The 72,089-nt window shown below is 40.9% G+C and overlaps 1 protein-coding gene across 1 annotated transcript; it reads right to left on the bottom strand.

Moving 5' to 3' along the window:
- Positions 1-23,998: 23,998 nt before the first annotated feature.
- Positions 23,999-27,859, bottom strand: MAP10 (microtubule associated protein 10). Its single transcript, XM_033099334.1, has one exon. It carries the CDS (start codon positions 27,812-27,814, stop codon positions 25,079-25,081), a length of 2,736 nt encoding a protein of 911 aa, XP_032955225.1. The 5' UTR covers positions 27,815-27,859; the 3' UTR covers positions 23,999-25,078.
- Positions 27,860-72,089: the final 44,230 nt, after the last annotated feature.

Here is a 72,089-nt window from a genome sequence, read left to right on the forward strand (position 1 = left end):
AGCAACTGACCAGGGGATTTCCCACTTTGAGGAAAGCTGTACTTCACTATGCTCTTCAAGAATGTACCCTGCTTTTTGTGTCTTATTTGTATCTAGTTAACTGTTCATTTATCTCCACATTAGTGCTTTTCAAACTACAAGTTGTGACCCCTTAGCATTAGCCAGTCATGAAATCAACTGAGTGCATCCCAGCCAGCATTTAAAAAAAAGAAAAGAAATTAAATACAAAAAATAATTTCATGCCCCATCATATGTAATATTATTGTGTAGATTGTATGTGAGTGTGTGTGTGTGTGTGTGTGTGTGTGTGTACTGAGTCAGAACAAAATACATATTTCTTACTTGGACAAAACAATTGAAAGCCGGTGCTCCACGTCATGTTCCAAGAGGCTTCTCGATGGCTGCTCTAACCCTCGCTTCTCCCTCTTAGTTTGTCCTGCACCTATGGCAAAACTAATCTCTACAACTATGCTCTGAGGATGTAACTCTTAGCCATTCATTCTTCCCTTCATTCAACAAATGTTCAGCAACTATTGCTTCTCCGCCAGATGCTAGGCTTACAGAAGCAAGTGCCAGCTTGTCCCTCCCCACCCCCATGCGACCCTCCCACGAGGAGGGAGACCATGGGTCTCTCGTGTGGGGCTCATTTTTCTTCAGAAGCCTACGCTTGCTGCCGATTATCCATTATATCGTGATTAAACTATTTCCATCTACCAAGTTCCTCTTTGTTCTACATCTACTGTCACCACCCAAACTTTTTGTGGTTGTTGTTTTTGATGTTTATAGCTGTTTTCTTCATAATCACCCAAACTAGCATCAACCAAATTGTGCTTTAGTAGATGAATAGATAAACATGGTCCATCCAGATAATGGGATATTATTCAGTATTTAAAAGAAATGAGCTATGAAGCCATGAAAAGACAGGGAGGAACCTTAAATGCAAATGACTAAGTGAAAGGAGACAATCTGAAATGATTCTAGCACTATGACATACTGTATGATTCTAATTATATGATATTCTGGAAAGGCAAAACTACGGAGAAAGTGAAAAGATTTGTGGTTGCCAGGGGTGAAGAATGGGAGGCAGACAGATAACTAGGTGGAGCACAGAGGATTTTTAGGGCAGTGAAATACTCTGTATGACACTGTAATGGTGGACACATGTCATTAGACATTTGCCCAAACCCACAGAATGTACCACGCCAAGCAAGAACCCTAATGAAAACTATGGACTGTGGGTGACTAGGTATCGGTGTAGGTTTATCAGCTGTAACCGAGGTACCACTATGGTGCGGGGATGTCAACAGTTGGGGAGGCTCTGGGTCTGTGGGGGCGAAGGATGTATGTGAACCCAAACTTCTTTTCCATGGTCAAGGTTTGGACCCAGCAGGTTTTTTTGCAAAGCTGGAAGGACCCGCCTGTGTACCATGTTAATTCTGACTCTCATGTTCCTCCGCCCGTTACTGACGCTATCTTTGCTTCTCTCCTCCTGGATTTCAGCTCACCCTCCTCCCTTCCAAGTACACGGCCTCTCTGTGGGCCACATCTGGTCGTCATCCCGTTTCTCTCCGCCTTCCTGCCCCAGCTATCAACACAGAATTCCTCTCTGCAAAGGACTTTCTAGCTCATTGTCCTTTATTTAGAATGTCTCTAGAGACTGTGTTTCCATCACTTTACTTGAAAGCCTATTTCACAGTCTAGTAGGTCTCACTGTCTAGAGAATTTTTATCTTCCTCTAAAAATGTTCTTTTCTTAATTTTAATCTATTATTCCTAGTTATATCACTGATGCCATCATAAATAATACTTCAACTTTTGGCAAATATATATATGTGTACATCTTTTCCTCACTTAACTTAAGACTGTATTTAAATTAATCCTCAGTCATCACTTAATCTCACTGTTCATTATTGAATTCTAGCAGTTAATCATCATACATATTACTGAAAACAGGGCAACTCAAACGAGAAGCAGCTGCAGTCTAACATCAGTACTGGCTCTTTCTCTTGCTGGAAAAATCCAGGAATGAAAGTGGACTGTCCAATGGTTGATGACCTGACCTCATTTGATTTCCTTCTGGCTTCATCATAAAGGGAAATAAAAACATTGAAATAAAACATTTAAAAAATTGTTATGACATACTTTCTTTACATGTCATCATCTGCCTGCTTCCTTGACATTAATTGAGCTTCTACGTGGTCCCAGGGCCTTTAGTTAGTGCTGGGGGGTCAAAGGTGAGTACGGCCACTCAAGCTGCTCACTGTTGATTGGGGAAACAGACCTGTCCCGCCAGGAGAGCCTCACAGCACAATATTCGATAACTTTAAACTGGAACAGAGTGGCTGCTACGGTGGAGAAAATCAGCTCTGGTTATGAGAGACAGGGCAATTTCCTCAGAATAGCTGACATTTTCACTGGGTCTTGAAGGACAAGCAGAATCTCCTCAGGTAGAAAGAGGAGGAAGAATATTCCAGACAAAGGAGGACACCATACGTGGTTGGGCCCACCTGGAAGCAGCCCCATACCCAGGGACTGGTGAAAAGGAGAGCAAGGCTGGAACCCACAGTATGGAGCTAGGAATGATGGGAAATGAGCCTGAAGGAGTTTATGCAGGCGAAGGAATTTAGCACTCATCCTGATGCCAGCCGCCAATCCACGGAGGCCTTTTAACGGGGGATAGAGGGGGGGCTGGTGCAGGGTTATCTCAGGGAAGCCCGTTGTGAAAGCAGACAGAGAGCAGACTGGAGAGAGCAGTATACAAGTATGATCAATTTGGAGGTCGTTGCAATATTGTAGTCCAGGTAATATTTTATAAAGAAAGAAAACACAATCTGCCCTTCAGTGAACAAAAGGTTATTTTTTAAAAATAACAAATTTGTTATATGGAAAGAGCATCTTGAAAATGGATGTTTTGAAATAAATGTTTCCATTTCTGTGTAATTTCATTGCCAAAAATGTGTGTCACCTATAACTACTCTCTTCAGATACAGAATTTTCTAACGTATTTAAGGATCTTCCATTTTCAGAGTTGCAATGGGTTTTGTCTGTGTGTATGTGTGTACTTGTGCATGTGTATTTGTGTGTACACACACTGGATAAGAAATGTACACATACAAAACACATATGAGTACCTCCTTCTCTTTCTCTCTCCATATATATACACTTTCAGAAAACTAAAGTAATATTTTTCTGAGGGTAAACAAAGAGTAGTAGACATAGGTAATCCTGAATGAATGAAATTCCACAGGAAAACAAGCACTTTACAGCTGAACAACGAGCTGGAACAGCATCTTTGCCTGAGGGTGGCAGACATAGAAACAGGTCTGCCACAGACAAAAGGTTTTGAGGGGACGAGGAGAAATCATGTGAGCCTTAGATGACAGTGTAGGCTGGCAGGACATTTTGGAATCTGAAAAGCCCCAAATATAGAAACGAATCACTCAGTCTACATATTCTCCCATTTTACTCAAAATTATACCAGAAACATATCAATGTGTGGAAAATAGTATGGTGTTCCTCATAACTTAAAACTAGAATTACCATAGGATTCAGCAATTCCACTTTTGGATACATACCCCAAAGAATTGCAAGCAGAACATGTGTACACTGATGTTCCTAGCAGCATCATTCAGCAAAGCTGAAATGTGGACGTAACCCAAATGCCCAACAATGGGTGAATGGAACCCAAAATGTGATGTATACAAACACTGGGATGTTATTCAGTTTTAGAAATGGTTGAGATGGTCAATTGTACGTTATGTGTACTGTACCACACTTTAAAAAATTGAAAAGAAAAAAAATCATTGAGGAAAAATAGAACCGTGTCTGGTATTTATGCATAGAGGTATGGTATTTAAAAAACCTAAACAAATACAAATAGCTTAATCATGAACAATAACAAACAAAACGGTCAGGAATCTGGTGATCAAAATGCCACATTTTCTCCTTTTCTTCTATAAAATTGAAGATGCAAATTGATCATATCTGTAAATCTTCAATGGGACTACCTAAATATGGAGAAATCAGCTTTCCTTTATTTAGGATTATTTCAAGATTTGGTAGAAACCTAAGTGTATAAAAAATAAACCCGTAGCTGACAGGTTATGAAGGTAAAAAATAATTCCAAACTGAGATGAGCTTTAGTAAATGATGATGAGTACAGATGAGCTTTACTAAATTTGTATGCAGACTTGTATCAATAAATGTGACGTATTTACTCAATTTCTAGGCAGCAGACTTGTAGTACTTCATACTAGAATGCACTTTGTTGATCCTACTAGTCCTTAAAAATCAGCTTTTAAATGGAATCCCCGTTGCACATCAAGAGTTCTGAGCATGTTTGGCATAGTATGCAGACCCGCCTCGGGAAGTGTGCTGCTACCTACCACCCGCAGTGGGCTTCCAGCAGGAGTTTTGCGCACTCCAGTCAGACCTACGAGGTCTGGCCAGTAAGTTCACGAACTTGTTGCAATGATGTTGCAAACCTTTTTTGATATCAGAGGGATTATTCATTATGAATTTGTACCAACTGGACAAACAGTTCACCAAATTTACTATTTGGAAGTGCTGAAAAGTCTGCATGAAAAAGTTAGATGACCTGAACTTTCCGCCAACAATTCATGGCTCTTGCATCACGACCATGCACCAGCTCACACGGCACTGTCTGTGAGGAAGTTTTTAGCCAGTAAACAAATAACTGTATTGGAACACCCTCCCTACTCACCTGAGCTGGCCCCCAGTGACTTCTTTCTTTACTCAAAGATAAAGGAAATATTGAAAGGAAGACATTTTGATGACATGCAGAACATCAAGAGTAATATGACGACAGCTCTGATGGCCATTCCAGAAAAAGAGTTCCAGAATTGCTTTAAAGAGTGGGCTAGGCGCTGGCGTCAGTGCACAGCTTTCCAAGGGGAGTACTTCAAAGGTGACCGTAGTGATATTCAGCAGCGAGGTGTGCAGCACTTTTTCTGGGATGAGTTCGCACACGTAATTGTCTGACCGTGTATGTTTGTATCTCCAGTTGGTCCATGTTAAGGCTGAAGACTATTAAGTAACGGAGGAGAGCAGAGTGTCAGGCGCCCCATTGAGGCCCTCTGGGGAAGTGGGACAGGAGAAGGGATGTGGCAGAAGCGGGGAAAAAGTCATTTCTAAAAGATGCTATTCTTAGCTGATGGGAAAATATGCACCTGGGGAAAGTAAAACCACAAAAATAAGTCTACGAGGAGCTTTAAGGAGGCCACAAAAGGAGATTATTTGAATTGGAACAGGATTCCAAGAGAAGTTTACTGGTTAAAGGTGAGAGGGGTAAGAGAAGAGCAAACTCAGAAATGCCAATTGATCACATTGATCCCCTGGGCCAAAGGCTAAAGTGAACTAAAACATAAACCAATAAAAAATAAAAAGACCCCAAACCCCTCTATCCTAGTAAAGCAAAATAAATCAGTATTTTAGGCAACATTAGAATGTGGCAACTATTAGAATTTTGCCTAGAATGAGACAGACTGAGATTAGGACAAAGTCAATGAGTGACAACTGGATTTCTCTATTCCTGAATTGTATTCCTTCTTAACATTACTGACCCACAGAATAAACTATGATGATCAGTAAAGAGTGTCACAGTGGAGCTTTTCTTACGCTTAGGTCTCAGAGCTAACCAACCGTGAGACAGAGAAGCCTCAGTCTCCCTGCATTGTGGAGAGAATGGCTAGCAGTAGGGCTCTGGGCGTGACCTCAGGCTTGTTCAAAGGAACCCCAACCAAGTCTGCTCCCTCGTGCCCTACTTTCCCCCCATCAAAACGAGCAGAAACCCTGGGTGGTGCTGAGCAGGTAGGACAGTGGTGGGAGAGAGAAAAGCAGCATCTGGGTGCTGAGTCCTCCCCGTGGAGAGGAGAGCTGGGCTTTCCCCTCTTCACTCTGTGGGATGTGTCCCCAGCGCCTGTGTCAAACCAAGTGGGGATGGTCTGGGACCCGGTCAGTGAGCTAGGGCCTGCGGCCCAAACACAGCCCACACCTGTTTTTGTAAGAGAAGTTGTGTTGGAACACAGCCGTGCTCACTCAGTTCATACTTCCTGTGGCTGCTTTCTCACCACAAAGGCAGAGTTGAGTTGTCAAAACAGAAACCATATGGCTCACAAAGCTGATGGTGTTTACTCTCTGGCCGTGACAGAAAAAGGTTATGACCCTGCTCTAGGAGAGTCACTTGCAGAGATTACAGGTTCTGGCAAAGGGAAGACTCGATTCCATCCTGGATTGGACGTCTGCTGACGCCATTGGCATCTGTGCCTATACAAATACAGGAAAGGAGAAGCAGAAGAAAGTGGCAGAGTGGGGAGATAGGTATGGCCAAAGCCTCACCTGCAGTGCCACTTCCTGGCATGGGAAAGATGTGAGAATTTCCTCCAGAGTGGGTAAAATGATGGAAGGTTGTGGAGCTTGAAGCCATGCTGGCCCAAGCCCAGAGGTCTGTCATTTGGGAAGGGGTACAAGCAGCCAGGCGTCCTGTAGGGGAGAGCTGGCAAAGGGTGAACTGACGTCAGAGTCTTGGGGAAGTCTCTTTCATCCAACAAGGTCCCTCAAGGAACTCACACTAGAACACCTTGAGAGCCAACTAACGTTTGCACACCTGTGACACTGGTCCCTGATGGCCTCAGGCATTAGCCAGGGGAGAAGGGACGGCCAGTGAAGGGCTACGATGGCCCCGACTACATAAGAGACACTGTGCTTTTTCATACATCCCTTCTTCACCTCAACCCAGAAGAAGGATCGGGGCGGAATGAAAGAGCCAAGCCTTTCCTCCTCTGCTTCAAATCGCTCCTGCAGAGGTCTGGCTGTGCCGGGGAGGAAAAGACTGAGCGGGGGGCTGGTGAGGACAGTGAAGTGTTCGGCTGGGCCACCTACGGGATGAGGCTGAGCAGTCACTGGGAAACGCTGAGGGGATCTGACGAAGCTCAGGGCATCATTGGACGTCTGTACCCCACCCATTCAACTCTTACTTCCAGGACTTTAGCCGTTCAGCTGCATTGGTGACCTTAGTGTAGGCTGTGTTGAATAATTTATTATAAATTTTTATTCATTTCCCTTACTAGTTTTCTTGGTTTCCTGATTGGGTAAAAATAATTTTCTCTTATGTATAAATTACAAGGATTCTCTCTCTGCCTACCTTACTTAATCAATTGCAAGCTTCTCGTTGCTTAATACCTGGTACCTGGTAACATAGGGCACTGGAAACCAAAGGGCTAAGCAAAATTCTTGGCTTCAATTTTAAAAGCTAAGATTAAAAACAAACAAACAAACAAACAAACAACAACTAAGGTAAAAGATAAGAATTCTTGCAATGCCTCAAAATAATAATAGCTGGTAGCTAAGGCGTCACAGCCAGTGTGTCTTCAGTCACTAAATGCTGTACAGGATATGAGGTTACACCTGGCTTCCGTCTGGGATTCATAGAACAAGCTCACTATGCATTTGATTTTGTTCATGTTGGTAGGCATCTAGGAGAGGCAGGCAACAGGACTGCAGGCATTTTTTTCTTACTTAATAGTTATTAAATAGAAACTTATTGAAGCTTTTAGAAGGTGGAATTCAGAAAAATATACTGTCTTCTCAGAAAATATGCTTTTAAAACCTTGTTATCCAGAGTGTCATGCGGGATCTCAGCTCCCGCTCCCCACATAAGAACGCAGGATATGATGAAGCCAAAAAGGAACACCTCCGGAGCCATAGATAGGGGAGTCACACCACTATATTCTTACTGGTGGCTGGGTTGGAGACACAGGAAGCAGGAGCCACAGAATCCGCAATCCACACTCCGCCACACTCCGCCGTGCTAACTGCAATCCGCGCTTGTTAGCCCAGCCACCATCTTCTTGCTAGCCCCATTTTCTGCTAGCGTAGCCACAGCAGTTATATTAGTGGCCATTGGCTCACTGGTTACAGCTGACGACCAACTAGCCGCAGCTGATGGCCATCCAATCACAGTTGATGGCCATTTACTACCTGAGCCAGCATCTTTCCAAGTGAGGCTGAGAGCCTGGAAACTGCACTCCTGGCTCTGTCCCCACAAACCTCTAACACAGAACCATCTCTTTAAGGAAGGCCATTTTGTGTTTAGCTTCTCGGAATGGATTTGTCAAACTATTAAGCAAGATAGAAGGTCACATTGACCCTCTATTCCAGATCATTCATTCTATTCTGGCCAGGATTTTGCAAGATTAAAACTGTGTGCTTACGAAACAGAAGGAAGACTTCATAAACTAGGAGGAGCCTGGACGCCAATGAGTACTGGCATCCAGAAGGAGCATTAAGGCAGCAACACAACACGTCACCTATTGCAAGTTACATTTCACTCTCTATGCTCCCCCCAAGCTAAGCAAAACTAAATACATACATAAATTTCTTCTAACTCAAGATATTTTCTTGCAGTTACTTTCTAATGTTACAAAAATATCCAGCATTAGAAGCAAAAATTCAGTAAAGAATATTCTCATCATGTTGTTATTATGACCTGCTTAATTATCTGTAGCTCACAGCAACAGAATGTAAAGCATGTGACAGCAGGAACAGTGTCTGACTTGCTTCTTGTGTCCCCTAGTGACTTTCACAGCATCTCATATGTGGTGGGTACTCCATATTTGTTGAACAAACGAGTGATGATGAGAAATATTGAGGGTAGGTACCATGCCTAGAGATAGTTGGAATCATTTAAAACTCACAATTACTGTACACTGCTTAGGAATCAGTTGAGATAAAAAAATATATATGTCTAGCCTAGTCACTTGACTATATGTTTCTTCAAGTGTTCTTTCAGTACGAAGAGTGTTGTATTCAAAATAGGATATTTGGATTATCAGAATCTAGATTTTGTTTTCATTCTGAATGACTCCTTGCTGAACATGGCATATCTCTGTGAAATAAAAGTACACTAAACCCCAGGATCTCAGCACTAGAAAAATGTTCAGGGAAAAATTTTAAAGAAAATTTCCTGGACATGAAAACTCTCTTTTAAAAGTTTTTCCCACTGGGCAATATATTGTTATCAGAACCAGGGAAGTAATAAGGAAAGTGTATTTGAATGGAAAAAAAAAATTACACCTTTCAGTATTTCTAATTTTCAAAATGTCTATAGGAAGAAATCCAGAGCTGATGAATTGATTTTAGTGAGCCTATGCCAAAGCTGATTTGGAAAACCCACACTTCAATTAACCTGAAATCAAAACTAATGTTGGCAGGGCAGCCGGAGGGCTGAGTTGGTTAGAGCGCGAGCTCTCAACAACAAGGTTGCCGGTTCAATTCCCCCAGGGGATGGTGGGCTGCACCCCCTGCAACTAAAGACTGAAAACAGCGACTGGACTTGGAGCTGAGCTGCACCCTTCACAATTAGATTGAAGGACAATGACTTGGAGCTGATGGGCCTGGAGAAACACACTGTTCCCCAATATAAAAAAAAAAAAGAGAGAGAAAAAAAGAAGAAGAATGTTCTCTTTCTCTTGAAAACAAAAACAAAAACTAGTGTTGGCAGAAAAAGGATACAGCAAAGGCAGACATTAAATTGATGTTTTGTTAACCCAGAGAAATAAATCTATCACGATCTACCCTTCACATTGAGAAAAACTCTGAATACTTTCCAAAACATACGTTTGTTTTAAAAATGCTAAATGGAAGTTTTGGTCTCCTCATTCTATATTGATCTAAAGAAAACATGTATGGTAGATTGTCTGAAAATAACAACTCCAATTATTTTCTCCCTGTGTCCACTCCCCCTTTGCAGTTTGTATTTGTAGCTCCTTGCCTAAGTGGTAAAATCTCTTTTTCCACCCCTTGAATCTCACCAGACCTTTTGACTTGAGATGGTTTTTACACAGCAATAAAAAATTGATAGTTCACCCATTTTCTTTAAAAAAGTTCCACCCCATTAGTTATCAAGAAGTTCAAACTAAAACAGCAAAATATGACCATTTATCACCTATGAGATAGATAAAAATGAAGAATGCTCATACACTGGGTTTGTGCTTACATAAAAAGCTGAATCGTACGACTTTTTTGGAAGGTAATTTGGCACTATGTATCCAATTTTGAAATGCACCAGCTGTTACACTTCTTGGATTTTATTCTTAAAAGATTATATAAATATGTGATGATTTATCAACCTCATTTGTAATACTAAAGTTAGGGAATCAATTGGAATGTTCTTTAACAAGGAAGAGGTCTTAGAAATACATTATGGTGCATTCATTCAATAGAATACTGAGTGGTCATTCAAAATGAAACTTATCCATGTTTACATGGAAAGACTATATTATTATTATTATTATTATTATTGGAAAAAAACATACAGAGAGTATAAATAGGGTAATTCAATTTTTCTCATTAATCAAAAATATCTCTACAAATTGAAATTGTAGGAAGATATGTGTCAAAATATCAGTGATTATCTCTGGGGACGGGATTGCAAGTGGTTTTCATTTTCCATTTACATATCCGAATCATTTAAATGTTAAATAAAAGTATTTGTCACATTTAAATTCTGAAAAATCAATTCTAGTTTTTAAATGGTTTTAGACTCTTTTATAAAGTACAGTATCAAATGAAATTGACCTGTTTGATTTCAAACATAATTGTTGACAAAACAAAGAAATGCTTTTCTAGTTTCCCAAAGAGCAGTCTTCAGAATAAAGAAACACATTCTAAATTTAAATGGGTATAAAATTCAGAGATTTACTTCCCCTCCCCCCCCCCAGAAATATCGAGGGGAAGTTTTCCAGATAGCAGGAAGAACCTGGAAATAGCAATATATTAATAAATAATTTTTGGTATTTTAAATCAAGATGATTGACTCAGAAGAACTAAGGGACATTAAAATGGCAAAGATTTATTTTTCCGTTTTAGTCAGATCAAGAGAATGTTTTTAAATCTTTGTAAGAAGCCTGGAAATGAATAGGAAAAAAAAACAAAACCAAAACTTAACCACAGACAGTAACGGAGTGCCTACTGTATACAGGAATTATTTTGGTTGAAATGGACAAACCTAACAATCTAAAATGGTCTTTATGCTTTTTAAGTGAATTTACTTGCATGTGTAATGTCAGTGTCCAAGAATTAACTCTTTTCAGATGTGTGACCCAGGACTCAAACGTGACCGGGACCAGTTACCTTGTTTCTGTTTCTGAGTGTTTTCTCCATTTCCAGGAAGGATCTCTCTCTCCTGATTGCTTCCAAGATGGCTTCCAATATATGTCATCATTCAGACCCAGTGGGAAAAAGAATGCTTCCCCAGCACAGTTTTAAAACATTTCCTGATGTGGAATCATGTGCCCATCCAATTAATGTTGCCGGGGAGAGAAAATATGCTTGTTGTTTTGGACTAGTGGTGGGATTAAGCCCATCAAATCACATTGCTTAAGAGTCAGGCTTCAGACGCCTCCCCAGAAGAAGATTGTGGTAAAAATCCAAACAAAACAAAACAAAACAAAAAACAGCGAATGGACTTTGAGTAGCAAGATTAATAGATGCTCACTCACTACAGCTCTCTAGAAGATGATTTAGGCAATAAAACAGAAGTGTAAAACACACCCTTAGACACAAAATTTATTACATGGAAGTGAGGACTAAGTCACAGATATGTGAAAAAATATTGCATTTCAAGATTAAGAACACTAAGTGGTAAGTTCATTATACAAATAACAAATACGTCCCAGAGGAGTAAACATTGCTGCGTGTTCTGAAAATTAGCCAGACTTCATCCTTGTGTTTCATAGTTCTGGTGATAACATGATGGTTTCAAATATTCCTGCCCATCCAAGTGGTTTTTGGATTCGTGAGTTTTTAAACACATTATTAAGTGATTAGTCTTCAGGCCTTAGACCAAAGATCTGAGGCTTTGAAATAATTTTCCTGTGATTGCAATAAAGGTAATAATTTGATTACCATTTGAAATGCTTTCCCATTGGGTTTGTATGTCTTTTTTTTTTCTTTGAGCATATATAATGGAAAACATCTTTGTAATTATCCCCAAGTGCTGAAACTTTAATCTCCACTGTGTAATTGAAATTTCCTCTGCAGCTAAGTGGTTTTTCTGGGTCTTCAACAGCCTAAGAGCATCTAAATGTTGATCATTCCCTCAAGGGGAAAAAAGGAATATATATATGATCTCTCTCTCTTTCTCTCTCTCTCTCTCTCTCTCTCTCTCTCTCTCTCTCTCTCTCTCTCTCTCTCTCTCTGTCGTTAAGAAAACTATCACTTTGGTTTCCATTGCCATTTATTGTGAACCTCTTAAGGAAACACTACTTGCTTTTTTCCCACTTGAATATTTAAGTATCTATGCATCAAACAAATATTTATCAAGTGCGCTCATGTGCCAGAATACAAGGAGCTGTATTAGAAGCTAGATATATAATGGGGAACCATACACTCATAAGTCTGTCATCAAAAAGGTTACAGCCTAGCAAAAAGGATAGAAATAAATAGGTGAAGAACAAAAACAAACAGAAAAAAAAGCTGTTAACATACATAATTACATCTTATAATAAACTCTAAAGGAATCAACAAGATGTAATGATAAGAAATAATGGGGGGTGGGCAAACTAGGGGAGGGAAACCTAACTTGACAGGATTGTCATAAGGCCTCTGTGAGGTAGTGACACAAGCTGGAACTGGAAGGATAAAAAAGCACATGTGAAGAGTAGAGTACTATGTGTTCTAGGTTAGGCAGGGGGTCAAGAGTTCTCTACAAAGGGAAAAGCGTGAGTAACAGTCCTGAGGTGTGAACGAGTTCACCATGGTATAGCACCAACAGGCGGGAGGGTGTGCCTGGAGCACCAGTGGCCAAGTTGGAGTGATGTGTGAGATGTATTTGGAGCAATGGGCAGAATTTGAATTTTACTCAAAACCTGAGAATGACATTCTGACTTATATCTTTAAACTCTGCCTGCCATGCAGTAAATACAACTTAGTCATGGCCAGGAGAGAAATGGAGGATTCAAGACGCATGTAAGAAGTAGAATTGAAAGGATGGAGTGATGGGTACGGAAGGTGAACAGAAGGGCAGATGAAGCCGGCTTTCTGGCCTGAGCAACCAGAGAGGTGGGGGTGAGTTACTGAAGCTGGGAAGTCTTCTCAATCAGGATCTTTACAGAAAATAGATGGTACATTCAAACAGGGCAACCGAGTTTAATGAAGGGATTGCTTATGAAGACGTGGCAGAGTTACGCAAGACCAACAAGGAATGGTGGAGGACCTCAGGACCAGCAATGCAAGGGGCCATGACTGTTCCAAGGCCTGAAACGAAAGGGGGGCACTGGGTTCCTGGAACTCAGAAAGAGTATAGATATAGCCACAGCTACGGAAGGATGTGACCTTCTAATACCGAAATGCAGCCTCTGCCAACCCTGCCAAGGCTGGCAGGAATGGAGTCAGGGAAGTCAATCTCCCAACTTCCCTCTCCTTTCACCCTCCAATCTCCCACTAGTGCCTCCCATCTAAGGAAGCCAGAATCCACAGTTTGTGCACTGATGCATTTTGGCAAGGTGGCAGAGTGGGGTGTAGAAAGGTACAGGGTGCGTACGAAGGGGCAACACAGAAAACTAATATACAAACTGGGGGGGAAGAAATGAAAAATCACATTATGTAGCTGTTCAACTTGGGACACTTTCTGAGACTAAAACTCAGAAGAGAGATTTGTGATGGAAATTAAACCTGGGATGTTTGCACCATCTAGGTAGTTTTAGCAGCCATTGGAGAGGGAAAGTGTACGTGAGAGTAAAACGAAGGGCAGGAGGAGAGCTGGGAATCCAGTGTTTAGATGCAGAGGAAAAGGAAAGGAGCCTAACAAGATTGGTTCTAATGGTCCTAGGCCTACAGCTTCCTTGACAAAGGTCCATCTTTACCTTAAGTGAGCCTGTCTATTGCCTTTGTGCATCTAAGATAACATACCTTTGCAATGTCAGAGTCATTACTTTTTCCAGACCTGTCAGGTCACAGCCCATCACACCACAGCCCCAGACCACAGAACCCCTCATTGTTGTCTTGTCCCCCAAATACCATCTCTATGTGCTGTAAATTTTAATTATTAACTATCCTGTGCCCACCCATGAAAAGAAGTCTGTGTCTCTCCATGTTACTTTTTATCCAATCCCAGAGATTTCCCTGCTTTGCTTTCTCCTCCCGCTCCCTTAATCAACCACCAATGGATTTCAGGTAACCCGCCCCCCCGCCAACATCTCCTCCTTTGACTCTAATGCATAAAATAAGCTGCAAAACTGCAGAGCAATTGTCTTAGTCCATTGAGATTTTCCTTCTGGGCAATTGTCATCAGTTTGGCTCAAATAAACTTTTATAAGGCTGGACATTCTTTTGTGGAAAATACTTCTTGTGAAGCTAGAATAGTTATAATACAGCAACAAGTATTTTAATATCTAATATTTACCAAGTTTTGTGGTAGAAGATGAAGAAATAGAAGCTCTCCTGTGCCACTAGTGGCACAAGAAATTGGTCCAAGTACTTTGGCGAAGGATGTGGTGACGCTGAAGATGTGTTCACGACAGCACCTGGCAATGCCGAGCCAAGGTATAAAATCCTAAGGGAATTCAAGCACGTGTGTGCAGAGGGACAAGAATAATAATTGCAGCATTGTTGATAATAAGAAAAATCTGGAAACAACCTGCACGTCTCCTAATGGGAACTGGAAGGGAACACAATAACCCCGGAGTGATGGTTACCCCGTGGGTGGGAGGGCAAAGAAATGGGGAGAGGAAACTAAGGGGCTTTCTCTTATATCTGTATGTTTTGTTTATGGGAAAGGGAGCAAGAGAGGAAGAGGAAGGGAGGATCTGTCAGAGGGGGAGAGAGTGGGGCAAGCAGGGGGAGGGAGGGAAAAATGGGAAGGATGGGAGGGGAGAGAGACAGAGAGAGAGAGAGAGAGAGAGAGAGAGAGAGAGAGAGAGAGAGAGAGACTCAAGCAGAGCATGAAGCCAACACTAAGTTAAATCTGGGTGATGTGTACATAGGACTTTGTTGTATTATTTATTCTTTTGTACGTTTAAAATATTACATAATAAGAAGTGAATGGGTCCACAGATTTGAGATCAAACATAGTCATTTATTCTGTTCTTTAAAATGTACACAATAAAACTGGTTGCCTATAAAAAGAATGTTACAAATTTTAATTCAGGTGCAAAGTGGTCTAAATACACACCAGAGTCTAGTTCTTCCTAACACTCTGAGAGTGTTAAAGGAAGTTTTATTTGTTGTGAGTTTTATAACCAAGCTATTTCAAGAAATGCAGCTGAAGCATGGGGATCAGAATATTTCAATCTTCTGGTGCGTCTTAGGAGGTGCCATATGTTGGAACTGCGATCAGCCAGAAAAACACCGGCTACAACAGTGCACCCAGGCTTCTGGGGAGTCGGTTGCATAACTGATCTTGAGAGTAAATTCAGACAACAGGGGTGACATCAAGAATGGCAGGGGCATCTCCCTGGTCTGTGGTCATCTCCATGCTGAACCCAAGTGGACCTAAAGACTATCAGCCAAATGAATTCGCTGGAGGAACCTACCAGTTTTGGCCTTGCTTTAGTCCTTAGGGGATCAGGGGACCAAGTTCATGAGTTTCATGGAGCACCATTTCCAGTGCCAGCCCCGAGTTCTGGATGGCAGTCGGAGTAGCTCTCAGCTGGGCAGTGGGGCAGACAGTAGAGAAAGTAGAGAGTGGGGCAGAAAGTAGAGAAACTATGACTAGATGCTGGCTTTAATTTTGTTTGTACTCGATTCTTCTACCATCCACTAAGCATAGGCTTTGGGAAAGCCCTGTGGTGGGCGGGCTCCTTGCTGGGGATGAGGGAGGAAAACAAAACTGAATACGACGTTCTCAGCAGATGCGTGCGTGGAAGATGCCTGGCACAGTAACGTTAGTCTTATTGAAGCCAGAGCTTCCCACTGTGTTCCCATGACAGGACACAGGAAATTCTCTAGAAAAGTTCTGGGACCCTTCTCACAACAATACAAAGTTCTCTCTTAGTTATGTAGATGTAAGTAGAACATACATCCATTGGCCTTAAGAATCAAATTCTTTTTGTGATTTGATGGAAATGGAGAGATGGAAAGTAAATTTGCATCGGATTAAGTAGGCTTCAGAGAATGGGATCAAGACCAGGGCTCCTTCCCGTTAGATGTGTGAAATTATTGGTGTCAACTGATGGTCACTGGCATCATTCGGCACTAACAGGAATCCCCGATTTGTGGTGCGGTGAAGAAGTAAACTTTATCCCATGCAAACAGCTCAGCTGTGATACAGCACAGCTGTGGCACAGCATGGCTATGAGGCGGACAGGGCTTTCTCTGGCTAGACAGCTCTGTTCTGCTCAGCCTGTTCTTGTCCACTCTGATCCCGGGAGATCTTTTTGGTGTTTCATCTTTAGTATTTCAGCTCCAGCCAGGGAAACACAGTCTTCGATGGAAAAGGAAAGTAAGCTCTCTGAGCAAGAAGGGAGCTGGCTGATATACACAGAAGTCCCCACCCCTGTCCCCTAATTGGTTTGTCCTCATGCAAATGAGGACTCCAAATCCTCACATTTTGATTGGTCCAAAAGACACTGTTCTGATTGGTCAGAATGGAGCCACTTTGATTGGTCAGTGAAGATGTGGAGATATAGCTGCACAGCTCCAATTGGACAGGCAAAGCCTCAGTCCTATTGGTTGAAATACTATTGCAGGACCTCTTTACAAGGGCTGGTTCTGATGGCCAGAAAATAGCGCAGACAGGCTACTCAGTGCAGGCTTGTGCCCCAAGTGCAGATGACATGAAAGGCCACTGTGCAGAAATGGCTTCTAGCTCTGTTTTTTGTGCGTTTGTTTTGTTTTGTTTTGAGCTCAGTTAGACATCAGGAGCCCCTTCTTAGTAGACGTCTTCTTTCTCAGGATCCACATTAAGAACTCGGGTGTTTTAGGATAGAGTCAGTCAAAATTCTCTGACAGGAAAGGACCCTGAAGACCCTCAAAGAAAATCTGAAAAGTAAGAACGTGTCCTAGTGATCCCTGCTCTGCACAGACTACCCAGCTCATCAGGGGGAGGGGCCTTAAGACAACTCCATACCAGCCGTCCCGTGGATGTGAGCTTGTATAAAAACCTAAATAACAGGTACCTTTGCCAACTGTGCTGCAATCAGGACCAGGGAGGGGACTGGTCTTCAGAGGCAACATTGGTCACAGCAGTAGGAACCACAGCAGCTGAAAGCCAAGGCCAACTGGTGGGCAGCTTCCATGGTCTGGCATTTGTAAGCAGGAGAAGGCACTTAAGGAAGCAAGCCTCTTAGGACCTTGGGCACCTGGGATGGCAGTTGCTAAGTCTGATGCTGGGTTTCCTTCTCACATGACTATGTGGAGCTGGCATAAGCTACTGGGATAGCAAAGGAGAGTCATTATGTGTGTAGCCCAAATGAGGGGAGTGGGCCACATCACATACACACGCATATTGTGAGAACATCTGCAAAACAAACCGTGGACACAATGGAAACTATAAAACCATGAGACAGATGAACCTCGCTGATGCGCTGTGATGTGAGCTAATCTCACAAACAGAAGACTGAGCAGAAGCAGCCAGACACAGAAGCCCGCACCGCATGTCCTGGGGAACTGACCTAGGTGTTGGATTTCAGGGGAGCATTTCCTCTGTGATGGCTGCCGGGCTGGGGTAACGTTGCATTTCTTCACCTGGATGCTGTTACACAAAAGGGTTATTTTGGGAAATTTGCAAAGCTGTACACTTGTCACCTGTGCACTTTTATATGTGAATGCTATACTCCAATGAAAACCTGCATCAAACACATATTCTACACAAAATGTAAAGTGAAGGGAGAGGGAAAGAAAGAGGAGAGGCAGAGGACAAGGGGAGGGGGAGGGAGGGAGGGCGGGAGGAAGAGAAAGAGGATGAATTCCCACATCTCCAAAGGAGTGAAGTTCTGATTAGTGTTTTCAATATAAATGTTACAGAATGCCTGCAGACACAGTTTGGGTTTGCTGGGTCCCCAATCTGACACATGAAATGGCATTTTCTTGTGGAAAGAATCTTGTAGTAGGGACAAGCAACTAGCAAACTCCATTTTTCTGGGCCTTGTTCCATATTTATAAAATGAAGGAGCTAAACTAAATGATTTCTAAAGTCTCCTCTAGCTCCAAATTCATATAAATTCAAGCTTTCTTTTCTGACAAGAATCATCTAAGAATTTCAGCTGCTTTTTAATCCCACACCTGGATTCATGATAGTATAATCACATTCTCAGCATAGAGATGGATACTTTTTTTTATGCAGCAAAGCATACATCTGATTTAGTAAAAACAGCTGACTTAGAAAATAAAAACAAAAGACACACAAATAATAGGGAGGGTGCTAAAATACAGCACAGTTTTATAATGTTTAAAACTGGAATTTTAGCTGTTTATAGACTATTACTATCCATTCTGACTCTGGAAATTATAGGTATTGAAAGAACGTTCACTTCCTGAGATTTATGCCAAGAGCCTTTCCTTTTTTCTATGAAAGTGAGAAAGGCATGAATATGGGAGAAACAGCCTGTTTCCTCATCTATATTCATCCTGAACTCAGATTCGTGAAGAAGAAGTGAGATGTGGCAGTCTGTCATCAGCTCCAAGAGCTACTCTGTCAGGAGTCAGTAGTGTTAAATTAATGACAATAATGGAGACCATACAATCCAAACACATTTTTTGTTTTTTAGCAATCCTATTTGCCAATGAAAAGCAAGGCCATATTTTAGCAAAATCCTAACCCCAGTTTTTAGAGGTTGACAGTATGCGCTCACACTGTGATCGGTGGAGTGGGAAGACAGCACGAAGAAATCGTATATTCCAGAAAAGGAGCACTAGCATGGAAGGAAGTCCCATACTAGTTCTGCCCCCTAAATACATGGTTTCTGGGTACTTATTACAGAGAATGTCAGGACATGGAGTACCTTGCTAACAAGAAGCGAATGTTTATACTCCAGACTTTTTCAAAAGAATAGAAAGACCTTTTCCCTCGGGTTAACAAACGCTGTTCCAAAGTACTTGGAAATATTCTGAAGAACTCTGGATTTGCAAGCAAAGAATTTTCGGACCAAATCTTCTGACAATAGGTTCCTCCAAAGCTAAAGCAATCCATTATTTTTAGGTCATTCTAAGTCCAGAATTCAGTCCCAATTCACTGCACAGTGTTAACACCTAGATCACAAATTCTGAAATACCGGGTTCCAGTAGTAGTTGGATGTGAGACTTTGTAATTGAACAGCCTCCCTTAGGAAAACAAAGCACAAAACCCTGAGGGTGTTTAGGAGAGAACAGCTGAAGGAGCTATCTCGGGTGGCAAGGAGGGGCTGTCAAGGGCCCCCACTTCTTGTCTCTCCCTTTTTCAATGTGTAGACCCTGGGGGTGCACTGCTCCTCCTATAGGATTTCTGCCACAACCAAATCCATTTCTTAATCCTGTTACAGGTCAGCCAGAAAAATCCTTCAAAAAAGAACTATATTATAACCAAGAAGAAAATAACAACAAAAAATGGGCAAATAAAACATGTGATATTCTAAATAGTCAGGCTTACAAGTATAGGTTTCTGATTCTGCAATCACTCACTCACAGCAGCATGGAGGGACCCATCACATTCCACATTCTTTCCATCTTAGGACCATCAGCCATTATCTTATTCTCTTGTCTTACTACTACTCAGAGCTTGTCTAAGCTATCCTGGCCATTCCTGGACAAGCTCGAACATTCTTTATTAAAACCCAAAATTAACTTTCCATTGACTCCTGCTGCCAGGATTCTACTCAGTTATAATATCTAGTCTGAAGGTAAGCTTCATCCCTTCCCAACTCGTTCTTTGTAGAAGTTTCTGGCTCTTTTATGATGATGCACTGTTGACAGCTCCTTCCCCACACACCTCATGCCCACGTCTGAGGCATTCAGAGGAAAGGGACAAACATGCTTGTGTACCTACCATGGAAAAATGTAAACTATCCAGACAGAAAAATGTTTCAACTTTTAAGGTTTTTCTAAGTGACCTCCTGTAGGCAGGGCTGCCTGGGTTTGCAGGACACGTTCTGTGTTCCCGGCACTGACACTGCTTTCTTACTCTTCTAGAAAAATGTGCCTTTATGTATGCCCTGGCTCTAAGCTGACTCGCCTAGTGAATAAGGAAGTCCCGTTTGCCTCCCTCCTGTTCTGCTCCTCTTCAAAGCCAGATGCCCCACTTTGCTTAGCATTCTGAGCAGGGCTCCTGCTGGTTTGGCTCTGGGCCTCTGCCCTCTGGCCTAAGCAATGCCCCCACCTACCCCAAACGCACCCCTCTATCACATACCGGCCTGAAGTCTTTGTGCCATTTCTTTCGCCCCCATGGCTTCTCTGCCTTGCTACACCATGGGAAGTTTGTTTAAACCTTTTGGATGGAAGTGCTGATTTCCTGGCTGAGGCTTTAATTGAAAAGATGTCTCCTGAGGGCAGGAATCCAGATGCATGGTACCGTCTCTGCACCATTAAATACACACCCCAGCACTCACAGGCACATTCACTGTCATATATGCTAGAAAATGTTACTGGAGTCAATCCTCAAATCAATCCAGTAATGAAGACATAATCTCCAAAACATAATACAACACGATCACGATGCAAACACCATTCATGTCTCCAAAGACCACGATCACAGCACTTCAGTCTCCCCAGTAAACTTAGGGGTCTCCCCAGTAAAATTGAATCAAGACACTTTTAATATGTGTTGGTGTCAAAAGCAAAAGAACACCTTTTCTCTTTGAGCTGACACTTTTCCAGTAGGTAACCTCAGCCTAGCCCGGCTTCTCCCTCACAATGAGGGTTCTGTCTGGCCCCCACTGTCCCTAGGCCTGCCAACTGAGCCTGAAGTTTATCTGGGGCTCCGTTAGAAAACAAAGGCTCTCGTCTCTCCTCCAGCGGCATCCGCATTGGGTGTAGAGACTAGATCTCTCATTCATTCTCCATCAACTTACTCCTATCTGCTTTGTACCTTTCAGAATGTCTTCAAACGGCCTTGTTCTCCAAGGCTACCAAGGGCTTGTTCTTATTTTTACATCTCTTCTGTCATTTCAGCGGGATTTGGGAAGGAAAGGACCATAACCATTCCTTAATAAACAATTTTGAACTAAAAATTCTTATCTAAGTTTTCTATTTTTTTCTAGAATAATTAGTATACCAGAGATATAAGAAGTGTTTGGGAAACAAGGAAATATTTCTATGACTATGGCTTGGCATGCCAACCTACTACGCTCATCCCGAAGTCTGTTATTTCCTGCCATGACAGTTAGATCTCTGGAGAAAAACAGTACAAGTGCCTTGGTCCTTGACCAGTAAGTTTTCTTTGTATCGTTTTAGGTTAAAAATGAGAAGGATCCAGCAAGTCTCAGCTCATAAATTGTCATTCTGTAAAACTCTCTAGATATTTTAATCCAAACTGAAACATAAATAGCCTGAAGGGTGGCTATATCTATAGGCCGAAGGGCAGTTTACGACTGGACGAATAGAAATATTATCTTACTTGTATACTGCTTTCTTTGTTATAAAATTTCTTTGCCTTACCAACAACACAATCTGGTTAATTAAAAAGTTGGTTTTTAACTTATGGTCTTGACCTATATCTTTGCAGCAAATAGAAGTTTGGTTCCTAAATTGAATTCCATAATAAATGCACTGCTTGTACAGATAGGAAAATATCAGTTAACGGAAATGTGAAAGACATGGAGTGGCTCTCAACAGAAAGCCATAAGAAGTGTATGACAGGAGTTCAGTATCATTATCCTTTGTATCTGAAGATACCAAGAGCATGGATGGAGGGGGAAAACATATTGTATGCATCTGTACAGTCAAGTCTGCTATGGTGACAGTTCAAAGGGCTTACCATCATTGACAGCTGCCTCCTGAGCTGCAAGTATTAATACTACACAGAGGTAGGTCCTGACAGCATTGCCATGGCTCACTTTGCTTCTTACACCCTCTCCCATTTAATTTTCCCCACAGTAGTTTACAGACACCTATGCTATTCAGAAAAAGCTGGATCGCAGTAGCTTAGTTTTACAATTAAATGACAGCTATCCCTTATTTGTGATTCTGAAATATTAGGTTGGTGCAAAAGTAATTGCAGTTTAAAAGGTTAAAAATAATTGCAGAAATCACAATTACTTTTGCACCAAACTAATACTATTTCATGTTTCAATTATTTTAAGCAATTAAGGAGATAAGTAAGGCTTCGGGAGTAATAGCTATTATGATATTTTTTAAAAACTAAGTTTATAGGTTATAGACTTAAAATGAAGTAGAATTTGAAGATAGGATGGAAATAGGAAGTACTAAATACATACATGAAAGCAGGTTTTTTTCCACTTGAGTTAAGCTAGAAAAACCAACACCATAATTCTATTATAGAAATGAGTATTTACAGGGCCGGCCTGGTGGCTCAGGCGGTTAGAGCTCCATGCTCCTAACTCCGAAGGCTGCCGGTTCGATTCCCACATGGGCCAGTGGGCTCTCAACCACAAGGTTGCCAGTTCAATTCCTCCAGTCCCACAAGGGATGGTGGACTGCGCCCCCTGCAACTAAAATTGAACATGGGAACCTTTAGCTGAGCTGCCACTGAGTTCTCGGATGGCTCAGTTGGTTGGAGTGCATCTTCTCAACCACAAGGTTGCCAGTTCAACTCCCACAAGGGACAGTGGGCTGTGCCCCCTGCAACTAGCAATGGCAACTGGACCTGGAGCTGAGCTGCGCCCTCCACAATTAAGACTGAAAGGACAACTTGAAGCTGAACGGCACCCTCCACAGCTAAGATTGAAAGGACAACAACTTGACTTGGAAAAAAGTCCTGGAAGTACACACTGTTCCCCAATAAAGTCCTGTTCCCCTTCCCCAATAAAATCTTTTAAAAAAAAATGAGTATTTATCAAATAACTCAAAGCTTATTCAGCTCCCGTTTTATAGTCTAAAGGACATTATATATATATATATATATATATATATATATATATATATATATATATATATATATAATAAATATATATATATTTATTTGTATTTTTCCAGGACCCATCAGCTCCAAGTTAAGTAGTTGTTTCAATCTAGTTGTGGAGGATGCAGATCACACTAGCCCATGTGGGGACTGAACTGGCAACCTTGCTGTTAAGAGCATTGTGCTCTAACCAACTGAGCTAACCAGCTGTCGGGACAATTGGTTTTTTAAGGAATGATTTCTCTGATGAATCTGATGCAATTGCTTATATTTTTGTCTCTTTCATAGTAATAAAAAAATTGCTACCAATTTACACACTACGTTGATATATTTGAGTATCTAGCTATAGTACCTAACATGGAATTATTTTGATTTTGTGAAATGATTTACTGTATGCTTTATACTCATTGAAAAATTAAGATCATAGCCATTAGCCATTAAAAGCCTTTCATATTTCAAGCCTTTTACTGGTATAATTTCTGTACCACTCAGAAATTATTTCAATCATTTAAAATACTCAAAATGTAGTAATGACTTCTGACTGGCGCTCATTTGTAACGTAAACTATTTTCCTGTATCTACTGCTTAGGGCTTCCCTATTATGCTTGGCATTTGAAGCTCCCTACAATCTGGGACTTCTCTTAACAAATTTCCTTTCCACTATTCCAATCAAGATACTATTTTCACAGTCCCATGAATACATCATGTTCATTCTTTTATTCATATTTTTCCTCATTTCTTACCATCTTTCTAAATTCTATTAGTATGATCAGTCCAAAGATAATGGCTGCATAATCATTTAATTACTCATACAGAAAAATTAGGGCCTTACCTCAGACATCGAAAATGTTACATCTATTAAAAAGTTAAGTATAAAAATTAAAATATAACACAGATAGAAGAAAATATATGTAATTATTGGAACCCAGAATATAACACAGATAGAAGAAAATATATGTAATTATTGGAACCCAGAATAAGGTCTAGCATAAAACCAGTGGAAGAAATATAAAGAAATGATCATTAGCCTTCATAAAAAAAAATTTCATACATTGAGAATAACTACAAAACAACCTGAAATGACAACAATAAACGGCGTTTCTATACAAGAAACTGTATAGAAGACACCTTTTTTAGTTCCCTTCTCCAAATACTTCAGAGGACACCTGAGGACTATTTATATCCACCCAAACAAAAATATTACAGTTGAATAACTATAGCTTCAATAAAGATTTTCTGCAGGTTTATTTTTAGGGTTTCTGCTTGTTTTTACTGCTTAATTCTACTCTCTCCTGTTAGGTAATTTAAATACATGGCCTTCATTAATTTGTTCAACAAATGCTTTTACTGCACCCCAACCATACTCCAGAGACTAAGTGATAGATACCAAGAATGTATTAGTGTCCAACACAGATACGGTGTCTCCCATCACAGAACTTAGGCCCAATAGAATAGAACTTAGGCCCAAACATTAATTAAGTAATCACACAAGTTGTGGTTAAAACAAACAAACAGAATATTTAGAGCTCTATGACAGCAAATGAAAAGGACTTCACTGACTAGGGATATGGATGTGTGTGTCTCCAGAAAGATTTCACTAAAGTATTCAGATCTAAATAAAACAGTAAGATCTTATAACTGCAGAGGCTATATATTAAGTATTTTTGTACCTTTCTGAATCTCACACAGCAAGTCTTTATTTGTTCATTTATTCCCATTCAAATCTGAGACTATCCTTATTAACCGGCCTTCTTTTTCAATGGTGTACATGAAGTCAGCTTTAGGATGATTGGTACTTTAGAATACTTTGAGAGATAGTTTAGGAAGATAGATACTTTTATTCTTACATGACTAAACAACTTAAATCTTACCTAGGTGATAAGGTAATTTCTTGATCAGTAACCGTCAGATTTAATGGCAGAACACTACAAGTCAAAGAAATGACATTTCTATTTCTTACAAAGAACTATTCATATAATTCATGTACTAAAAATAACATAGGTATTAAAATTGTTTCACTAACAGTACACATAGATTATAAAAAAATTAAATGTTTTTTAAAACCACATTTTTACACTGTATATCCTGGAAGTTTATTTATTACTAATTCGTAAATATCTTTGCATTGCTTGGATATATTTAGTGAACCAACTTCATCGTCTTCTCCAAAGTGATCTGATGTACTGCAATCCAGGATATTAAGTTCTAGTTCTGACAAATTAGATGGCAGATAAGAACTCACTTGAGATGTCCGAGCTGACTGGCTTTTTTCTGAAGACTTGAAACCAGTTCTTGTCTCAGGTTTAACAGAGATGTCTTGACCCCTCTTTATAGCTTCAGAATTATGCACGCTATTTTGGTCTATTTGGTTTTCTTTTTCTTCAGTCCAATATGAAGATAAGTCACTGGTAGAGATAGTAGATGCTTCCTCCAGACTTTTATCTGGAGTCTTTGAAACATGAGATTTTTTATATGAGTGTACAGGTGATCCAGCCGAATAAGGTGGGCTAAGGATAGAACTCCTTTCACTGTTATTTTTCTTTATGGACAATCTTGTTTCAATAGACTTACTTGTATATTGACTATGTTTTGTATTTTCTGAATTTCTATCATGAGCTTGTAAAATTCTGCTGGTGCCCTCAGTAGTACAGAAATCTTCAGAATAGCAAGGGCTGGTGAAGTCATCTGAATACTTTAGTTCTGAGATGCTTTCAGAGCAACTACTTTTACTTGGTTTATTTTCACTCACACCAGCAGTAAGAATGTCATTAGCAGTGGTTTTGACCTGCTTGCCATCCATTTCTTTATCTACTACAATTCTGTCAACAACTGCAACCTGTTGGAAAACAAATGGACTTTGGAATTTCATTTCCACTTTTTCTTCCAAAATGTCTGTATGAGTAAAACTTTCTGGAATAATGGAATGTGCAAGACTTACAATTTCTCCCAATAAACCATTATTGGTTCTGTTTTCACCACTCTCAACTGTCTCTTCAGTTGCACATTTCAGTTTAGTTTCTTTAGTTGTGCTGAGTTCATCAAAAACACTGATTTGCTTTGAGGTATCACTATTTTCAGCAAAAGTAGCATCTGATTCTAAATGCTTATCTTTAGGCAGTTGGTGCGGTTTCTGATGTTCTGCAAAGCTTAACACTTTAACTTTGGATGATGGAATTCTGAATTTTGCACCCATCATTTGTGCTTGCATTTTTCTATACTGTTCTCTCTTTTCATGTACTACCAACATATCAGGATTTGTTTGTTTTAAGCGTAGTTTAAGTGTATTTGTTAAGCCATAGAGTAACTTCCCCCTGGGAACTCTTTTTTGGGGGGGATCACTGTTCTTTTCAAAATGTTTACCTTTCTTTAGATTTTCAACTTGGTTCTTCTTATACTGAAGACTCACTGACTTTCCCTTTTCCTCCATAGGAAGCTTATTTTTCTTATATTCAGATTTACATGTGGATTTGGCAGAAGATTCTGGTGACTTCTTATCCTCAGATCTATATAACCAGGCTAAGTGAGGATGTATAGAAGTAGGGCTTGCCATGGGTTGGTTGCTTAACAAGGACAGCTCAACTAACAAAGCATTTAACAAAGGCAGCTGCCTTATTGTACTAATTGTATTTTGTTCAGTTTGAGGGTGAGATGTACTTTGATTACTTGCTTCTACATCCTGAACATGTGGAGGATTTATAAGCACTGGAGGACTCTCATGTGTTGCGGAACTTGTGTGTTTTAGAGAATTAGTATGTATTGGGGTATTTATAAGTTTTTTTTCCAGAAAAGCACCATCCAGTTTCTCAGGTACATTCACTTGAGGTTTAATGGTGATTTTACCCTGGACAGGAGGCGTCTTCTCTTGGGTCAGGTGAGTGTAATACAGAGGAGGAGGGCAAAATGTGTTAGTTTCAATGTCCAACTCTGTGACTTCCTGATTGGGGGGGCTAACACTCTCTGCACTGTTAGCATTTGAACATATAGAGCTGCTTTTGCCATTCGCAACAGAACCCAGGTTATGAGAGTTGGCCTTACTGTGGACAACTATTTCCTTCAAACCCTTCTGTGCCTTTGCGATTTTAAAACCCACCAGAGGCCTATCAGCACCTCCTGGGCTTGGCTCTGAGTCTGGCTGCTGCAGCTGTTTTTCCTGCCGGCTTTGGAATGCGATCTCTACCGCCTCCTGTGCCTCTATACCCTCCACTCCACCTCCTGTGGAACTGACTGGCCGCTCAAGATGGCCCAGCAAGCTGCTTCCTAAATCCGTCAGGCGGTAGCCCAGGGCAATGTCCCCAATCCGCTTCCCCACTTGGTTATGCAGAGGGAAACTTCCTCGATGACCGTGGGAGCAGCCGGAGGCGGCTGGCCCCAGCACCTTGCGGGCCGCGGCGGCCAGCGAGATGCTGCAGACACCCAGGAGCTGCGGGGCAGGAGTCGGGCGTCCGGGGGGCAGCTGCAGTAGCAAGGTGTAAAGCGGGGTCCCAAGGAGCCCGCGGCGCAGGGTGGCGGGGTGCAGGCGGAAGAGACAAGACTTGCCGCGACCGAAGCTGAGCAGGCCGGGCCGGGGTTCCGGGGCAGGGGCGGCGGGGCCGCCGGGAGGGTACACCAGCAGCGTGGGGAAGTCCAGCAGGCGGAAGGCCACGGCAGGGTAAAGAGACGGCGATAGCCGCGGCGGCGGCTCCTCCTCCTCCTCTTCCTGCTCCTGCTTCACCGCGACCGCGGGCGGCGGCGGCAGCCCGGCTTCAAGGCGCACCCATTCTACCAGCAGCTCCAGAGAGAAGAGCCCCTCGGAGAAGGAGGCCGCCATCGCTGTTGCCCGAAGAGACGCTGTCTCGGCGAAGGGGAAGTCGAAGCCCTTGGTTCTCGCGAGAGCCGTGGAGGAGACGGCGCCGGTACATGATCTCTCGCGAGACTTGAAGTGACGCCCCTGCTGCTCTGGGAATTCTCCGGGCGGAATGTATTTTGCCTTTCAGGCTTGTATTACAGGATTGCTTATGATAGTACCAAGGCTATGAATGGGAAGGAATAAAAAGGCTTATTTTTTGGTTTTGGTCATGTTTTTATCACTGCCAATACCATGTAATTTTGGAGCCTGGTCAAATCTATCTGAAGAATATTCTACAGTAAAACAGGACAACCTTTCCAGACCCCAGGCTACAGACAGCCAGTTAGCTGTCCGCAGTCGGCCTCTCTAGCTGCTGGTCTACCCAAAAGATGATGGCAAGGCTCCGAAGCGGCCTGGGAGCCTGTCTGGGTAAATGACGGTGGCACTGAGACCCATGCGCAGTGAGTGTGGCCACGTTTCCAGCTGAGAGTAATGTTGATAATTCCATTAAACAAAACAAACATATATACATAAACACAGAGGGGGAGCAGATCTTACAGCACTAGCCCTAATTTTCAAGGAGACAGACTCTTAACCTCAATGGGCTTATCAACTATGTTGAAACCAAGTGTGATATGGGAGAGCCTTGAATGTCATATTAAGGAATTGGTACTTTATTCTGTATAAGTTGTTTTGAATGAATAAGTGTGATCATATCCATATTTGGAAATGTAGCAGTACAAATACAAAGAATGGATTCTACTAATAAGTGAATTCAGAGTAATCTATTGGGAGGCTATTGCAGTGGTCTGAGAGATAATTTTGGCCTGAAGGTGTTCAGGGTCAGTGGAGATGAAGAGGTGACAGACAGAAGAGGCACTATGATAGCAGAATTTGGTGACTGGAAGAAGTTACGGGTGAAAACTTCGCTACTGAAAGGGAAAGAACGGAGGGCATCAATTTGATTTTAAAAAGAGGCTGTCAAGAGAATGAAAAGACAAACCACATATTTAGAGAACATATTTTCAGGAGACATATTTGATAAAGAACTTGTCACGCAGGGTGTCATGTGGGGTCTCTAGTCCCGCTCCCCACATAAGAATGCAGGACATGGTCAAAACGGAACACCCACGGAGCCACAGATAGAGGAGTCACACCACTATATTCTCGCTGGAGGCTGGGTTGGAGACACAGGAGGCAGGAGCCACACGATCCGCAACCCGCTGTCTGCTTCTCTGCCAACCAACCTCACTTGCTAACTGCAATCCGCTCTTGCTAGCTCAGCTACCATCTTCTTGCTAGCCCCCCATTTTCTGCTAGCATAGCCACAGCAGTTATATTAGTGGCCAATGGCTCACTGGTTACGGCTGACAGCCAACTAGCCACAGCTGATGGCCATCCAATCACAGTTGATGGACATTTACCACCTGAGCCAGCACCTAAGGCCGAGAGCCTGGAAACTGCACTCCTGGCTCTGTCCCCACAGAACTATTGTTCAAAATATACAAAGAACTCTTAAAATGCAACAGTAAAGCCACAGAATAACACCACCAGAGTGAACCCTACTGTAAACTATGGACTCTGGGTGAGATTGTCGTGTCAATGTAGGTTCATCCATTGTAACAAATGCACCGCTTTGGTGGATGTTGATCATGGGGGAGACTGTGCCTCTCTGGGGCTCTGGCATCTATGGGAAATCTCTATACCTTTGGCTCATTTTTGCTATGACCCTAAGCCTGCTGTAAAAAATAAACCCTATTTAAAAAAAGAACATAATGAAAAGGTGGAAGATTTAATAAAAATAATTCAAGAGCTGAAACGAGAATAAGGAAAATGGAAAAATACAGGAAATGCAATCTGCATTCTTAAAAAACAAATGTAAAAGGGGTAAGTTAAAGCCCTTTTCCCTTTATTGTAGTGACAAACCCCTTGCAAACTCTTATCTGGCATGACAAGTCTGGGAACCTTGGTTCTGACAATTGCTTAAGAGACAACTGGGATTCCTGATGCAGCTCTCTGGCCCTTAGGTTTTCCCCCATAGTCTTCCAAAAGCTTGTATTTCAGGGTTCTAGATACATATTGTATTTCTGGAGCAAGAAAATTTCAATTAGGAGAAGCAGACTCCCACAACCATTCATTCGGGACCTAAGATAAAAGCCTAGACAGAAGGACGCCTTGCCCCAGGACCCAATTAGAGGCTTCTGAAATCTAAGCCAAATATCCCCTCCTCTCCTAACTGGGTCACAAATGGACTTCATGCAAATTAAACACCAGAACTTCAGTAACATTCACCTTGACATATTGGTAAAGATGACATTACTTTAATCCTCAGGAGGTGTGCAGTATTTAAATGAGAATATCTTTTATTCTGTTTGTTTCTAGTGTTTTCACCGCTTTCTGTTTCTAAATGTCTGTATAGGGAATTCATAGATTTTCCATTATGCTGTCATTAACTCAGGGACAGAATGACAACCAGAACCATGATTACCACTTCCCATATCACAGACATGAAATAGCTGTTGTAAGTAAGGGCAAATAATCTAAAGAAATTCTGTAAATTGGTACCAAGCCTCTGCATTTCATTTTCAATTTTTATTTTAAACTTGCCAGGACTTGATATCGGAAATTCTTTCACTTAAGAAGAAGGAGAAAGAAAAAGATTAGAACGTGGGAGAGAAGGGAGGGGATAGGGGTTGGGGAGTGAGCAGAGGAACTATGAGTGAGTAAAGGGAAAGTGTGGCTTGAACCCCACTTTGATCTCTCTTCCAGAAAGGGATGGGTAAGAGAAATCAGGCAGCATCTTAAGGCACTGAAAGCACGGGTTCATTAATAAGCTAAGTGGTAGGTAAGATTGGTAGGAGTGGCTTAGTGAGAGATATATGACCATCACTGGCAATCAGAAATGTGGATTAAAATATCAGCTTCTCCATTGCATAACTGTGAAACTCTGGGCCAAGTCCATCACCTCTGGGAAGTTTCCTCCCAGAATACCTCATAGACTCTCAAACTGCAGTGTGCATGTTAAAATGCAGGTTCTTGGGTTCTACATCCAGAAGTTTTGATTCACTACGTCTGAGGCAGGGCCCAGGAGTGCACATTTTAACCAGCGTCCCCAAAGACTGATGCAGGGAGCCCCATGAATAGACTATAAGAATCATCCCCTAGTTTCTGGCACATTGCAGACAGCTGTGTTACTGTGTCAGTGTTTGTGAAGTTTGTAACAAGTAGAATGTTATTATCATCAAGTGGATAGAATAGCAGAAGGATTTATGCATTTATGTAATCAGAGCTCCCTCCTTGACAATTTCCATGTGAAATGGAGGAAATGAAACGGTGGCCTTTAGCCATGAAGCATTACTTTCAGCATGTAGCAGCAGCAACAGCTCAAGCACTGAGAAGATGTTTCAGAAAGCCCCTGGGGGATAGATGGTAAGAAACCCCCTGAATAGACTGAAACTTGTTCTTGTCCAGGGAAGACTGGTTGTCTGTTTTATGGACAGAGTGCCCTCCTGCCTTCAGTTTTGGGGGCGGTTTGAAAGCTATAATTTAACTCATGAATTCTTCTTTCCCATACAAATAAACACTGTTAGTCCTTTTGGCCTGGACCATCTTGTCAGGACTAATGTAAATAGCTTCTCCATTTAATGGAATTGGGTTTTAAATTGGGTTTATTTTAAATGACAACCCATATAACTTAGACTCCTCCAGAAGAGAGCTGGCTGTTGTTTTCATAATGCGTAAGATACCTACCTGTCTTTTGAAATCTGGGAAATAAACCAAGAGTCTTGATAAGTTCATCAAGCAGACCAGGCCTGCAGAAGGTTCTGAGCAGAAACTGGCCATAGGTGTCCATGAGAACAGCTCTGTACGTAGTTCCGGGCTTCTTGTGCCTCTTATGTGTGCATTACGGGCCTTTACAAAGTCTCTTTAGTTAATCCTCACAGTAACCCCGTGAAATGATTGGGTGTTCATAATGAAACTAACAGGAAGAAGTTAAATATATACAAATACAAACACAGCAAGTAAGTGAGCAATAAAGCTGGCATTAAAATTTTTTTAAAAAGCTGGTGTTTATTCCAATAAATTCCCTTGAGTTGTTCGTCTGTGCCCAAGGAGAACGTTAATATATAGAACACTGACAATATTCAATTCAAAAACGTATTTCACGGTACAGAAGAACCGCTAAATAATACCACAAGGAAGCTAAAAGGCAAAGGCAGAGGGTGGTATGTGCTATGAGAAAACTGACCCAGTTTAAGTAAAGTCAAGGTCATGGAGAAAGAGCAGAGAAGGTAGGGGGCTGCTCCAAATGAGGAATCTTAAGAGACATAACCACCAAATGTCAAGTGTGGACCTTCCTTAAATTCTTAGTCAAACAAACCTTTTTAAAAGAACAGCATGTTTGAGACAATAGGGGCGATTTGATTATAAATTAGATGATACAGAAGAATTTTAGCATTAGGTGTGTTTATCTCATTAAGATTATTTTAGAAAATGTTCATATGTATCAATGATGCCAATTGCAGTGGTAGGAAAGAAATGGCAATTCCTGGAATGCTTCATAATGCCTCAGGACTTTTTAAAAATCGAATAGGTAAGGCAAACGTGGCAAAATCTTGATAGTTATCGAATCAATGTGATAGGTATATGTAAGTTCATTGTATTATCTTTCTATACTTTCATGTATGTTTGAACCTTAAAAAATAATAATAAAAATATTACAATAAAATGTATATTTTATTATAATAAAAATATTAGTGTGTTTTGTTTCACAAATTTCACACCAGATCAGCCATAAAAGACAATAGATGTATAACAGTTCAGTACTGGACTGCCAGCACTGTAGAAACTAACTGGCAGGTATGACCAGGCTTCCTTGCTGGAGCTGTGAGCTTCTGGCCTGCCCAGAATTATCATGTTTCTCTGAAAATAAGACCTACCCCAAAAATAAACCCTAGTTAGGATCATCAGCCAGACAGACGCATTTAGTACGTTTTGACGATGTTTCAGGAAAAGATGACATGACTATAATTGAATAAATGTAGATTGTTGTACATGAAAAAATAAGACATCCCCTGAAAATACTCCCTAATGCATCTTCTGGAGCAAAAATTCATATAAGACACGGTCTTATTTTAGGGGAAACACGCTAAGTACCCATGGCTATCCCAGGTAGGCACTTCAAATAAGGGGTGTTTGGAAGTAGGTTATATGTAAATAACATGCCTCCTATTTATAGATCTTAAAGGCCAAGCATACTTGCAATTCCTTCTGGCTGTGCTTCATGTCTGAATACCAGCTGCTCACAGGGGTAGGGAGGTGGTTCTGAACAGTTACAGCACAGACCTCCCCACCTGTCCTGTAGGCATATATTATCTTTTAATTTACTTCTCCAACTTTCCACCAGCCATTTTAGGGCAGCTGGCACCATTTACCTCTAAAAGTTTACTTTTTTTTACAATATGCATGTGTTTATCATACTAGGTTGATGCAAAAGTAATTGTGGTTTACAAGGTTAAAAATAATTGCAAAACTGCAATTACTTTTGCACCAACCTAATATCTTGAACTGGAACTTCAAAAGGAAATTTGTTTTTGTAGGTACAATGATACATCGATATGTCTCATCATAAAATGTTAAGTACACAGTGACATTTCCAAATTTTAAATAACAATACAGGAATCTCCAAGACCGGACTCTAACCAACTTTCTCACCTTTATTTCTACCAGCTAAATTGAACTGTCTATTTTTCCTCTTTCATACACAGAGTTTCCTGTTCTCAGTGCTGGATTTATGGTTTCCTCTCCTTCTCTGCCTGAAGTACTCTTCCTCTACTTATCCACGGGTCTCAGACTTGATCTCTCTTTAAAGTTTAACTCAAATATCATGTCCTTTTTAAATTCTTTCCTGGTCATCCTGGCTGGAAGTGGTCTTTCTTTTCCCGTAGTGCTGAATCTCTTCTGTGAACTGTTCTTCTGTTTTGTAGTATTATTCTTAGCACTTGAGTTATTGCCCCTAATTGTCTATGAGCTCCTTGATGATGTTATTTCTTGCAGTTAATACAGTGCCTTGGTTCTCTACAGAGGTTTTGTATATGTTTGATGTATTTATAAATTAAGAATATAATCACTTATATACCCTGCTTGTGTAGAACACAAAGTTTGGAAAATATTCTGAGCTAAAAATTTACAAAGCGAATATTTAAAGAAACCTCTGCTGCCTCCCAATTTGCAGGGTTCTTTGTGTGGAATAGTGTTATATAGAAACCCAGGACAACTCCACAGAATGTATGGGCCTTTTCAAGGAGACCCTACTGGGTTCAATTTGCCTGAGATTTTGAAGTCATGGTTGACTAAATCTTAGGCCTCAGGTAGTTAGATTAAAGCAAACGGGATTGAGTGCTCTTCTCTCCATGCCAACTTTATGATGCACGGCTCCTCTGCAGGCTTCCTTTTGTTCAGGCAGCGAGTATAAATGTTCACTGAAGACTGCTCAGTGCCCGCCCCACAGCGGGGGGATGGGTCCTGCTGCAGCCTCAGCTGAGGTTGGAAATGATCCCATGCAGTTGTGAGCCCTGCCTTCTTTTAAACGATTATTCGAAACGTATGCGACCTCTGAAGGAAACTAATCCAGCCCCGCTAAAAATAGACTCTATGTTCACTTAGCTTAGATTTTCTGAAGTCGTTTTTTTCCTCTTTGTAATGTCAGTCTTCTCTTCTGTTTCTCTACTTCCCACGTGAAAAGTCTGACAAATTGGGCATTGCTACTTATCATAAATAAAGAGAATCTGATATATAAGCGTGGTACTCAACTCACATTCCCCAGGTCCCACAAAAAGGGCCATGGTCACATCTCACACCCATTAGGATGACTACTGTCAAAAAAAGAAAGAAAGAAAAACAGAAAGGAAGAAAGAAAGAAAGAAAGGAAGGAAGGAAGGAAGGAAGGAAGGAAGGAAGGAAGGAAGGAAGGAAGAAAAGAAAGGAAGGAAGGAAGGAAGGAAGGAAGGAAGAAAGAAAGAAAGAAAGAAAGAAAGAAAGAAAGAAAGAAAGAAAGAAAGAAAGAAAGACAAAGAAAATGACAAGTGTTGGCCAATTGTGGAGAAATTGGAACTCTATGCACTCTGGGTGGGATTATCAAATGTTACATCACTATGGAAAAGAATACGACAGTGTTAGGACTCAATTGTATCCCCTCAGAATTCATATTGCAGCCCTAACCTCCAATATGACTTTTGGAAATAATGCCTTTAAGGAGGCAATGAATGTTATAATAAATGAGGTCATTAGGGTAGAGCCACAATCCAACCGGATTGGTGTCCTTACAAGAAGAAAAGAAGCACCAGGAGTGTGCACACACAAGGAGACAGCTCTCACCAGAAACCAGTCCTGCCTGTACCTTAATCTTGGACATCCAGCCTCCAGAACTGTGAGAAAATAAAAGTTCTGGTGTTTAAGCCACCCAGTCTGTGGTATTTTGTTATGGCAGTCCTAGCTGACTAGTACAGGTGGCTCCTCAAAAAATTAAAAATAGAATTAGCCTGTGATTTAGCAATCCCACTTCTGAGTGTGTATCCAAAAGAATTGAAAGCAGAGTCTTGAAATGATATTTGCACAACCATGTTCATAGCATAACTGTTAACAATAGCCAAGAGGTGGAAACAACCCAAATGTTCATCAACAGATGAATGGATACACAAAATGTGATCTGTCTATACAATGGAATATTATTTAGCCTTTTCAAAAAGGAAAAAAGTTCTGCCACATCTACAACATGGATGAACTTGAACAATTAGTCAAAGTAAAATAAGCCAGTCACAAAAGGACAAATACTATATGATTTCACTTACATGAGGTTTCTAAACTAGTCAAAATCATAAAAGCAAAAATAGCATAGTGGTTACCAGTGGTAGGAGGAAGGGAAAAGGGGAGTTATTTAAGTTTTGAAAGATAAAAGAGTTCTGGATATTTGTTTCATAGTGATGTGAATGTAGTTAACATTACACTGAAAAATGGTTCAGATGGTAAATATTATGTGTTTTTTAAATAAAATAATAAAAAAATTTAAAATATAGTAAAAACATTTTAAAGGCGGGGGTGGCATGGTCAAAGAAAAGGAAGACTCTAGAAATGTGGGCTATGATGATTCGTCTGTACCCAAGAATGAATCTAATTAGTCCTCTGAACAAGAGGTCTTTCAAACACATCCAATGAACATTTCTCGTCAGCATAGTGAGGAGTATGGTTGCAACTCATAGGATGGCGATATTTGGGACTTGTTCCAGGAAAAATTGTCACAAGGCAAGACACATGAGCTCACCATCTTCTGTGTCCCCACGACATGCAAAGTCCTCTTACCAAGATGTACCTGCCTAGACCACCCTCCACCCACACTCCCAGCTGCCTCCATTTTCTTTTTCCTCTTTGCCCCGCTCATAGCCCCTCTGTTCCACTGAGCCCTTTAGATTTTTCATTTAACTAACATTTAATTTGGGGGTGTATATGAATGATGACTGTTCTGTCTCTCAAATAACAAAATGCTTATAAGGTTTTTTAAAAAATGTCTTCCAAAAAGAGTAAATAATATTGTATTTCATTTAGTAGAACATGCATTGGAAGAAGTGTTCCTGTCCTCACCCTTGAAATTATGTTGCTACTGAATAGTCATCTTGTCCCCCAAATCTAGATGCTTTTGCTTTGATTTCTGACCTCATGATTTTCATGAAGAAAACTTTACAACCCATTCTGTAGGGTTTTATTTGCAATAGCATATATGTCATCATGAAAACATTGCTATAAACTTGTGTTATAATTTATACTTCTCGTGAATTTAAGCTTCATGTGATAACTGACTCCTAAAACCTGATGACCTAAAAGTCACTAACTTAATTAGTGTATACTCAAAGGAAAGGCAGAAAGATATATTTGGGATCTACATCGTGCTAAATTTTATCAACTCAGCTAATAAATACAATGCATAATTGAATTAAAACCACAAAGTCTGGATTTTTATTGATGGATACTTAATTTAATAAAAACCATGAAGTCTGGGTGCTTTTATATTGTTGCTTCTCTCAAACATTCAATCTGTATTGATAGATGGAATTGTCCCAAAGACTTTTTCCCAAATAGTAGCTCTATTAGGTTTTCATATATAAATGGCAATCTATGCAAAAAATATTTAACTTGGAACTCACTTTAAAGTAAAGAAAACAAGTATTTAGTGTATTGAAAAAAACATTCTGGCAAAATCTAAATATGTAAAGTGAACATATTTGCAACACTTGGGCATTGTAAACATTTATAAAGAATCTCACATTTTAGAACTGAGTTGGTCTCCTTGTTTGAAGTTCCCAGTTCCCTTCACGTCATCTTCTATTGTCTGGTCTGTGCAACATCAGAGCAGTGAAACTGTTCAGTTTGACCCCATCTTAATCTGAAAGGTGGTCAGGGTCCATAAGACCTGAATCAAAGTGTACTTACGTACTTATTATCCAAAGAATTGGATCAATTTATATTCTCACCAGCTTTGGATAGTACCAATATTTTTATTTTTTGTAATATTGTGGATAAAAAATTGTATCTCATTGCTTTCAATTCACGTTTTTCTGATTACTAGTGAAATTAATATCTTGTTATAGTTATCTCTCAATATCGTCTGACTATCTGTTTATGGATTGTTTTCTTTTTCCTATTAATTTATAGGAGCTTTAAATAAATATATGTGTTTATGTGTATGTGTGTATAAGCATGTATATATGTGTGTGTTTGTAATATTTACAATTTCTAGACTATGTTTTAATTTTCTTTATAGTAAACTTTTATGGACAGCTGTTCTTAATTAAAATATAGTGACATTTTTACCCTTTATGTTTTAGTAACTTTTGTGACATATAATAAATCTGCTGTTCTCTGAGATCATAAGATATATTATCCTATATTTTCTTTGAAAATATATTAAGTTTTACCTTTTACACATGAATATAGCTAGAAGTGATTTTTATGTTTGGTGTAAGATAGCGATCCAATTTTATTATTTCATTATAATTAATAGTTATAACACTATATAAAAGTCCATCCTTTCCCACAATAACCTGCCATGTCACCTCTGTTATATGTCATTTTAATATACTTTACAAAATTGTGCTTCTTAGTTTTCTACTCTGTTTCGTTATTTATTTTGTCTATCCTTGTGTCAATACCAATACTGTCTTTTCTTTTCTTATCTTTTCTTTTAATTAAATGTATTGGGGTGACATTGGTTAGTAAAATTATATAGGTTTCAAGTGCACAATTCTATAATACATCATCTATATAGTGCATTGTGTGTTCACCACCCAAAGTCAGTCCTCCTTCCGTCACCATATATTTTACCTCCTTTACTTTCTTCTCCTACCTCTCTGCCCCCTTGCCCTTTAAATTACTATAACTTTAAAAATTTTGCTATCCAAATAGGAAAAATCCATTTTATTTTTATTATTAAAAATGGCTTGACTAATCTTGGGCTTTTGTTCTGATACTTATTTTAGAGTTGATTTGAATTCCTAAAAAAGCACTGTTGAGATTTTTATTGGAATATCATTTTGGGGAGAAATTAAGACATGTCAACATTATTGAATCTTTCTATATATTAACATAATACATCTCTCCATTTAGTCTTTCTTTAATGTCTCAATAATTCTCCATGGACATCTGGCACAGCTTTTCTTAGATTTATTTCTAGGTACCTTAATTATTTCTTTCTATTATAAATGATATCTTTTAATAAGCTATGTTTTTAACTGTTGCTGACATGCAGAAGTACAATTTATTTTTGAATATTGATTTTCTACCAGCCACTTTGCTAAACTGTCTTATTAATTCTAATAATTTATTTGTATTTATTATGTATAAAATAATATCTGTGAAAATCATATATTTGTTCCTTCCTTTCCAAACCTTATGCTTCTTACTTTTTCTTATCTTACCACACTTATTAGGACCTCTGGTAAAATGCTAACTAAATGGAAAATGGTAGGTATATCACAACAGTTCTTAGGGGCTCATAGTCTTTTTAAAAAGCCAATGATAATTCCATCCAGTTTCTCCACACCCTAAGTAAAAATAATAGTAATATTACAATCCCATGAATGCATGTGGTTTCTCTTTCTACCTCCTGACAGTTCTCTGCAATATTCTTTTCCAAAAAGCAATGAATTACAGAATCCTTTAGAGAGTAAAGCAGAGTTCCCTCACTTGGGGTTTGGGGTACATGCAACAGATTTCCTGCCTGGAAGCAAGGGAGAGCCAAACAGATATTAATTTTTTTAACTTCCCTATAGAATTTTTTTTCTTTCTTTAAACATTAAATTTAGAGGTAAGTACTTTACCATAGAAACCTAGCACAGATAATTCTCCAGAGATGTTTGGCAGAGTAATGCTTTAGAGTCCAGGGTTGTAAGTCCTACTTGTGGGTCCATTGCTGGTTTGCCTAGAGCCTGTGCGGATTCTCGGGACTGCAGCTTCTGGATATGCACTGGACACAAGAACACACAAGGTCATCTCACTTCACAAAGATGATGTGAAAACCAGGGACTTAAAGTTTGGGAAGAATTTAAATTCCCTCAGAAAAATGAGTACGATAAAAACATGAGTATTATTATAGCAATTATAATGATATATAATTCTGCCAAGCAATGACATAGCCTTGTGGTGCTTACTAAATATTAATTGATTGAATTAATGAATGAATAAAAGATTAACAGTTAAAACATAGTCTAATAAATAACCTCATTGTTTTGAAGATTTAAATGTATTAATTTTTTATTGTTTCTTTTAAAATAGATGTGCTTTCGCACAACCTATTTATCCAGTTTTCTAAAATACTACATTTGACATTATGCTGTGCATTTTGGGACTTTATCACGGCTGAACTAATAATGGCCACGCTCACGAGCCTCACACCCGGAAGATGAGACACACGTGACATTGGAGAGGTCATGACAAGATTATCTAACGAGTATTCCCCAAATGTATGATATTTGGACACTCTTATTTAACACGTGGAAATGTCGTGCATTCCTACGTGATGGCAGCTGTCATTTTACTCAGAGGCTACATCTCAGCACAGTGGTTACCCAAGGGTGGGACAATGGCATCAACATCGCCTGGACATCTGTTAAAATATGAATCTTTGGGCCCCACCTCAGACCTACTGCATCAGAAATCCCAGGAGTGGAGGCCACCACCTGTGCTCTAATAAGCCCTTCGGGTGATTCTGGTGCTCAAGTTTGAGAAGCACTGGCCTGGTGATTGACACCACGGGCTCTGAAGTAAGACTGTGCTTTAGCAAATCACTGGAGTAATACTAGTGTCAACAATAAGGTTGTCATGAATTAATTGTCATGAAGTGCCTGCCACTGCATAAGCACAAAATCAGTGTAGGGCATTATGAAGTTTCCAGGATAAAAACAATGCTCATCATCACATTGATTTGAAAGTGCTTTGGGCCATCACTGTATGCCACGAATCCACATTTGGGATTTCTTGAGCCAAGTGTGACAACAGGGCACATCTAGTTGTGAAGGAAGAAGTAGGACTGTCTAGTCTGGTAGGATTAGCACACAGTGGGGCAGCCAGTATAGCACAGTCAGTCTGGGAGTAGAGACAGGGTCACAGTGGGACTCTCTGGGAGCAGAGGCTGAGGTGAAGTCAGAGGTGCAAGGTATTCATTAGAGATCAAAGCTACGAGAGGAAGGGGGGGTCTCAGTCTGTTCCAGTTGCTCGAACAGAATTCCACGAACTGGGTGGCGTATAAACAGCAGACATTTATTTCTCACAGTTCTGGAGACTGGGAAGTCCAAGACCCAAGTGCCTGCAGATTTGGTGTCTGGTGAGAGCTGCTTTCTGGTTAGATGGCCGACTTCTTGCTGTGTCCTCACATGGTGGGACGGGTAAGGGAGCTTTCTGGGGTCTCTTTTACTAGGGCATAAATCCATTTATGAGGGCCAATCCCTTCCCAAATGGCCACCTCCAAATGCCACTACAGCGGGGATTCAATTTCCACATACATATGCGGGAGGAGACACAAAAGAGCCCAGAATGAGGATGAGAGCGGTGGGCAGGGAAGACAGTGAACTGTGATGCAGATGCAAAGACTCTTTGACTGACTTGGCAGGGAGCTCTGAAGCACAGCGTCCCTGGCTGGCCAAAATGGTCAGTAGGTGCAGGCTGCCCCAGGAAGGCATGGCCTTGGGCCAGGCAGCCTCTGAGAGAGGCAGACCCTGCAGAAGCTGGTAACTGGGCAGCAAGTCTTTCCTTGAAGGAAGATCTGCGCGGCCCGCTCCCTGTCCACCCCAATCAGAATCAGGAGATTCAAAGTCAAGGCAGAAGCAAAGCTAAGAACCAGATAGGTAATTAATTGAATTACAGATTCAACAGAAGTGCTTCTCTTTGCATTTTAGCAACTAGACTATACACAGAACATTATGTTGAGTTCTGGGTCCTATACTAAAGGGGGTTGGCATTCTAAAGCCATCATTTTTGCCCTCTTTTCCACCCTGGTACTCGAGGCACATCACATATTCCACTGCTACAGTGCATTACTATGGCAGAGGTTCTCAGCAGTGGAAAATGCACACTCAGAAAGGAGCATTTCAGAATGTGTGGTGGTGGCAGCACCTGAGAGATGATTCTAATATGCCTCCCAAAGATGTCACTCTCCATCTGGGAACCCCTAGTCCAAATGAACTCAGAATTATATCATACGAAACAAGGGTGAAGGAATCCCAGTGGTTAACCTGAAAAAGGGAAAAGAGTAGATCTCAGATGAAATGGATGTGCTAGCAAGGCTTCTCAGAACCAAGTAATGCATGGATCTCTTGCAAAGGAAGACTATTCAAGCCTGATACACTTGAAGTTATCTTCCTATAATATTAGCGAAATACATAAACCAGGTATACAATTGCTGAACAAAAATTAAAAAAATATTTACTGGTTAAATACAATAAAAACCAAAAGAGAAAACAATTTAATAACATTAGTGTGGAGGCAGATAGAGTTTTAGTAGAGCTAAATCACGCTGGCAGTAAAAACATGGCACCAATGCTATAAAACCATGCTTTTAAAGTTGGCATGTCACCACGTGCCATGAGTTCACTTAATTTTGCCACCACTTCTTTCTATTCAAACGACTGCAAAACCTTGAATTACATACCCGTCTGTGATGCTGTCTGGCATTCATTTAGCTCAAACGCATCACTTTGAACTGTCTGCCTGGCTCTCCCTTTGCCTGTGTATAGAGCACCAGCTGATTCTTTTCTTCCTAATGTCCCATCTTTTAGATAACTGTCCTTTCCAACCTCCTGCATGGTAACAAGCAACAAAGCACCGTAACTCACCTTCAAAGGAGGCGCCACGTGATCCAGACATGGCCAGTCACAGCACTCATTCTCGCCATGGATGCGCAAGAGGCCGACGCAGGTTCAGTTAGAGCCCTGTCGGGGTACTTTCTACACGGCCGCTGTAAACATGAAGCTCTTTTTTTTCTTCTGAGGTTGCTTCACATGGCTATGGCAATCCTCTGCTCTTATGTGGCCACCCTCATCACACCTCACCCTTGAGCTAGCCTCACCTCTACTGCACAAAACCTGTTCTCTGGTGTGGTCCACACACAGCAAGCAACAGAACTCAGAGATAGTCTCCGTGAGATGCGTTAGGTCTCTGAAGTGAGCTGCACCTCTGACCTTCCGAGTTAGGGCAGCCAATACGTCACTGTTTAGCTTACACTAGTAGGGACGACAAATCCAGCTAGACTTGGAGGTTCATTTCTTATGCCTTTTGGTAGCTTAGCAGAGAGCTGGCTTTGCATGTCTGAGAAAGCTCAACAGAAGAAGAGCTGACCCTGGCCCCTGGGCCCCCAAGATTCTTCCTTCCTGACAATGGCAGTTCTCTAGCAGGAAGCTTCCGCTGTTACATGGCCACATAGATGTTCCCTTCCTCTCCCCCTATGAATATGTAGAGACTTATAGGGGCGGGGTCCCTTCCCAGTGGGACATCTCGTGCTTCCAGAACTCCAGCACTGCCTGACAGAGGCACATCTTTGGGTGGGATGAAAGCTTGGGGGGTTGTATGTACTGTGCTACTTCTGGCTTGGAAGGCTCCACTCAATTAACGATATGGGTATGGGACTTATGGGTAGGGTCCATGTCTTTTTTGCAAGGCAGCTAATGCGGAATGGGTTTTTTAATCGTGGATGACGGGGTCCTGCCTCCTTCAGTGCACAATATTTAGAGCAGCCCTACTTTGCGCTGCTGCACTCACAAACCCAAATGTCAATCCCAGCCCTGAAATTCCACGACGATACTTAAGTTTAAGACGACCATTCAGATGACCCAGAAAACGTAGCCCAGATGATCACCCTATGAAAGTGTGTACACACAACCACGTGCATGCATGACTCACACCACACATACACACAGATCCTGGATGAGAGCTCAGAACCTAAGCCTCAAACTGTAAGCCTGGTCTGAGACACGCAGAGCTAGCTGGGATGGAACACACTGTACACGCGGCTCTGATGAAGGCACTGAGGCAGACTGCTGGTCCAAGTGCCGAGGTGATAATGGTCCGCCAGCCCTGTGGCCTTTTTGTTCTGCTTAGCTCTTTCTAAAACATAAAACTCCAGTTTTAGAACATTTCGTTTAGGAGAATTCTGGTCCTAGAAGCCAGGTATATTTCAGAAATTCAGTTTATGAGATTGTAAAGTTACTTGCAACTGTGGAGAGATATGGATTAGAAAACCACATCTACTTTTCTCCCCAAAAGCAAGAAGACAAAGTCATGTTCCGAAAGAAATGTCTTTGTGTTATAATTTTAGGATTTTTAAAGTTGGTTCAGTGCCTCGTGGTAGGGGTGGAGGGTGCCTTCTAAGAATATACTAGAGGTTTAAGCCTGGGTTATGCAAGACTCGCAGGAAATTAATCATTTGGAACTTGCCCTCTGCTAGAATCTTAAAGTCGTTTTGGGGGATTCCAAGTTAGCAAAAGTGTGCCTTTAATATTAGCCTTAAATCTAAAGTTCAGTTATTAATGGTAATAAGATATTTCAAAGGACAGAGTTTCTGGGGGTGGAAACTATTAACCCAGGTAACCTTGGCCCAGTTCTCACTTGAGTGTATATTTGGAAGGGACCAGGTCAATATAGCAGCAATAAACACACCATTGAACCAGAAGACCGTGATTCTGGTTCTGTTCCGCCGCGCACGTGACCATGAACAAGGCAGTTCCACACTTTTGGCTGCTCCGAAGTGCTTCTCCATGCAATGAGCCATCGGCTGAGGTAGGGCGCTATCAGAATCTCGATAGCTATTTTCATCGAAAAATCTTCGTATGTGTGTTGTGTTTTACAAAGTACATTAGACTTTAACAAATAGTACGTGCATATGATTCAGGATATATATGACCATTTTTATTAAGACTGTGGAATTAAAACTATTTAGACTATAGTCCTAGCCTCAGTTTCTTCCTTTGTAATTGAGGGTGCTGGATTGGGGTCCTTAATGTTTGGAAAAAATAAATCCATATATATATATAACATTTATAAAATACATTTATATATTCTTTTAATTAGCAAGAGAATTCTCTTACCTTCCCAGGAGTTCTAAGAAACTAAGGTACCACATAAATGAGGTTTCTTCATGGTTCACCCCCAACAGGACTGTCATCAGTAAAAGCTGATTTCCTTCATGATTTTGTAGCAAATAAGCAATGTGATAACTGTTAGAGAAAGCTGTTGATATTGAAATTGAAAAACAAATGAAATATTGTTACATTTGATAAATGTTTTCTTACTTGAGAGGCCAAAATCTAGTACGTCTTCATATAGCTGACCTTCCTGGATTTCAGTATTTTGAGAAAATGTCTTCAGTATTTTGAGAAAATGATTTCCAAATGATAAAAACTTTTGCCCCTATGGTTTTAGTTAAGTCCAGACTTAAGGAAATATATTCATGTCTTGTGTTGTTGATAAATTCTGGCTACTGATTTAATTCCACGACTTTCCGCATTTGCAAAACTTTGAAACTTGAATTGAAAACCCTTATGGCCCAGATTTGCGTCTCTACTCTTATCCACATGGCAAGAGGCCCTTGTATAACAGACAACTTAGAAGAATAAAGTTAACTTACTCTAAACACCCAGTAAACTCTAGATGGGTTAAAGCTTTAAATGAAGCTGTAGAAGTACTTTATTTGACTATGGAAGAGTTTCACAGATATTTTCTAAATGTTCTGACAAGTTCAATATGAAAATGGGCAAAATACAAAACAAACAGTTCTTCAAAAAAAGCAATAATAAGCAATAGTTTATAAAAATGTTTAACCTCATTAGTAATTAAAGAAATAAAAATTAAAACAAGATGCCATATTTGCCTATATAAATGGCCAATTAAAAAACTATAAATTATCAAAAAGCTGGTAAAGAAAAGGAGTGAAAACCATCTCATATACCTCAGGTAAAAGCAACTTTGCTACTTTGCTAATATCCCCAGGTGTAAAGTTAGCAATACCAAATATCAAAAATGTATGAATATACCTTTGATTCAACTATTTTACCTCTAAGATTTCATCTTAACCAAAACATCATAAACACACACAAAAATGTTTCTATAAATATGTCCATGCCAATATTTTGAATAAAATTAGCTGTCATTTGTTCAGTGCTTACCATGTGCCAAGTGCTATGCTAAACTTTTACATCGTTCATATCTTTCCAGCCCTGTAAAAACCCCTGAGGCACTCCGTGTGGTTTCCATGTAACGGGGAAGAATATCTTGGTTTAGCAGTTAGCCGAGTTAGCCGAGAAAGCACAAGTGGTCGGTGTAGATCAATCATCAGTCTTCAGAGCCTGATATAACAATGAAAGAGCAGGAAAAACAACCACCAGAACAGGAAGTTTCTTCAATAAATTATGGCATATCAAATAGTGGATTATTATGAAGGCATTTACAAATGATAATGCAAAGGAGTAATTAAGAACATTGGAAAAATGTTCACAATGTATTATGAAATTGTGAAAATGTGTTACAAAAAGAAGATGATCCAAAATAGTATAAGCTTTGTAATCTTAGTGTTGATAACATGTACAATAAAATGCTAAGAGGTTCTGGACCCAGACGTGGGTCTGTAGGGGATTGTTACTTGTTTCTGTAAGCATCTCTACCTGTATTACCTAATTTAATCCTAATCCAGGTTAGGAGATGCTACTTTATCACCCCAGTTTGCAGGTATGGATATATGCTCCGAGAGATGAAGTTGCCTAAAATCACAGACCTAGTGGATGGTCGAATTGTGATTCAAATCCAAGTCTCTCTGACATCAGAGCTCTAGCTGTTGATCTAATTAACATTAATTTTTTTTAATTACTAGGGAAAAGGATAGGTTTTCAACGCACAGCATTAGGAAAACTGGGATTTCATTTAGAATGAAATTATCTCTAACTTATACCAATGATTTGTAATTATTTACAGTTCCTAAACCACTTAAAGAATCTGATGAGAGATATTGATCCTTTCCACACACTCACACACACACTCCTATACACACACACTTATACACACACACTCACACACACTACAAGTGTGTGTGTATATATATATGTATATATATATATATATATATATATATATATATATATATATATGCAGTTCTTATGGATTTTAGACCCCAGAAGCCATGAACCAGAATAGAACTGCTACCAGATACCAACATAAATGCCAGACTGATTGAAACTTAGAATCTAAATACGAAACATAAAAATAGTCTTTGTGTGAATATAGATAAGGCACTTAAATCTTGGTTCCTTTTATCTGGGGAAAAAAAATGAGGGTACTGATATCCACCACAAAGCCTTGTGAAGATAAATGAGAAAACACAGAAAATATTTCACACAGTGTCTGGCACGTAGAACTTACTTGGTAAAATTTAATCATCTCTCTCTCTCTCCCTCTCTCTATACATGTATATGCATGCACCTTATATATAACATATATAAATATATGTATTATGCAAATATTTGTACATAGATATACGCACTTATGAAAATTTTTCCACCAATTTGGAGATGTTAATGAATTCCAACCCTAACACGGAAACAGGCACCGCAGGGGAAAGGTGAGTAGATTTAATTATGTTGAAATGTATAATTCTTCTTTGTTAAGAATGTAATATACCAGTGCCTCTACTTTTTTCATTTAACAAATACTTACTGAGCATTGACTATCCTCCAGACCCCATTGTAGATACTGGGGACATGTTGGCAACAAAACAAACCCCAGTCACTGAAGGGGTGGAGCTGACACTGCAGTGGGCAGCTAAGACTGGACTCTGGGTGCCAGTCGTGCTGTGAGCTCAGCTGGGGTGCCCGGGGACCCGGGCTAAAGGCAGGTGGTTGGGTTTTGTCCCCCAAGGCTGGGAGGGAGCAATTTACAACAGAGAGGGAGGTGGAGAGAATTGGATCACAGGTAACACAGTGGGAAGGGTGCAAAATGAGAGAGGTGAGAGCCAAGGAGAGGGTGTAAGCTGAGGGTGGGTCAGCGTTGAGTGCTCAGAAACAATTTCTGGTCAGCTGGGCCAATCCCAGATGAGCCTGAAAGCACTGCTGCTGTATGTCGCTTCCTGCAGGCAGGTTTTGGGACAGTACTGCTGGGATGCAGGGAGGGCTTGGGTCAGGATATTCCATATACTCCTGGATAATCAACTCTGATTTCAGGGCTGAATGTGTAATTTACTTGTTACAGAATTGTGTCCATAGAAGATGGGAACATTTTATGTGAGTTTCAATGACTTTGGTTATATAGATAGAGTTTATTTCCATCTCATAAATAATAAACAGTCCTCGTGGTGCTAATTCCAACTCCCCTTTCAATTGCTCATGTTCCTCTTGCAAAGAAAATAATCAAGAAAAATATGGAAAATGCCACCTCCCGGATGGAATAAAACATCTCTTGGATGGTACAACATCTGTGCTCCCAGGTAGAACTTATCGGCCTCATTGGTTTTTCTATTTAGACAATCCCTCCCCCACAAACTAATCAATGTTAAAATGGAACATGCCTTTAGTTGAAGAAAACATGTTTGTCCTTATAAGATTTGTTAAACTCTAAGTAGATTAGTATGGCTAAGATCAAAACTAAGACAGAAACCAAGAACTTATTTCTCTGTATTTTCTATAGTTACTCACATATCTTTATTGGTTATTTTACTGTAGTGTCTTTTTTGTTTGTTTGTTTGTTTGTTTTACTGTGAAAGATGTTCGTTGAATAGCAGGGAGAGATCAACTCTATTCTATCACCTGGGAAGACAATTTAGATGGATGGACAGGAAATCACTAGGTTCTCTTTCTCTCCATTTCCTAAATATTTGACTTGGTCCTTTTCTCTTCACCCCCGTGCTCCTGCCTGAGATCAAATCTAACTCCCATGCGCGCTGTCTGTCTATCCTCATGCTCTGCCTCCCTTCCTCTCCACATGTGATTCACGACGAGCACCTGAGCTATGGGTTCATGGAGCACTTGCAGTGCCTCAAACAGTATTTGCTCTTGTTTCCTGTATGTCTCTGCACACACTGTTTCTTCTACCTGAGATTCTCACCTGCCTTTTCCTCTCTGTCTGTCTCCTGAGAGTAACAATTAAAAAGAGGCTAGTTTTGGAGTCCAGATGACCTCCACTCAAATGCCTGTTCTATCATTGCCTAGCTGTGTGAGCTAAAGTGAGTTCATCTCGAGAGTCTCATTTTCCTCCGCTAAAACTGGAATAATAAGAGTATTCACTTCATGGAATTGTTATGAAGGTTAAATTGGATAATTCATTTGATTGGCCAGTGCATAATATATTTGAAATACTCAATACTGTTTTCGCTGTTAGTAGGGTTACCATTATTATTGTCATTCATCCATGACAATTCTACATATCTTCTCCATGGAGTAATCTTGCTTCCTGGAGGCCAAGGGTAACAGATCCGATTCCCATACTACGCTCGAATACCAAACAAGCAGCACCTTGCAGTGAGTAGGAAGCATCCAAACCGAGGGTAAGGAGTTTGACCTCCAGCTTTCACTCATCCAATAATCAGGTATTACCCTTGGGCAAATGACTTCACTTCCCAGGATACAGCTCCTGATTTATAAGAAAAACAAGAGGGTTACCTTATGGGATCTCTAAGTATCTTTCCAACTCTGGGGTTCTGTGATTATAAATGGGAAAACTCATTCGGTATATGCTGTTTTTAGATTCATGAGGTGTCATGGGGTATGCTGGGGCAGGCCCCGCTCCCTCCGGGTAGAGGGAGCAGCCAGTCTGTCATCCCTGCTTGACTGAGGACTGGCTTCAGAGTCTGTGGGAGGGAAAAGGAGGGGCCCAGCCTTTCTAATAGACTGCTTTCTAGACGTGTGTGTGTGTGTATGTGTGTGTACACACATAGGCGAGGTCTGACAATTAAGTTGACGAACTTGTTGCAACAAGGTTGCTAACCTTTTTTGATATCAGAGGGATTGTTCATTATGAATTTGTGCCAACTGGACAAACTGTTACTATTTGAAAGTGCTGAAAAGGCTGCATGAAAACGTTACATGACCTGAACTTTTCGCCAATAATTCATGGCTCTTGCATCACCACAATACACCAGCTCACACGGCACTGTCTGTGAGGGAGTTTTTAGCCAGTAAATAAATAATTGTATTGAAACACCCTCCCTACTCACCTGATCTGGGCCCACTTCTTTCTTTACCCGAAGATAAAGGAAATATTGAAAGAAAAACATTTTGATGACATTCAGGACATCAAGGGTAGTACATGAGAGCTCTGATGGCCATTCCAGAAAAAGAGTTCCAAAATTGCTTTGAAAGGTGGACTAGGTGCTGGCGTAGGTGCATAGCTTCCCAAGGGGAGTACTTCGAAGGTGACCATAGTGATATTCAGCAAAGAGGTATGTAGCACTTTTTCTAGGATGAGTTCGCGAACCTAATTGTCAGAACTTGTATAATAATTTATGTTATAAATATAAATAAAGCACAATACCGTATAACTGAGGTTGAATATATATCCATTCATAGAAGTTTCTAGAATCTAACAAAGAAAGATGAAGTACACCAGAGAACACCAGTATCTTTCTTATTTAATTCAGTTTTCCTTTTACTCTTTGTCCACCTGGCAGCATCTTCTCAGAAGGGGCAACACAAATGTTTTATCATGTTATTTAAGATTCAAGGAGGCAAAACAAACTAACAACCTCTACAAACACTTCTAACAAGCCATTAAACAGCGTTCCTTGAAAGGTGCAGAAGCTTTAGGAAACAAGCGATCCTTGATGTATGTCTTCTTGGTTATAACAAAGAGTGAAAAACAAAAATAGAAACCACTTTGAAGAAACTCAGGGGCCCTAAGCGCAAATCCGCTTGTAAGACATCTTTATTAACACTAAAGATCCTCCAAGGTTCCTCCCCTACAGTCATGACAGATGCTTTGGAAAGTCTCCCCACAGTGGGAAGACTCCTGAAGATTTCTTCCTGCATTTCATGGAGTTTACAGAAACTACACAAGTAGCTTCCACTGCATTTATCAAGCAAGAAGTAATTGAAAACAGCAGGTAATTGTGCCTTAGTCTCTAAAAGAGGTCTGTTTGCCAATTGATACATGGAGTGCTGAGGCTGGGAACTCTGATTATAGCTCCTAGGTGGTTTTTAGGTTCAGTAAATCCCCTGCTTGTCTGGGTAACTGGATTCCTACGTCTTAAGTCTATTCTCATCCACTAAGGAAAGAATTGGAGTAGATTGGAACCTACCTAGAAAACTTCTTTTACTTCTAGTATTTGTTGAATTGGACAGTATCAGTAGGATTTCGGAAGGTCTTATTTAACTGTATATTGAACAAATCCTCTTGCTATCTGAGACATAAGATGCAAAACAAAACAAAAAGAAAATGTAGCAATAGGCTTTAGAAACACAATAGGAGAACCATATGTCTCAGGGTTTCCAGGCCAGTCCTATTTCCAATTACAGTATTGGATACTGAGGTCTCACAAATCTTAAAATGTCCATGAAGTTCTAATATAACAGCATCTAGATTATACACTTAGGGCTGCCTCTTATATACAAATATGGTACATATATTTCTTGTTCAATCTTTCTCCCTGATGTGAAATTCAGAAAATGGCCACCACAATGGGAGACCAAGAAATTGTCTCAACACCATACTCAGCATTGGCTAGACCCCTAAAGGTGTTGGTTGGGGAAGTTCAATCTTAACCCCTATGGATCTTAGGAAATGGCATAAGGGTAAATCAGGTGAGAGGCAAAAACTGACCAAAGAAATTAAAAGTTGATTATAACCAGAAAGACTGAAAGTCCTTGGGTTATTTAATCTAGAGAAGAAAATATTTTAAAAGATATATAATAATTTCCACAAACAAATGATATTATTGACAATGAAGCTTGTCACTTTGATTATTAAACTTGATGTTTGGTTGGAGTTGGCTTGCTGCACATAGTAACGGATTTGTGCAAATTTATACACACACGTTTGAGCTGGGTCCTGTGTGACTATCCATATACCATAAGGTGGTAGCGGCTGAGGGACAGGCCCCTATCTCCAGAACAGAGATAGATGTCCTATCTCTCTTGGATGCTGGACCGACCCCACCTTTATAAATATCATATTAATTAATGTGGTAGTGGGTCTCCATTTATCTCTAAGTGTAGGAAAAAGAATTATGGGATTCACCACAGCAGAGAAAATTAGTAGAAGCATTAGGAGGGAATTTGAGGCTCAAACAATGGCAAAATGCAATTCCAAGTACTAGGGTGATTTCTCATAGAGTACGCAATTGTCCATCAGGAGGGAGGAGAGAGCAGATGATTCTGACGATGCCTTTATAGCCTTATGCTGCTGTGTATTTTGAGGCAGGATAAATACAACTTGGGACAAAGTTCACTTGACATTGCCTCTTTATCTGTGGCTGATTTTATGGAAAAAGTACAGCTAGAATCCAACTCAAGAGAAAAGAATCCTGGGGGAAATATGGACCCAAGTGCTTGTGGAGCTGAGAAGCTGACACTGTATTACAGGCTTCTCTTAGACTAGAGGAATTTGAAGAGCAAACACTTGTGAAAACGCCTGTTCAGTCTGAAGATTGCACCTCATCAAGGCTGTGGTCCAATACTGATAATACGGTGCCAGAAATGCTTTTGGGAGCACATTCAGTCCATTCATGCTCCTTATGTTAAGTATAAACAGTGCTTTAAGCAACATGGCTAACCTTCTCAGGAGGGTATGAATTTTCGTAACAGGACAAGTATTTAAAGACTTAACTACAATCACTGATTTTTCCCCCTCAAAACCAGCTTTCTTACTCCAGATTTTGGAAAGTCCTCCCCGACCTCTTGCCTATCCCAGCCTGATGCATACTGCTGATGGCTTATGACATTCCGAAGTCTTCTGAGACTTGGGGCTTCGGGGTGTGCTGGCGTGTCCATGCCAGCTCTTACTTCCTGCTAGTGGCTCCCCCAGCTCGACCTTTACAAAGAAGCAGGTGAGGACGACCTGCACCTCTTGGCCCCGGCTGAGCTGATGGCTCTGTGTCATCACACGACTGCCAGACCCTGCTCTGACAATGGCCACTGCAGTCTGGTTACCTGCTGGCACTTTACGACAGCACGACAAACTGAGCAAAGAGCAGTACTCCCCGCCACCCCAAAAAAACACCACAGCAACCCAAACTCTTTAATTTCACTCAAACCTCTTTCGGACACAGGTCTGAACTTTTCAGAGGCTCCTGGGAAGGAAGCGTACACTCTAACTTCGTTGAATGTGTCAGGAAGAAAAGACTTGGTGATGCCTGTATTGCAGACGGTGGGCTGTGATGCCGCCTTCATAACCGGTGCTCCCGACGGAGGAGATGCAAACCCTGTGGGCCGACGTGGCCTTGGACCTTGCTTTGCTGTGCCGCTCCTATTCCCCTGTCCAGACCCTCCACACCTTGCCCACCCGACACACACACCTGATGGCCTTCCGGAGCCCGCTGAGCCGCCAGCCCTCCCCAAACTCTCCCAGTTAGAAGTCACGACTCTGCCCTGGAACTCCAGGAGCCCCCAGTCTGGATCTTTCTGTCTTGCTTTAGAACTACTGTCTGCAACTCCCTGTGTAGACAGTTTGCTCCTTGAGGCTCTGCTCTGGACTCTGTTTATTCATTTTTTACCTTCTTAGTTCCCAGGTGCTCAGTGAAATGCTTGCTACCCACATGAACAGGACTGTGCTATGCTCTTTGTGGATCCTTACAAGGAACTACCGGGGAAAAGCAAAGGACAGAGAAAGCAGCTCACACTCACAGGCTTCCCACTTGCCAAGAGGATGCTTTTTCTTTTGTTTGGAAAGATTTAGCTTAAGAGCAAGGGGATGTCTTCTTTCGGGCAAATTAGTGTATGGCTCCTACAGTAGCAGCTCCATGAGACGCTGGCTTACTGCTGACAGACAGCCAGGAGGACAGGGGAGCCGGCCAGAGTACTCACACCCCTGGGTGCCCCGTCAGTGTGGTGTGCGCCCGAAAGTCTGCGATGGCCAGGCAAGCCCTACCACAGAGGGCTTACCTGGGTCAAGTAATGTTACAGCACCCGGAGAGGAAATGCTAGGCAGATGGGCGTGGTGTCCAGGACGTCAGCACCGCATCTGGTCACTGAACACCCAGTGCCCTTCCTTCTCCCATTCGACTTCAGTACAGGCCCTTTACACGCAAATCACTTCCCATCAAACAGTAAATATAAAAGGACTTGTCTCAGGCAAGGAAATAGAACAGATCTTTGTAGAAAGGAAAGGAAGAAAGATTTAAAAAGAAAAAAAGATAAGGGGATTCCCAGCAGATGTCTGGAACCTGATACCCACTTGCACCTCAGGTTCCCGCCTCTGGCCCCATCTCCCCACTTCTTGTTTGTTTCTGGAAGCTGTGCTTCATGAGAACAAGGTTCTTTTCTATTTCATATGGGCATCATGGTGTGGATATGATGATTTCCTGTATCTAGAGGGTAGTTTCCCCATCTAGGAAGTGGGATGGTAAATCGGTCATTGCCCAGTGTCACTGAGACAGGAGAATGGCTTCTAGCTCAGTGTGAAAGGGACAGGAGCTGTTCCCAGCCTCAGGGTGCCTGTAACGGATGCCTGCATCCTGGAAGCCTGACACTTTACCAACATAGGAAATACACTCTGGAGAAAGTTCTTCTCATTCAGTTTCAGTTGGAAAAGTTCACTGTCAGCCTGAAACACTGAGTGCTGACCCTGGCCCCGGAAGGTTGCTCTGGTTGGTTCTTCACTCACAAGGGGCGTTACGTGAGTGTATTACTGGAACAGCCACTGAGGTCAAAATGTATTGTGTGCATTAGTTAATGGACTAAGGTTAGCAGTAAAATCATTAGTAAATTGATGCCCACTACATGACCTGACAGAGAAGGTACTGCTGCCCCAAAGGCCAATCTTACTCCTGGGTATAAACTGCACACTGGGTAAACTTGGAGCAGGCTTTACAAAGGTGCTGCGGGTGCTGGACAGTCAGGTGATGCCGACCAAGCGAGCTCAAAGCAAAGCATGGCCTCTCCCAAAAGGCCTGATGCTGACGCTCGGGCTGGGTGACGCTGAGGCAGAAGGAAGGCCAACTTGTAATATGTCATTGCTGCAGCAGGATGATAATGCCTTGCCTGTAAAAGCACCTCTGTTGTTATGAGATCATTAACCTTAACTACGTCACGTTCCCAGTTATGTACCTGCACTGGTAGGGCTGAAGAATCCCGCCACCACAGAAAAAAAGTTCCAAGTCCATGCTTTATAGGTGCCTAAGAAAAGCTCCAATCCTGGTCATCCAGCCCAGTGCTTACAACTACCTGGGGAGCTGTGAAGAGGGTTGGAGGGGAGGCTGTGAAACCCACAATTAATAAAACAGAAGTTGAACAAGGAACTGTGCACCAGATCCTGCCGACAAAGCCCAAGGTCAAAGTCCAATTGGCTTTGTTTGAAGAATTAAAAAGCTAAATAAATCTCAAAGGAAAACAGATGAAACTGCCAAATTGGAGCCCTGAATACACTTAAGTCTGACTTGGTTCCAATCTGAAACTGGCAATTCTCCCCAGAATTTTTTCAAGACGTCAACAACCGAAATGGGTGACTGTAAGCCATGCATTTCACAAAGGCACTCTTTACCTGGTTTTGGTTGACATTGTCGCAAAACAAACACAGATGCTATTTGGCGAACTGGCAACACACGTTTAACAATCAGCTTACCAAGGACTAGCCTGGATCATTGGTAAAAACTCCGTTACCTGAGGTGAGAAGGAAGAGGCTGGGGTTGTAACTCTATCTTTACCTACCTGGATAAGGTAACTAGACACCTACAGTAAAGGACGAGGTAGGCAGATTACATGACATTTGATAATAAAATTTAATAATTTTTTCTTAAACTATGTAACAACGTAAGGCCTTTTGGAGTCAGTGGTTCTTCCTTGTTCTTGAACTTTCTGCTTTCAACTTCGTAGGACAGAAAACTAGAGATGGAAGAGAACTAGCACCGTGTCAGAGGCAGGCGTACGGTTCTGTCCCACTGGCCTCCTCACTGGCTCTGCGCCTGCCGATAATTCACATAGCCTCTCTGAACTTCAGTTTTCCATCTACAAAAAAATTGAGGAAGTTAGAGAGTTGATCCCAAATCCATTCTAGTCCTTTATTTGTAAATGTCTCCAAGCATGATCTTTAAAGACAATGACGGAAAAGCGAATAGGCAAATACTCGGACAGAAAACAATTCCTCATCCTAAATTCTCCTTTCTCAAATCACAACTTTCTTAGCTGCTTTGTTGTTTGATTCAGAAGCAGAGATTCTAATTTGTGATTTCGGATCAGCTAAGAATTTTTGTAGGCGCACATGGGGTCGAAAGATACACAAGGCTCTTTGCATGGAGGACCATGACTTTGGCTCAGGAGCTGGTGCTTTAAGATACCACGCTCACTTGAGCAGTTCAGCAAACGTTTGGACAACAATTTTTTTCCTAGAAATATTGTATCAGTTTGCTGACAAAAAAAGCAGAGGTACTCAAGTTTGTAGAGAAGTGACAGGAGAAGACAGTTGTCAGGGAACTTAGTTTTACAGATGAGGGTTGGTTTTGAGTCTACCTTTAGGGTAATTCTCAGAAGCACACGTGAGGATAGACTTCTAGCCTGGAGTTTTCAGGGAGTTACTAAATTAGCTTTTTAATCCCATCCCTCCCAGCGAGAAGACAAGGTTAGTGCCAGAGTTGGGGGCCCAGGGCCAGCAGAGCTATTTGATTCTGGAATGGACCACATCAGGAGGGACCCAGCTCGACTGGTTTCTCCATTAGGTGCCTTAGCCAAGTTTTGTACTTTTCTTCACATAAATCCTGCACATTTCTTAAGACTATTTTAAGGTATGTTATAGGTTACTGTTATGAATGGCATCCACTTAGGTATTTAAATGATTTCTTTGTTCTTAGCTATAATTTCCTGTCTCAGTGAATGCCCAGAGTGGGCAGACAGAGGGCCATGAGGCCAGAAGAAAATTGCAGCAAAGAAAATCCTGTGTGATCTTCTCCACCTTTTTAATCCACTTCCTAGTATGTTGTCTTATTTCTTCTTAAATTTCTCTTTATCCCATTTTTAATTCTCGATGCTGTATGTGTGGTTTTTCTCAGTTTCATTAATCAATCTTTAAAACGTATGAATATTATACCTTAAAAATATTAACAGGAAGAGAATTTTTTTCACATTCAAAAAATTAGAAAGTTATTCTTTTTGATAATCAGCAACTTTCTTGTTAACCAACGTGTGTAGTGATACTCCTTCACTAGTGTCCATTATTTAAATCTAATTCATAGAGGGAAATAAAAAGGAACGAGTTTTTTAATTTTTGCCATATTCCTGCAGGAGCTGGGTGGGATGGTGAATGGAACGGGTGTAAAAACAGGTGAGTAAACACATCAATTATGACTTAAGCTCACAGAGCCAGTGAGTCCCAAATTCCCAGCTACAGACAAAAACCCACCAGAAGTGAAGTTTCCATCAGGACTGTTGCAGAATGAGAACAAGGATATTATTTTGAGTTTTTAATAAATTTAAATGTATTCAAGTGAAAGAGCTATTTTTTACAGATAACTTTCATGTTAAATGTCCTTTTTTATGAATTGATAATGATAACATAACAGGATTTTTTTTCTTTCTTGTTACTTTGGAAATAAATAATTGGCCAATCCAGTGTTGGTTGCCAGATTGTATTTCACTCGCCTGTAATCCAGAATCTGGAAACCACTGCCCCAGTAACACACTGGGGAAGTTACACGGGTTTATACAGTGTGCATTTATCTATGGTAGTTTCCTGTGGCTGCTATGCCACATTACTATAAACTGGGTGACTTAAAACACCAGAAATCTATTCTCTCACAGTTTTGGAGACCAGAAGTCTGAGATGAAGGTGTCGGCAGGGCCACTGTCCTCTCCAGTCCAATCTCTGCCTCCATCGTTGTATCTCTTTCTCTTTTGTGTCTCTCTCTGTGTCTAATCTCCCTCTCTCTTATAAGGATAACCTTTACCTAATCTGCCATTTACTCTCTTATAAAAAGATTGTGGCAAATTTTTCATAGTTTAAGTGTATTCAAGCTAAATAACTGTCCTTTATAAATATCTTTCATGTTCTCTCCCACTTTTGATAATCTCCCAATCTCAAACTCCTTAACTTCATCACGTCTGCACAGACCCTCTTTCCAAGTAAGGTAAGATATACACGTTCCAGGGATGAGGATGTGGACGTATATTTGGGAACTAGTCTCAACCTACCTCATGCGTCAAACCTTATTCTGGCCGAGGTCACATCCATGTCATCTGGGCGTGGTTCTGGTTGGGGACATACCGATCTACGCGCCAGTGTAGAGATTTCTTCAGGTGGTACCATGACTGTTCTTTTTTAAGTGTTACTTTAAGACTGTTAAGAATGATGAAGAAATTATGGAGGGTTTATTTCTTTCTAAAAATACTATTTTAATATTTTTCAATTATATGGGTGTTTTTGTAATAAGAAAGAAATCAATACTTTAAAACATGCTTCAACCAGTTACTAACTGCGAGTTATGGGTGAAAATGGTAATTAACTAAAGATGAAGCAGAAAGGACTGGGCTAAGGGTGTCTCCGTCGCATGTTGGGGGTCAGGAGGCTGAGCAGAGAGGCTGACTATAAGTCTGTCACAGTGTATGTATGCTAACATGCCTCAATATTTAACTTAGGGCTAAATGTATGTAATTTTTTAACCTGACATGAAAAAATATATAAAATACATGACTGTGTTCTCCACGTGTAAAGGTTAAACAATACAAAAGCCCCTGTCAACTTCTAAGCCCCACCTTTCATTCCTAGGCCCCTCTAACCTCCAAAGGTAATGGCTATAGAATAGACCTCTGCATATTTTCAGTGCTTTTACACACATATACAATTTGAAAACATTTGACATTTAGCCCACTTACATTTATTGCAGTTTCTGATATGTCCATGTGCCATCGTATTTTATATTAGTCTATATACCATGATTTCTTATTTCTTTTATTTCCCTTTTCCTCTTTTTATTAGATGGATCACTTTTTTGGTTGCGTTTTTTTTCTCCAGTAGGTTTAGAAGTTATTCTATCTATTGTCTATTGCTAAGTGGTTATTCTTAAATTTGTATCATGCCCGTTTAAACATGTATGACTCTATACATGTCTAAAATTAATTTTTATCTCCTTCCTTACCAAAAGGGCAAAATCTTAGCACACGATTATTTTCCCCTTCTCTCTCATTACTTTCATTGGCATAATCATTTAAGAATTTAGTTTTAGATTTTTTAAACTTTATTAATTACTATATATTTGAACTTATCTATAAGTTTTACTAGGTTCTTTGCTTACTACTATTTAGCCTATATTTTATTTCGATTTTTTCCTTGCATCAAACTTTCATTTTGCTGTAAATCATCCTTCAGCAAATGTTAACTCTAGAGAGGACTTATTTCTGAGTCCTTGTATGTCTACAAATATTTTTACATCATTGTCCTTCCATTTGAATGCTCTCTGACTGGATATAGAATTCTTGGTTTAAAGTAATTTCTCCTCAGAACATCTCAGGATTTCTTTTAACATTCAGCTTTGCTGATGAGAATTTCAATATGATTCTAATTCTACGTAGATAATCCATTTTTCCTCTGGGAGCATTCAAAAATCTCTATGTACTCTAAAGCTCTGAGACTTCATAAATCTTGTCAATTTATATCTCTCCTACATGGTACTAGTGGCCCTTTCTATGTAAAAATCAGCTATATACATTTTCATTTATTTTTCTTTATATTTCACCACATTCAATTATCTGATTCTGGAATTCTTATTAGATATGTTGGAACTCTTAAAACGAGCTTTCAAGTCTTTTAACTCTTCTTAATCTGGCCTTTCACAGAAAAAGTTGGCAAACTTCAGTTTAGATCACCAATTTGTTCATTATTGCATCCATTCTTTTTTCATTTCTTTCATTAAATGTTTGTTTTTGTAATTTAAGAATCCTGAGATCTCGGACTCGTTCGTTTCTTCTTTTTCACAGCTGCATGTTCTTGTGAAACGTCATTTCAAATCTCGAATCTCTCTGATGTTAGTAATCAGAATGCCTAGAAGTTTCTCTGTCAGGAATTGTCTCCGGGCTCAGTGTTCTGTCTCTTCCTCCCTTGTTAGTGCAATGCCCCCTCCGCCCACCACACACACGACTTGTGTCCATTTTCACCTCAGGAGGGAGAGATTAATCGGTCCTCTAGGAAGCTGGTGTGGGTTTGCTCTTCCCTGAGGAGGTCTGGCTGGTAACGGACTCCACGTTCCTCGTGTGGTTCTTTAATTACCCCAGTGGTTGCTGAAGGCCCCTTCTGCTCTCTAATTGTTGACACTGAGCTTGCGGTTTTTCTCCATCTGTTCTTATCTTCCTAGTAGGTTTTTCTGTGCATATGTTGGGCTGCGGTCTCCTCGATTCTTGTCAATTTTATCCCATCTGCTTTCTATCTTCCAGGAATTCCTCACAAGTTCAGGACCCCTCAATGTCACCCCTTATTCTCCCAGTGCTGTCACGAATTTAGTCTTTAAAAGATTTCTTTTTCCTGTCACTTAAAAGGATTTGGGGGAGGTGGGGAAGTGTGGGGTGGTAGACACATGTGCTCAGCCCACCCTCTTTACCCACTCCACTCGCCACGGCAGATAAAACACAGTCTGTGTTGTAATCTCTCTTAGACTTCAGTTTTAGGAAATAAGTTATTTCCCACCAGCAAATTTTATAATTAAAACTTGTCTAATCACAAATAAAAGTGTGAACATTTAACCATTTTGGTGTAAATGGCATTCAAACATAGATTCACTTCTCTGATTCCTTAGTGGCGAATACTCAGTGGAACGAGCCACGCGCTCACGAAGGATGGTGGCCTCTGCGTGCTCTAGTCAATGGGTGGTAAGAGTCTTTGGTTCTTTCGCCACATCAAGCAGTTTTTCTGCTTTTGGTTTATGACTCATAGCACTACCCTTTGTTTTCTTTGAACTTGCCACTTCTAATTTTCTGTGGAAATGGAAACCGCATAGCTAAGCATTTTATAAAGTATACACTGTAGATGACATGGAGACTGAGGGCTAAAGGAAGGAGAACATGACGTGGTGGAGTGGCTTTTGTAAACCATTGCAGGCCCGCAGAAAGTTTTGGCAGACTTTTAGACCCAGGGTTTTTCTCCAGGTAGGTAAGTACTTACTAGAAGTCTGACTGACAAATAGGGATATTTTTGTGCTAATAGCCTTGTCATTAAATAAAAAGTTTTATCACTGTATATATATATATATATATATATATGTATATAAATACAAATTATTATATATAATATAAAGTACTGTATTAATGCAGATTATATAAAATATGATACATATTTTATATACATATATAAAGTACATTATATATAAAAATGTATAATATGTATATAAACATACATACATACTCTCTCACAAAAACTAGTGTGTCTCTTGCTGAAGCAACCACCTACCGAGAAAAAAATTATTTTCTACCTATTAGTATAAATCTCTACTCACAAAATATGGGCGAGTAACCTGAACTTTAAGCATCCAGCATAAAGCACAATGCTAATAAAAAATGTTGCAGATGCTCCTCACGGTGTTTTTATTTCTACAGACTAACTATTCTCAACAGAATATATGCCAGAATCAGTTGTAATGACTGCAACGGTTGGCGTGTGTCCATTTACTCTCATTCAGAGACACTTACTTAATCAGCGTGGCCAGATATGTGGAGGTGATGCCCAGCGAGGTCCAGTTAAGTATATTTCTTTCTTCTGATTTCTCTCTCTTCTAATGCTTCCCGTTTTCCAGAAGCAGATTCACGGTTTAAGTATCCATCCCCTTATAACCCATAGAAGTAGAATGCAAGTATGGTCAACTGGCTAGAGCATGGCTTTGGAACCAAACTGACCTGGTTGAGACCCCAAGCCCACCACAGGACTTTGGTGAACTTTGACGAATTATTTAGCCTCTCTTAACCTAGTTTCTCGAGTATAAACGTAGGAGAATGATACTTAGGGTGGTACACTCCAGTCTGTAATCTCTTGTCGAGTCTTCTTGGTCTGACGTTCAAGGTCTCGTCACTCTGGCACCTCGTCGCTCAGGCCCCACTCCCCACGTAAGAGTGCAGCCAAGTGCGTAGGCGCACGGAGCGGGGCCCAGGCCCTTGGGGGCCCACACAGCGCTATTGCAGGAGGGCAATCTGGTGATTATCCATGTGATTTGACACACATGGATTGATGAAACCCCACGTGTAGGATGATGACCTTCCTCCGTGATGCTCCGTACACACATACCCAACCACTCACTGGAAAGCTCCCCTCGTGATTTCTCCTTGACTCTCTTCCCACAGCTTTCCCATCAGACTAAATCATTCCACCTTCCAACCAATTGTTCAAGCCCAGAAGTCCTGATTGACTGCTCGTTCTCCCTCGTTCTGCGTGTTCGTTACCTATTACTGTGTAACGTGAGACACAGCGGCCTCAGACACGCTTGTCTCAGTTTCCGGGTCAGGAATACAGGCACAGCCTTCATCTGCTACAGGGTCTCAGAGGCTGCAGTCAAGTGGAGATGTCAGCCCAGCCAGGGGCTTGTCTGAGGTTCTCCGGGGGAGGATGCTGCCACCGTGGTTCTTGGCAGGATTCCGTTCCTGGTGGGTTACCGAACAGAGGGCCCCCACTCCTTGCTGCCTATTGGCTCCTCACCGCATGGGCCCCTCCATGTGGCAGCTCACCCCATTACAACCAGCCGGCAGGAGCCAATAGAGTCGGCAAGCAAGACTGACGTCACAGGCTTATGTGCTATAATCTTGGAAGTGGCATCCCATCACTGCTGTCATATTGTGTTGGTCAGAAGCAAGGCACAAGCCTGTCCACACTCAAGGAAGGGCATAAATACACAAGAGCGTGACCCCCGGGAGGCAGGGTTAACTGGGGCCGTCCTAATATCTGTCTACATACACCCCATCACCTAGTTCATTGCTAAGTCTCATGGAGCTACCTGAGAAATGTCCCTGCATTTGTTCTACCTCTCTCCATTGCCACGGCCACCACCCCAGTGTCTTACTTGGATTATTCTATTCACTGGTCTCCTCGGTTTCATTTTTTCCTCCCTGAATTCTATTCCACTCACATAATGGTTATATAATTTCTCTTCCATGCTTTAAAAACCCTCCCAAAAGTTCCCACTGATGACTGAACAGAACTGAAATTCCAACAAGACCCTACTTGCCCTGGCCTTTTACTCTTTGATTTCACCTCAGTCCATGGTCCCCCACTCAGCATACTCACATGTCCAGGCCTCTTACATTCCTCAAACTCTGGAGTTTTTTCTTGCTTTGTGGAATTTACACTTAATGTTTTCTCTGCCTGAAATGTTCTTTCCCCAGTTTTTGCGAAACTGGCTCTTTCTTGTCATTCAGCTCAAGTGGCATCCCCTTAGAGAGGCGTGTCCCGCCCAAGGAGAAAGAGAGAAATCAAGGGTAATGTTCAATGAACCATCTAAATTCTATTACATTGCCTGTTTTAGTTTTATTAAAGCCCTTATTGCTCATTTTCTTTTTTATTTAACTCTAATTTTCTTTTTTATTTATTAACTCTTTCTCTTACTAGAATTTAACCTCTATTAAGAGCAAAAACCTTGATGTCTTTGTTTTCTGCTATATATCTCCATCATCTAAAAGGAGGCCTGACGTATAACAGACACTGGGTAACTATTACTAAATGAATGAATGATCAACCAACTTAATGAATGAACGAATGAAATTACACCTTCTGTCCTCTATATTTTTTATTATTTTTAAAAGATTTTTATTAAAAATACAGTTAACATACAATATTATATTAGTTTCAGGTGTACATCATAGTTATTCAACATTTATACACCTAAGGAAGTGATCGTCATAAGTCCAGCAACCACCTGACACTGTACCACGCCATCACGGTAGTATTGACTATATTCCCTCTGCTGTACATTACATCCCCATGACTCATTTGTTAATACCTGTACTATCCTGTCTTTAGATGTCAGCAAACCTTTAGCAATGATAAAACTGGAGCCCTTTTCATGCGCTGACTTTAGTGTAGAGCCAGCCAGAGAAAGTTCCCATCTCCACTATTTTGGGAAGATTTGCATTAATTGACCACCATTCCCTCCCCCCCATGCACCCACCATTCACTTTATAGAAGATATTGTCCCTGCAATGAGATACCTCCCCAAGTGGTGCCTTGTCAAGGTCCACAGGGAGCCAAATCAGCCGTGTGAACCCAGAGAGAAAACATTTCCATGCCAGAGGACACTGAAGTCAGGAAAGCCACGCCCAACCAGGGAGCTCAAGGGAAGGACTTCAATACAGGGAAGTTCTAGTTTAGGAAGGTGCTGTAAGAGCTGAAATGACCAACAGGGGGCAGTGAAAGAACACAGAAATGCCTAACAGTAGTTGGCTGCCACCACAAAGGAAGAAGGGTGTTATGGATTCAATTGTGTCCCCCAAAATGATATGTTGAAGTCCTAACACCCAGTACTGCAGAATGGGACCTTGTTTGGAAATAGGGCTATTGCAGATATCAGAAGTTAAGGTGAGGTTTTACTGGTGTAGCAAGGCCCCTAACCCAATGAGTGTTGTCCTTATAAGAAGAGAAGAGACAAAGTGACAGACACAAGAGGAAGAGGCCATGTGATGGTGGAGATGGACATTGGAATGGTGCAACTGCAAACAGGGAGGCCAGGCCTGTGGTTGGCACCAGAAGCTAGGAAAAGCTAAGGCAGGATTCTACCCAGAGTCTCAGAGGGACTGTGGCCTTAATGACCCAGACCTTGATCTCGGGCTTCTAACCTCCAGAACTGTGATGGAGGTGCTGCGGTTTTAAGCCACCTGGCTTGTGGTATCTCGTTAGCCAAACTTTAAGAAACTAATACAAATGGTGCACTCAGAATCCAAGTTCAGAGCCGCCTGGGGGTGGTGGATCCATGAGGCGGCCCAGGCAGAGGCTGGGACCATGGAGGGAGGGCCGATCCAAGGAGATGCCACTGTTATTGGTGGCGGAGTTCAGGGGAAGGAGAGTAGAAATATCTGGCCTTCTCCTTCGTCCTGTTCCCCTGTCTCCTGCCTGTGCCTCCTTTTTTTGAAATGAAGTTAGAAGCCAGTTGACACAGGAGCCACAAGAATGTAGTTTTCAGGGAAAGGGTGTGGGACAGACCTGAGTACAAAAGACAAAGACTGGCCTATAGGGGACTGTCACCTTAGGGTGGCACAGGTGGCGGATGGATGTCTGCCCTCTGGCCAACTCTGGAAATACAGGATATCAAATCCTGCACTACTTCACCCTAAAAATGGGATCATTAAGATTGTTTAAAGTGGGGGTAGCCGGTTAGCTTAGTTGTTTAGAGTGCAGTGCTCGTAGCACCAGGGTTTCCGGTTCGATCCCCACGTGGGCCAGTGTGAACTGTGCCCTCCACAACTAGATAGAAACAACTACTTGACTCGGGGCTGATGGATCCTGGAAAAACACACTTAAATAAATAAAAGTTTAAAAAAAATTATTTAAAGTGAACAAGACCCTAAACACAGAGACAAAATATTAAAATATGCGATGATTTAATGATTAAAACCATTGGTTAAATGACGTGGAGTCAAGAAAACTGGCACAGATTGTATTTTGGAATTTTGGACATTTGAATTTTAGATAAAAGAGATTTTTAAAAATATCATCACTAGTTCTACCTAGCTTTCATTATTATTATGAAAAGGAATTGAAACAATAGTATTTGACATTATGAACACAGAGAGGAAAGTTTCCTAAGGAAACTTTGTAGGGCTTAAGGCCTACAAAAAAATTTAAAAAGAGAGAAGTGGAACCCAGGTAAAATCTACCAAAATCAAGAGGGAAGAGAGTTGGGGGTGGCTAGAGTGGTCTTTATACCATGACCTCTCTAGGACTCCCCTATACATCATGTCTTGCAATAAAAATTAAATCAGTATTTGTGCTGTGGTTGTTTCCAAAAGGATCTGAAACACTTAAGGGTTAAAACTAGTTATTTAAAATAAAATCCCCACCATTCTTTAAAGGAAGCAGTACTTGGTAATGAATTTGACATAAAGCTTTCTTTCATATAAAACAGAATATATATATACATATATTTATATAATATAATTTTACATCATATATATTTATATATGATATTTTAAAGTTTTTGATAAGAGAAAGCATGTAAGTCCATTTGCAGGAAGAAAAACCCTTCTTAGAACATAAAATTTATCAAATTAGTCTTTGCGTAAAGAATGTTGGGCAATCTCTTTAACCAACATCTTGTTTTGAATGCTAATAAAGAAGAGAACATTACATTAAATCACTCGTCAAAAATAACATTCTGCAAAGGACTGGGGTAGTGTGGTCTTGGCTTTCCAGTGTTTTAAATCAGTATAGAAATAGAACGAAGGAAATCGCGCCACTGAATGACCATTTGACCTTGGCAAACGTTAGGGCTCACGAGGAAGCCTGGGCTGGGCTGAGTGTGGGATTTTAGTAAGTTCAGAATTATTACATCTCATATGTACTACTTGGCCTTGCTGATTGAAATGAGGGTCACGGGTTATCATAAATGTGATATTCTGTTAAAGATTGAGCTTGTCGCACAAATTAATCAGTGCCAGGCTCACACCACAACAAACACGAAATGAAAACTGGAAACCTACCATGAGGCCTGGAAAGGTCCCACCTGCTCACGTGGAAGGAGGCGCATCTCCACACAGAACCACTAGGTGTGCGTGGCATGGAGCAGGACACAGGAATGGATGGCCTCTGCGGGCGAGATACATTGCTCTACGTCTGTATTGCTGAACTGTAAAGTAAGAGAAGGGAGAAATAGACAACCTAAGCTGGTAGTGGCCCTCAGGCATGGAGTGTCAGGAGTAGATGGATCCTGAGCAGAAACTTCAAATAGGACAGGAATCTAAGAGGAAGAGAAAAATAAATGTGAGTTGCAAATACAAAACAGTATAACCCAAGAGAACAAACTTTGTGTGCATAATGAGGAGGGTGAGTATTTCTCCTGGAACGTCCATGATTGTCACCCCTGGAGAGTGTTACGGACACTTTCTCTGAGCAACCCGTAGGCTACACAGTAGACAATTTATTTTAATGGTCTGGTAGGCACAGAGAGCTTAAGTGTCTTGCCCAAAGCAACCCAGTGAGTTAGTCATAGAACTAAAACTGGCCCTCTCAGCCCTGTCGTTTCAAGGACTTTGATGGTTTCACTGAGTCATGCTGTGGCTCGCAGAGGGCCTGGAGCTTCCAGATGACGAGGCCTCCTCCAGGCCCAAAGCACGTAACCAACCTACTGAGTGACGCTGCGAAGCTCACAGCGATGACACGTGCTCCATTCCTATGCCCAGTGTCCCCATACAACGACTGCAGCTTTGTATCGCTAGGAGATGGAGAGGGAAGTTGCAACACAAGAATCAAGGTGGGCAGAGCAATGCCCATGTCCTTTAAATACCAGGATGCCCAAAAAATGTATAACAGGACTCACATTCATCTTTTGTTATTGGTATATATTGAGTATTACAATTTAATACAGTTTTTTTCCTTTCTTAAAATGTGTATACATTTTTTGGCACCCTGCGTGGTGTGTGTGTGTGTGTGTGTGTGTGTGTGTGTGTGTGTGTGTATTTTTTTCATTTTTCATTTCTACTTCTTTATTTAAAGTTAATAATACAGTTACAATTGTAAAATGAATGCATTTAAAAACAAAAAGATACATTTCAATGACAAAAAAATATACAATGATCATGAAAATTTGCTGTACACTTTGCCAAGGTCAACAGAATGAAAGATGATATGATATATATACAGGAGGTGCCAAAAAAATGTATACAAGTGGACACTTTGGTCAACTTTGCTCAAGCAGTAGTTCGCCGTAATCAGAATTGTCTGGATGCTGATGGGAACTACTTTGAGCACGTCTTGTAATTGCAGAAGTCAAACGTGACTTGTGTTCATGTTTATTATCGGTATATATTGAGTATTACAATTTTAATAGTTTTTTCCTTCCTTAAAATGTGTATACATATTTTATATTTACATATGTCTTTAGTTATGCTGTCATGGACAGCATTGCCTCAATGTCCTGAATCATTTGGACTTTGGGGAAGAGCCAGAAGTCACATGGTGCCAGATCTGGTGAATAAGGTAGATGAGGACACACCGTAATGATTTTATTTCCCAGAAATTGCCGTACCAGAAGCGATGTATGACATGGAGCATTGTTATGATGGAGGAGGAAGTAAAGACACTCACAAAAGAGGACTTTCAGAACTGCTTCAGAAAGTGGCAAGAATGAGGGATAAATGTGTTCAAAGTGAGGGAAAGATTTTGAAGGGGATTAATGGCAATTTGTCTTTTACTGTAATACATTTTTTTAAAATTTAAACATTCACCATATTTTTTTTATCACACCTTGTACAATAAAATCAAAGGAGGAGATATAAAGAGGGTTACATGACATCCATTGGTGGTAGATTAAGGGGGTGGGAGAAAGCAAAGCAGAGAAACCTCTGGGGTTGGATAAAAGGTAACACGGAGAGACACATACGCCTTTTACATGGGTGGGTCCAGGAGAGTTAATAATTAACATTTACAGCACATACAGATGGTATTTGGGGAACAAGAGAACAATGAGGGATTCCGCGGTCTCCTGCTCTGGTGAGGTGGGTTGTACCCTGAGGGATCTGGAAAAAGGAATGCCTCTGATATTCTAAAGGTATGTTATCTTTGATGCAAAAAGACAGTAGAAAGGCTCACTTAGGGTAAAGACTGACTTTTCTCAAGGATGTGACTACCCGCCATGACCTGCTTTCAGTTATGAATTTTTATGTTCAGACCATCCTGTGTGGTTGCTTTCAGTCTCTGAGTTTGTGGGGCCTGCCACGCTTGCCTCCCCTGAGCTCCTCGGGTTTAGTATGGGGCCCCTTTTTTGTCCCCAAATTGGCTATATCATTATGCTCGTGAGATATTTTTTTTCTTTTAAAAATGCTTATTTTCTGGCTCTGCCTACTGAAAGAACCAAAAACAAAACCAAAAACAAACAAACAAGGAAACACAACAAAACAAAACACACCCCGGAGCAGTGAGCATCTCAGGTGCTCATACTGCCATCTTATTTCATCCCCCGTCACCCGGCTCTTTGGGGAAATGACCACTTCAGCTCTGGTCCAGGAAACAGACAAGGTGAGCCTGGAATCTCTCATACCAGAACATAAGAGAATCTATTTAAGACCACTGAGGTTGTGTCAAAGGCCTTAGTTTCCTGCTCTAAGAGGCCATCGCACACCAAAGATGGAACCGTTCCATTTTCGAAGAGAATAGTAACTGCAAAGAACTTAAGGATGTCAAATGTCATGAATCCAACATGATACTGAAAAAAAAAACCACCACTGGTTGCTGTTGGCAGATGCTAGGGAACTAACTCACTATGCTAAACACTGGAAAAGAGGACACATATTAGACTTTTGTCCCCTTTTCCCACGTTTAGGGTAATTATACAGTTCATGAAGAAAAGTCTTTCCTTACGGCAGAACTCCAGCTAATAAATGGAGAAGGATTGATATAGCATCAGCATTTCTCGGGCCCTAGTGAAATAATGGATGTGGCAATGGTGACCATCATGGTTGCTAAAATGTTAGAAGAAGAACTAATGGGGAACTAAAAATGATGGAAAGACTGACAGTACCGGAACCAGTAATCAATGTTAACATCACAGAGAGACAATTAGACATTGTGTGTCTCCCAAAGAAGTACACAATCATAAATTGTTCTTTCTAAAAAATGGAAACTTAATCTGATAAAGCCTCTAGATCTAATTGCCAGTTTTTAAGAAATATGGAAGGCAGAAGAACATGGCAAATGACACCATGAGAATGAAACTAGCAAAATTTATACGAAAAAGGGCCTAGTTTTTTTAAAGTTTTCAATAAATAAATTGAAAGAAAAATGTAGAGAGGGGACATCTCAAGGTTAAAAGAGACTTAAGAGTTGTATCAGCCAAACACAATGTGTACATACTAATCCTGATTCCAGTAAACCAACCATAAAAACATTTTGAGATACTCTTAGAAATTTGAATAATGACTGAATAATTTATGATATTAATGAATTATTACTAATTCAGATATGATAATTATGTTGTGATCATATTTTGAAAAAGTCCTTAACTACTAGAAATGCGTGATAAAATATTTGCAGATGAAAAATGTTGACAGAGATTTTCTTGAAAATCTAGTCTGGGAGGGAGGGTTGGGGGAGGTATCTAGGCAACGAGATTCACCATGAGTTAATAATTATTGAAACTAAGTGATAGACGCATGAGATTTATTATACTCCTCCCTAGTTCCCTACTATTGTATGTTTTTAATAATTTTATAACAAAGAGTTAAAACAGACATTGTTTAAATGCTTAATTTTTGCTTTTGTATTTTATTTCTATATTAACAGAAGTTAAAAGTATATGCACATTACTCCTGTTTCTGTCGCATCGTCTAAGGCCATTTTATTTATTTGAAATATCATCAAGGAAAATTTGATAATAGCTCCCTGGCTTCTTTAATGATTAAACAATAGAACTGATGTCTCAGGGGCACTTGTAAAGCTACAATGAGACAATAAAAGAAAAGTTAGGCTGGTGTTGCCTTGCATTTGCAAACACAGCTTTTTAAATAAGTGGTGCCTTAAAATACTGTATGTATTTTGGAGGTAGATGTAGCAGGGCTTTTTGTTAGATAAGGATGTGTTAGATACGGAGGGTCAGGGAGAAAGATGTCAGGGGTAGCTCCCAGATTTTGTGGCATGATCAACCAGAAGGAGAAGTATACATCTAACTAAAAGAAGGACACAAGAAAAGAGTCCAAGACCCGAGCGTCAAGTTCTCACATGTATGTGTGAGACACTCATTAGGCACCCAAATCACAGCCACATGATGCCACGGAATAGAGAGAGGTTAGGATGTGGGCCTGAAGAAGCACCATCAGCAGACTCTTGCATAGAGTGGAGGGGAGTGCCATACGATGCTGGTCAGAGCAGGAAGATTGGAAGACTGGGTAGAGTTCCAGGCAGAGGCAACTGGACGCAGAAGCCCGCTGAATTGGCGAGTTCCACCATAGAGAGGGCCTTACATCGGGGCGTCTAGCTCCCAGTCCCACTAGCATATAGACACCCCTCTCGTGAGTTCTGCCAGCCCCCATACATAGGAAGCCTTCTCAACTTTCTAAAGAAGCTTTCCTAGGATCGAGTCATCCTTCCACCATCCTAGAGGCACTGGTCCTAATCTCTCAACGTAAGGGGGCCAGGGGAAGGCCAGGTCTGCGGCAGAGTTCAGTTAGGTCTTTGAGAATCTCCAAGAACCAAACAAATCTTTTGTCTTCCTTAAAGAGTCTGCTCTTATCAAGGCAGTTGTGAAAATGATCTGTAGTACTTACTATCCACTCAACCTCAGAATTTTCTGGAAATCATAGTCATATCAAGGTGAAGGAGTGCCACGCCCACCTCTCAACTGCTAGTACCTTCTTCCACACACGGATGGACCCAGAAATTCCACCAGGACACTGTCACACTCTCAGATGAAGCGTTTTTAGGTTTGGGTTTGGTGGGAAAGCTGCAAACGTGATCAGAGTCTCCTAGGATGTCAGAATGAGAAAAATAGTGCAAGAAAACATCTGTTTTTAATCTTTTCAGTATTGCAGACCTCTTTGAATATAAGATGGACGCTGGATTCTCACCTCTGGGAAATAAAATCACATATGGAACAACTCACATACAATTTAAAGGAGTGTGAGGAGTCCCTGCTCTTTGTACATCTATTTGGGGGTCGATGGATTCCTGACCAGGACTCTTGGGTCCAGGAAGTCATGGAAGATGTGCTTTAACAAACACTGGAAGATAAATGGGGCAGTCTGAAGATAAACAGCACCTCCATGCATCATTTTTCAAGATACCCTGGACATGGACCAGCTCACAGGAAGGTCTGTTCATACGGGGCAGTTCCGGGAGCTCAAAGATTTCCAGGAGAGGCTAATCATCATGGATGGGTACAGCTGGAGACAGCTGGGAAAGAAGCACACTTAGCCTCTGTTTTCTTTATACAAATCCTCCAGGTCCCCAGGAGCAGAAAGGAAGAGGGAAAAGAGCGGGTAAGCTCCCTGGAATTGTTGTGCTTACAGAGGACCTGGCACCAGCCATGGGTAAGGACACCCATTAGGCAGGGATTCGGGTTCTAGCTTTCATTAAGTTCTCTTGCTCCCAATAGGGAGCAAGGACTGAGGTCCTCTCTCAGTCTGAGATCAATTGCTGTAAGGGATGTACCTTCCAGGACCCCATGGAACAGAGGCAGCAGTGACCTCGCAAATGTTGCTGGCAAGTCCACAATGAAGCTGAAGGGACAGTGGCTTTCTGTTGAAGGTCATGTGCGGGACTCAGCAATCAGAAGGACAGCCCTGAGCATCAAGGGATGAACCAAGATACAAAATACATGTCCGACTGAAGGAGAAAGGAAGCTTTATTCAAGGTACCGCAGGAGGCAGCCATCAAGAGCCCCAAGCCTACTTTATCAGACAGAGGCACAGAATTTTATTTCCTTCTCACC

This window comes from Rhinolophus ferrumequinum, chromosome 27 (assembly GCF_004115265.2).
Source record: "Rhinolophus ferrumequinum isolate MPI-CBG mRhiFer1 chromosome 27, mRhiFer1_v1.p, whole genome shotgun sequence".
In the NCBI taxonomy this organism is placed as follows: Eukaryota; Metazoa; Chordata; class Mammalia; order Chiroptera; family Rhinolophidae; genus Rhinolophus; species Rhinolophus ferrumequinum.

Coding starts and splice junctions, on each gene's coding strand:
- MAP10 (XM_033099334.1), bottom strand. CDS start 27,814: ATGGCGGCCTCCTTCTCCGAGGGGCTCTTCTCTCTGGAGCTGCTGGTA.